Here is a 72,089-nt window from a genome sequence, read left to right as displayed (position 1 = left end):
GCCTGCCATGTAGAGCTGACTGCGCAGGCGCCGTAAATTGCCGAATTTTTTCTCCAGCCTAGTAGAATTGTCTGCGGTCCCTGGGACTATATCTCTCTCATCTGATTTATCACTTGCCATTTATCTCCAATTGAGCAGTATTACTATACCACTATATAGTGGATCCTTCTCATGTCCCCATTTTTGAGCTTTTCTTTTTTGCAACTTTTCCCACTTAGACGGTGGTATTTTCACCTGTAGTTACAGGGAACCACCGCATGGTGTGGAAATCTTTAGGATTATTGATAGCAGTGGGGGTTTTATATGTGCTTGGGGTGGGGGGTCTCTTTGTGTTGTGTGGAGGGTGAATGGGTGAGTTATGGACTTAGATCTCCTTATTGGATGATCAAGCTCCAGTTTTCAATTTGTCACTGATTTTTGCCGTCTCGTTTTTGTGAGTGTATTCTCAGGTCACTTCTAGGGTACAATACCATTATTGGTTACCTGTGTGTTTTTAATGCCTTTTATGCTCTATTTTCTGATATTTAATAAAACGTAGTAATAACTCTTAAGGGTGTGCAGCAGTCATTTTCCTTTTTTTGTTTTTTTCTCTCTTGGTACATTATATTTTTGATTGCACCCCCCGACAATATCGGTGAGTACTACATATTTGATAAATAGGTGGGATTCCCATATCCTTCTCTCCTTTGTTTATAACTCCACACAGTAATGCAAGGCTTTCTCCCTGGTGTGGGGTGTCGTGCTCGCCACCTCCCTTGGACTACAAGAGAGTCAGGACACAAACTAACACACAGCTCCTTTCTCTATCTGCAACGTAGAGAGCGTCCTGACTCTCCTGTAGTCCAAGGGAGGGAGCGAGCACAACACTCCACACTAGGGAGAAAGCCTTGCATTACTGTGTGGAGTTACAGACAGAAGAATAGGAAGTAAAGATTTCTCAGAAGCAATAAGGTCATTTAAAAGCAAAATGGGAGGATGAGGTAAGTGAAGGAGGACTGCACAAAGGTAAAGGAAGCTATTTAGGGAAAACATGTATTGTACCTTTACAACCCCTTTAAAAAAGCAGAAGCTGAAAAACCAAACATTTGGGCATGGGGTTTTTTCTTCCCGATTTAGGAAGACTATGGTACGCATTTTGCCTTATGCAAAAAAACAAACCCATAAGCAATGAGTCTGTGCCACACAAAAAAAAAAAAATATATAGATGCCTAAAAATGTGCAATTGCTGTCACTAAAGCATCAGATACTCTTCTAAATAAATGTGACAGCACTATCAATCCCTCGATGTTCAATACGAATTTGACATGAATAAACAAACCTTATATAATCCATATATAAATAAATATAATAAAACACACCATGTGATATCATTTATCAAATGCCATAAACTCATTAAAGTCTCCAGTGCATATGGAAACTATGCACATCAATACAGCTTGACATCTTGAGGGAATGATGAAATGTGTAGGACGGGGCATATTGGATGTGAAGTCATCCCATACAGCTGGTGCATGCATGGTAGTCTGCATGTTGAAGCTGGAGCCAGCAAGGCGTAATGCGGTTTGCTCTTTAGCCTCAGGAATGACTCATTTGATCCAAGCGCAAAATGTTTAAAAAAAATCTAAATAAAGGTTTTACGTGATGGAGCTTTTTAGTTCTTTGCTTTCCACTGCTTGTCTAATGGTAATGAGAATCTGGGATAAGACCAAAGATTCTGTGGCTGGTGGAAGAAAGACGATTCTCTGGACTAGTGTAGTTCTAAGCTAGATAAGAGCTGTCTAATCACTACCTCTTGTGAGTTATTAGATTGGAAGGTGGTGGACACTTTGGATTAAGATGGGATTTTGAATATGTGCACACTTTATTGAAGCACTGAGTTTGATGAAGGGGCGGAGCCGGCGTGCAGCATGTGAGGACGGCAGGGACAGAGCTCTTGCTGCTGATTCTGGATCCCAAATAGATCCTGTGAGCTAAACGCTCAATTTTAGGCCTGGACTGCTGAGGCATGAGTGGAGGATCATCAGGAGAGCCTCCGGGGATGGTGAAATACAGGGCTCCCTGGCCAAAAATGCCGGGAAAGAGATTAGCCCGCTTTGCGTGGGGATCTCAAGATGGCGCTGCAGCGCCGGAGGAGGAGGAATGGCCACCGCTGCAGAGAAGAGAGGCCACAACATGGCCGGCGCCTGCAACCCCCGTTCAGGTGAGTCCCAGAGTGCAGAGGGATCGCACCACACGCAGGGGCAGGGAGGATGATTGCAGGAGTAGTGCTGACAGAGCCCTGGACGAGGGTGGGGAGCCATCCCTTACACAAATCATGGAAGCCATACAGGGGTGTCAAAACAAACTAATCGATCGCTTTGAGGAACTGCAGGTTGAATTCTCCTTTATGAAGTAGGACATGAGAAAAGGCGCAGGCTACTGAGCACCCGCATGGCTACTTTAGAGGACACTGTCAGACCTATGTCCACGGATGTTCAGGTGATTAAAAAAAAAACTCTCTGAGCACACTTTAAAAATGGCTGACATGGAGGACTGTATGAGAAGGAACAACATAAGGCTGATGGACTTCCCTTGGGGGGTGGAAGGCAACCATCCAGAGGAGTTCTTGGAGGAATGGCTAAAGGTGCATATGGCCCCTGGTACTGTTACTGCTATGTTTGCCATAGAACGGGCACATCGTGTCCCATAGAGCTCCACCGAAGGGAGCAGTCCCCAGACCCATGATTGCAAAGATCCTGCACTTCAGAGACAGGGAGAATATCCTGAAAGGGGCAAGGACAGGGTCTGAATTGAAGTTCGATAATTACCGGATATCTATTTATCCTGATTTTTCAGCTACTACGCAAAAACAGAGAGCTTCCTTTTATCAGATAAAGAAACGGCTAAGAGATTTTAACTTGATCTATAGTATGTTGTACCCTGCAAAACTGCGCATTGTAGACAATGGAAAAGCGTATTTTCCTCTTTTTGTTGGATTTCTTTTTTCTCTACGATTGAACTTGCTCCTCACAGGGCTAGAGCCTGTGCGACTTCTTTAAATCGCACATCCGTTGTTCCCACTTTTGGACTAAGGTTTGGGGAATGAAGCACCTGGCAAGTTGGGGTCGGGTGCGGGGTGGGGGGCATGGGGAGGGGTGAGAATTTGGGATAACTATCATTGTGTGTTCTCACTGTCCGGTATGCCTAAAATGTATGGGGTTTGTCTTGTCTGCTGTCGCCTGGTGGAGCTGTGGGGTGGGAGTCTTGGAGCCTTGAGAGGTACCCTCCCCTACTGTCGGGGTGGGGGAGGTGTTCGTACTTATAAATTGTTATGGCTGTGAATCTTAGAGTGGTGTCATGGAACGTCCGTGGCCTTAATTCTAAATTTAAGCTGACTATGTCAAAAAGTATAAACCGCATCTGATTTTATTGCAGGAGACACACTTGCAGGGCTCCAGGACTCTCTCTCAAAAGGGCATATATTCAGTTTCCGGGACGGTGGTGTGAGCATGGAGGAGTGAACACGCGCTAGAGAGGAGAGCCTTAAGTCCGTGGTGCGCTGAAGCAGGAGATCGGCAGCTCCGAGACCCCTCTACCCCCATCGAAAGTTCGCGGTGAGCAGGAGAAGAGAGCGGCACCTAACAGAGGTCCCTGACAGCTGATGTCGCGGCGGGGAAAGAGCCAAGGAAGACGCACAGGAGGTGTTCAAGCCCCCTGCCACTCGTATATCACACGCTATATGACGGTGAGGAGGGGGGTTGAGCAGCAGGAGGACGCCGTTGGAAGCAGGGTTCTGAGGAGGGAATCACTGTCCGAGAGTTCCTTCAAAGCTGCAGCAGTGACTCAGAATACATTAGTATCAGGCTCGCCGGCGATAGAAGGACAACAGCTGATCGCTGGTGGGGAGTGTGTAGCAGCTTCAGACCCAGTTCCTATCCCGGCTGTTCCGTTGGTTAAAGCTGTGAACACTACAGGAGATTTGGGCCGCACGGGTGAGACTGAGAGACCCCCAGCGGAGGGGCGGACGGAGGTGGCCCCAGAATCAGCGGCGTGGAATAGAGGTACTTTTCAAACGCCTGCAGTGATACGGTCTGTTCTGCCTGGGATTGCTGACAATATAGCGGGGGAGGTGATTACGGGGTCTAGAGAGTATACAAGGACACCATCTATGTTGGCTGTAATGTCTACACCCCCTGTACCCCCTGCATCTTTAAACCAGAGGGAGAAGTGTGCAATAAGTGGTGAAATATTAAGTTCTAAAGAGAGTGAACATATATCAGAAGAGGCTATGCAGCCTAGCATACAGAGCGCACAGAGTATGTGCGATACGGGGAATACATTTGAATCAGAGCTGATACCTGATATGCGCCAGTTAAGCAGGCTTATTCAGGCTCTCCCAACCAGAGATGACATTCAGAAAATGTTAATGTTAATGACGAGTACTTGGAAAGAAGAGTTGGAAGAAGTCCGGATAAAAGTGGGTGCGGGGGAGCAAAAAGTGGGCATACTGGAGGAGCAACAAGTTGTCGTGGACTTTAGACTGGGGGTGTTAGAGGAAAAATGTGAGAAACAGCAGCAGCAGCAGCTGGTCAGATTACAATTAAATGCGGAAGAGGCAGATAACAGAAGTAGAAGGAATAATGTGCGCATAAAAGGAATACCGGAAAGTTGTGAGGGGGCGGCGTTAAGGGAAGCTGCTTTGGCTATCTTCAATAAAATTTTAAAAAAAAGCCCAGATTCCCCCCTGGAGTTAGACAGGGTCCATAAGGTCCCAACAACACGGAATCCAGACCAGACTAACCCTCGTGATGTGCTATGCAGGATACATTTTTATAGAGAAAAAGAAGAAATTCTCAGAGAAGCGTGGAAAGAAGGAATGGTGATTTGGGAGGGGGCGAATATACAAATATTCCCGGATTTGTGCTGGCAAACTAAAGCCCGACGGCGTTTGTTAAGACCCCTATTAGAACATATACGCGGGCAAGGAGCCATATACAGATGGGGGTTTCCGCTGGCTGTTAATGTGAAGTAGGAAGGAAGGAATTTCAATCTAAGAGAGCCTTCTCAGCTCCCAGCGCTCTTTGAATTTTTGGGGTCAGTACCAATAGCAGTCCCTAACTGGTTGGATCTGCCAGCTGCAGCTGAAAGAGATTCTAGATAAACTGTTGTGAGGGTTGTTTTTTTTTTTTTTTGGGGGGGGGGGGGTGTTTTGGGGAGGTTGTTTATTTTTTTTTTTTTCTGTTTGGGGGGATGTTTGGGGGGGGGGCGGGGTCTCACTAAGTCACTATGTCACTAGATCCTTTAGATCCGCTTGATTCAAGGATCAGGGAAGGTATAAGATAAGACACATCAAAGTGGAGGGGGGATGGATGGGGCGGGTAAAGGTATAAGGTGGTGCACCATTAAGGGGGATTAGGGATGTGTGGAAGCTGAGATTTAAAGAAGGGAAGGGTGGGGAAGGGTGGGGAGGATTCTTCTTTTTTTTTTTTTTTGTGGGGGGAAGATTTGGTGATATTGTTATTGTTATTTATTATTTAGTATTATTTTGGGGATATAGATAAGAGGGTTAGGGGGGATTAGAGGGGTCACAATAAACTGTTGACACATTGACACATTGACACATTGTGAAACACTAAAGGCCAATAGGCCATGACACTTATTTAGAAGTGGGACACAGGGGAGGGGGGAGGGGTAAGGGAAGACGGTATAGGGGGAGGTAGGGAGGGTAAGAGCGGGGTTTGGGGGTAACGGGGGCTTAATAAGAAGACCTAATAGGAAAAACGAAAGAAGAAGGAACAAGGAAGGGTTGGGATATGATAAGATGGGGGGAGGGGGGAGCAGATATAATGAGTAAATATGTTAATAGTTTAAAGAGGTTAGAAGAGAGAGAGTGGAGAGGGGGGAGGTTAGAAGTACGCCTGCTGTAATTTGATCATTGGGGTTAAAAATTAGACCTCTAATTGGGTAGACAGTTAGACAGAGATTTATATGTCGAAATATGTCTATATATTATATGTATACGATTGAATATGTTTAAGTTGTAAGGTCTTTATGGAGGGGGGGGGATATTTCACTTCTTGGGCGTATTCTATATTTGACAAGAATTGGGGGGGGGGAAGGGGATTGAAAGGGTTAATTCAGGGAGGCGCACCCGGACTTATATTAAGGCGTGACTCTCCTCGGTGCTCACACACCTTAGCCCACTAAAGCGCCTCTCCTCCGTGTGGAGGAAAGTCGGAGACGCTTAATATTTTTTTTGTTTTTGTTTTTGTTTTTTTTGTGTTTGTCCTCTCTGGGATCCTATGGGATCAACCGGATTGGAGGACTAAAGAGACTTGTTTTTTTTTTTTTTTTTTTTTTTTCTCTCCTCCTCTCCTCTCTCGCCCTTTTTTTTCCCTCCTGTGGGGGGACTCTCCCGCCCTTCGCTCTTTATCTCCTCATTGGGTACCTCTACTAGTCTCCCAAGGAGCCACGTGATTGAGATCCTAAAATGGCAAAGATTAATTTGATTTCTTATAATGTAAATGGGTTAAACAACCCTGAGAAAAGATCTAAATTGTTAGCAGAATTATGGAGACTAAAGACACATGTCGTTTTTCTCCAAGAGACTCATTTTAAGAAAAATAAAAGTCCAAAACTGGGTAATCATAGATTTCCAACTGTGTACCAGAGTTCCTCATCGACAACAAAGACAAAGGGGGTTGCAATCATGCTATCAAAGACGATTGCATGGAAAGAAGCAAAGGTAATTCAGGACGAGGAAGGGCGTCTACTTATAGTAAAAGGCTATTTAAACGACCAGAAAGTAACTCTGGTTAACGTTTATATGCCTAATGAAGGACAGATTGCAGCGTTGGAGAAATACATTAATTTGGTTCAGCTGAATGCAGAAGGGAGAATTATACTGGCAGGGGATTTGAATATGGCCCTAGATCCTATCCTAGATACATCCAAGGGAGCATCACATTTATCATATAGCAAATTAAGTAAAGCAAAGAGCTTGCTACAGGAGATACAGGTGGTAGATAGTTGGAGGACCAGGCATACCCATGAGAGAGATTACACTTTTTTTTCAGCCAAACATAAAACATATTCCCGAATAGACTATATATTTGTATCACAAAATATTTTACAGAATATAGTGGAGGCCTCCATTGGATTATTTACAATCTCTGATCACTCACCGACAAACTGTATACTGGAATGGGGAGAACCCGTAGCTCGCGAGTGGCACTGGAAAATAAACGAATCCCTCCTGAAAGACCCAGAATATGAGGGAAAGATAGTCCAGGAAATGGAGGGGTTCTTCTCTGATAATGAGGTAGGAGAGGTGTCCCCAAGTTGCATTTGGGAAACGCATAAATGTTTTATGAGAGGGATTTTAATTTCAATGGGAACACGAAGGAAACGTAGGATAGGGAGACAGATGGAAACATTACTGGGAGAAATTCGTAAACTAGAAAAGGTACATAAAAAATCGTTGGCAACTCAGATTGAGGAGAAGCTGAGGCAGGCGCGGGATGAACTGAACTTGTTACTAACAGACAATGCAAAAGCCTCACTAAGAAGATGTAAACGAGCCTTCTATGAATATGGTAATAAGCCGAGTAGGATGCTAGCGAGGGCATTAAGAGAAACGAGGACCCAAAATCATATAGAAGGCATCAAAACAACAGGGGATAGGATAGTGAAATCTTCACAAGAAATTGCAAAAGTATTTAAAAATTACTATACGAACCTATATCAATTAAAAGAAGAGCGGGACATAGGAAAGATTAGTAGGCAGGAGGAGAAGATAAAGGAATACATAGAGAAGTCAGGAATGCCGAAATTAGCAGAGGAAATTGGGAGAAGCATGGAAGGGCCGATTACAGCGGAGGAATTTACAAATACCCTTAAATTGCTAAAATCAGGTAAAGCTCCCGGTCCCGACGGGTTTACCCTTTTTTACTATAAGACCTATGCAGAAAAACTGATGCCAAGATTTTTAAAAGCATATAACGCGATAAGAGAAGGACAGGGGATACCGGATGAAGCCCTTATGGCACATATAGCGGTTATACCTAAGGAGGGAAAAGATTTAACTCTATGCTCAAATTATCGCCCTATATCGCTACTAAACGTTGATTTGAAGATCTTTACAAAAATCCTAGCAAACAGAATACTACCACATATCCCTGATTTGATACACCAAGACCAGGTGGGATTTACCCCAGGAAGGGAAGGCAGGGAAAATACGCTGCGGGTGATTAATGCGATCCATCTCTCCCAGGTATCTAAGAAAGCTCTAGTTCTGGTATCTACCGACGCTGAAAAAGCGTTCGATAGGGTGGACTGGAAATTTTTAAAAACAATTATAAAATATATTGGTTTGGGGGAGGGGATGCAAAGATGGGTTATGAGCCTATATTCACAGCCGAAAGCTAGAATAAAGATAAACGAGATTATGTCGGAACCCTTTGAGATACGGAATGGGACGCGGCAAGGTTGCCCTCTGTCACCAATTATTTTTATTTTGACACTTGAACCCTTTTTAAGGACAATAAGGCTGAATACCGACATCAGAGGTATTTGTGTAAAGGGAGGAGTATACAGACTGGCAGCCTTTGCGGATGATTTGATGTTTTCTCTTACGGAACCTATTTTATCTCTTCCCCCATTGTTGGCCGAGATTGCTAAATATGGTGTGCTTTCAAACTTCAAAGTAAACTATGACAAGTCGGAGGCAATGGGGGTGGAGATGAACATGGTACAACAACGACAATTAGCCTCTTTTTTCCCATTCAAATGGACAAATTCACATATCGGATATCTGGGGACTAAAATCCCGAAGAAACTAAACAGAATCTTAGAGCTAAATTTAGCACCGTTGGCGAGGCAAATAAAACGTGACCTACAGAAATGGGATAAGGAGGTTTTTACCTGGTTTGGCAGGGTCAATATCATAAAGATGAATGCAATGCCTAGGATATTATATCTATTACAGACACTCCCTACCAGCATACCTCAAGGTTTTTTGAAAGAGATCAGAGCGAAGTTTGCGGGATTTATTTGGGCAGGGAAACCAGCCAGAGTCAGGAGAGATATTTTAACCTTACCAAAGGAAAAAGGGGGCATAGGTTTTCCAGACCCACTCGCATACTACGAGGCTGTGCATTTGTCAAGAGCTCTGGATTGGTGCGTTACCCCGAAGGTCAAACCATGGATCCTCTTAGAACAGGCAATGATAGAATTACCATTGGAAGGACTAATTTGGCTTTCTAGATCTATTTTACCACAATCAGTTAAAAAGCATCCAACGATAGGGACGACAATTAGGGTGGTGAAAAAAGTATTTAGAAAATCAAATGATGAAACAGAAGCAAATCCTCTGACTCCAGTCCTGGGAAAACCGGCATTTATGCCAGGTTTGAATGACCCAGGGTTCGGGAATTTAAAAAGACAAGGCAAAACCAGACTGATTCACTTTCAGAAAGAAAATCGGGTAATGACATGGGAGGAAATTGAAAGTGAACTAGAAGAAGACCTAGAGCCATACAGGAGAAGACAGTTAAGGGGTTTCTTGCGATCAATACAGGGTCAGACAACGGTGAGGATAAGACTGTCGGAATTTGAGAAACTGTGTCTCAAGGGAGAAGCGGTGAGACATTCGTTATCACTGTTTTATTCCCTGGTTAACGAACTTAAAGCTCCACAAGAAATAGGCTTTATACATACCTGGGAGAGAGACCTAGGGGTAACTTTTACAGAGAACCAGAGGAAATTTTTTTTTGAATTTAATCATAAAGCCTCCCTAGCATCCAAGTACCAGGAGGGAGGATATAAGATCCTGAGCAGGTGGTATAGGACCCCAGAAGTTTTAAATCAAATCTTTCCACAAACGTCAAATCTTTGTTGGCGATGTCTAAAAGAAGAGGGAACTCTGATACATATTTTTTGGAATTGTGAAGGAGTGAAAGATTTCTGGAAGATGGTGTCAGAGGAAATAGAAGAGATAACTGAAATGTCTCTTGGAGAGAACCCAGCGGTCTACCTGCTGTTGGATATTCCGATATCAGTAGTAAATTATAAAAAATCTTTGGTAAGACATCTGCTAATAACAGCTAGAGCATGCATTCCAGCCTTATGGAAGAGCATGTGTTCACCAAGTAGACCACAATGGCATGAAAAAATTAGGGAAATCCAATGTATGGAGAATCTCACGATGGCTCTGAGGGAACAGGAGGAGAAGTATAGGGAGATATGGGCTCCCTATAACAGTTATAGGGAACGAAGGGAGTAGGCGAGGGGAGGGGGGAGGGAGGGAGGGGAGAGGTGGAGAGGGAGGAATTGATTTTTTTTTTTTTTTTTCGTGGGCTGTTTGGTTTTTTTTCCGGGCTCGGGAAGGTTTTGGACAAAGGGTCCGGACGTTGGGGTGGGTGGGGGGAGATGGGGATTCTCAATATCTCAAACAGGGAGATGACATGTCAAATGTTCTGGGGGAATAGGAAATAAGAAGAGCGGGTAATATCTCAAACAGGGAGATGACATGTCAAATGTTCTGGGGGAATAGGAAATAAGAAGAGCGGGTAATTAGTTTTGGATCTATATGGTAGTGTATGTAGTTAGAAGCAATTAGGGTTAGAGATAGGTCAGGAACAAGTACAATGTATAGTGGCTTGACTGTTGGCTTTTATTTTCTGATATGGTAATATCCCTGTTTTTGTGGAATTGTGAAATAAGGAAAAATGGAAAAATAAAGAATTAAAAAAAAAAAAAAAAAAAAAAAAAAGGGCATATATTGCTGGAACATACAATGCTAGCTACTCCTCATATGCGAGAGGAGTCTCCACTTTGGTGGCAAAATCTCTGCCCATTTGCATTCATGCGATTAAAACTTATATAAAGACCGGACACCCCAGCGTACATCGCAACCTCTTTTGTTTAGTTTATGTTTTGTTTGATGTTCTGTTTTTTTTGTTCGTTATTGGTGTACTGCAGAATGACATATATAATGCTATTAAGTGGGCTGATATGATTTTCACCGTTGCTATATTGCTATATGTTCATTGGTCCATGCTGGGGCATGCTTGTCCGGGCGTTCTGGGCCCTGCGCGCGGTGTCTGCGGCTTTCCCCCTGCTGAGGGGGGGGCTGGGGGCGCCGTTGCGTGGGCTCATGGCGTCTGGTACAATGATCTATGTATATACTTGCTATGCCTACTGTGAAATTTTTGACATGGAATGTGCGGGGCCTTAGGGCCCGTCCCAAGCGTAACGCAGTTCTCTCTTATTTGAAAGCCCAGCGCGCAGAAATTATGGTATTGGTGGAGACGCACTTAACGGGCCAGCTTATGATGACTCTCAAGAAGCCATTGGTGGGGTGGGTGTACCAGGCTCCACACACGCCTAATTCAAGGGGAGTAGCTATACTGGTTGCTAAAACCGCACAATTTGTTCTGCTCTCACTACGGTCTGACCCCCTTGGTAGATTTTTATTTTTACATGCAAAAGTATATGGCCTGGAGCTCCTCATCCTTGCCATATATATACCGCCCCCCTTTAAGTTCTCTGTGCTGACGGAGGGGCTGGGGTTTATGTCTCAATATCCTACTGTGCCCGCAATTTGGTTGGGAGACTTTAATAATGTACCTAACAATGACTTGGACAGGATGTCCCTTACGCCCCCCGATCGTCCACCACCGGCCCAGACTAGATTTGGCAGACTTCTCCTCGACCTGGAGCTCGTGGACACGTGGAGACACGGACATCCGCTAGATAAGACTTATTCCTGTTTCTCCTCGGCGCACGGCTCCCTGTCGCGGATTGATCTCATCCTAATGTCCCGCACTCTCCTCCCCATCTTAGGAGACGTGGGGTTCAACCCCCGAGTCCTCTCTGATCACGCATCCTATTGGATAAAACTTAATACCGAATCCCCCCCGTCCACTTATAACTGGAGGCTCAACCCCTTCTGGCTATCGGTCATCCCCGACTTGGAGGAGGCTGGTGCCGAATGGGACCTCTTTTTTCAGACCAATAGAGATACCGCACCCTTTGACATTGTCTGGGACTCCTTTAAATCCCATGCCCGTATGTTCTTGTCCCGGCAAATATCTCAATATCGGCGAAATTCGTCCCGGGTGGTTGAGCAGGCAGAGGGGTCCCTGGCCGAGGCGGAGCGGAGGTTTGTTGCCGCTCCGTCCTCGTCCACGGCTGATGTACTGAAACTACAATCTCGGGTGGTGAGTGGCCTTCTCTTTGAGAGGGCTGAAAGGAAGATATTTTACAGCAAGCAGAGGGTGTATGAATATACCCCCCACGGTGGTTTCCCTCCGCAACGCGGGTGGGGTGCTGCTCTCTGATCCAGATGAGGTGGTTGGGGAATTTCGCTCGTTCTTTGCAACGTTATACTCCTCGGTGGCTGAGGTTCCTGGTGGGGAATCGGCCGAGCTGTTGGCTGCTATAGATTTGCCTGTGCTCTCGAGATCCCAAGTAGTTGCCCTTGAAGCCCCATCACGACGGACGAGATAGTGCATGCAATATCCCTGCTTAACTCCTCTAAGGCGCCGGGCTCGGACGGTCTACCCCTTGAGTTCTATGCGACATATAGTGAATCCCTGGTGCCTAGGCTCCACGAACTGTTCTCACATATTTTTCAATCAGGCTCCCTGCCCGCATCAATGTCTGAGGCCTATATAGTACTTATCCCTAAACCGGGTAAAAATCTTGAATTCCCCGAGTCCTACCGCCCCATATCCCTTCTCCAACTAGATATCAAGATCCTGGCACTGCGCCTGAACGAGGTGATCCTTACCCTAATCCACCCGGACCAGGTCGGTTTCATGCCAGCCAAAAATGCGGCTTACAATCTGCGTCGGCTACATATGAACCTGCAGGCTGACCATGACCAAGTTGGTTCTAGAGTTGTAGTGTCCTTGGACGCAGCCAAGGCATTCGACTCAGTGGAATGGAACTATTTATGGGAATGTCTAGCGCGATTCGGTTTTGGGCCCAACTTTATTAAATGGATCACCCTTCTTTATCAGAATCCAAGTGCCAGGATCTTGGTCAACGGTAGGATCTCTACTCCCTTCCCCCTTTCCAGGGGCACCAGACAGGGGTGCCCCCTCTCCCCACTGTTGTATGCCCTGGCGGTGGAGCCTCTGGCTGCATCCCTTAGGAATCACCCGGGCGTCGGGGGCCTCAAACGGGGGGACCTAGTGGAAACAATTAGTCTCTACGCAGACGATATGCTCTTATACCTGGCAGACCCGGGCCAACCCCTACAAACTGCGCTCGCGGTTATTGAGAACTTCGGTCACCACTCTGGTTTGAGGATCAACTGGGACAAATCCCAGATCCTCCCCATTGATGTGAGCGCACCATCCGAGATCCAGGCATCCTCCCCCCTCCTTAGGGTTAGCTCCATGAAATACCTTGGGATTCAGATCTCTAGATCTCCTGAGGACTTCGTCCGCCTGAACATAGAGCCGTTAATGCTATTCCTGAAGTCAAAGACACAGATTTGGGCCAGATTGCCCCTGGGCGTCATGGGCCGAGTGAACTTAATTAAGATGGTCCTTCTCCCCAAATTCCTGTATGTATTGTGGCACTCCCCTGTCTACCTCCCTCTCAAGATTTTTAAAACCATAGACTCAATCCTTAAGTCGTTCGTGTGGGGCCCCACTAGACATAAGTTATCCTGGCAGGTATTGAAGAATTCCACTGAGTTGGGTGGGGTTGCACTACCCGACTTTAACTCTTACTACCTGGCAGTGTAACTGTCTCATTTTTTTTATTTTGACAAGCAGGACCGAGACCGCTACCTCACGCTGCTATGCTCCCGTTGTGCTCCCGGACTCACTCACCCCTTTCAGGTCCTCTTCAGGGGCTTGGGGGGCGCTTGGACTCTGGGTAGCCGTGTGGGCCTCCTCTATAACCATAGCAAAATTTGGGAGGTAATGGGCAGAAAATTGAAGACACCGGTCACCCATTCTTATACCCCCCTCTGGGACAACCCAGATCTGGGTGAACTGCTTACCATCCCGGATCGGGTTCTTTGGCTAGATCGGGGAGTAAGGTACCTGTCAGACGTCTATCACGGCCCTATATTAAAATTGTTTCAACAGCTTAAGGATGACTTTGATTTACCCAATTCTATGCACTTCCGTTACCTCCAGCTTCGTCACGCCCTCCATGCCCAGTTTGGGGCCACGCCTCCGGGTGTTGAGCAACTTGAAGTGCTCCGCACCATAACGGGGCGAGACTCCCGCAAACTTATTTTGATTCTCTATGATTCCCTTCTTAGGCCCGGTGCCGTTGTTTTGGCATATAGGCTTAAGGAATGCTGGTCTGGGGAGGTGGGAGAGCTGGAGGACGATGAGTGGGAGGACGCGTTAGATGCCACAAAGAAGGTCTCACCTAAATTATCAGATCGTCTTACCCACCTCTACATTTTGCACAGGTCATACTTGATCCCTGCCCGCATGGCCAAATACAAATTGGGATACAGCCTGTTATGCCCTAGATGTGACGGTACCCCCTGCACATTCTTTCATCTTATGTGGTCCTGCCCGGTCATACAGGGATACTGGTCACAGATTGTAAAGTTCATACACGACGAGATGGGGTCCCCCTTGACATTGTGCCCTAAGCAGTGCCTATTGGGGATATTCCCTGACCCCGACTCGGACAAATATCACAAAATATTCCTCCAGGAAACATTATTTACGGCGCGATTATTGATAGCTCGCAAGTGGCTCCGAGCCCTACCCCCGTCTATCCAGGAGTGGATTGTTGCAGTTAATTCTATCTTACCATATAAAAGGGAGATATATGCCCACAGGGGTTGCCCGGCCAAATACAACAAGGTGTGGGATGATTGGGTTGAGAATGCAGCTACCTGTAACGCCCTGTCTGACTGAGCCTGGGGGCCCCTCCCCCCGTGCCCACCCGTAAATAATGGCTGATTGTCTGCTTGACCCTTTGGCCCACATGAGCTTCTGCGTTTTTCTTTTTTGATGTTTGTGTCTCTTTTTCTTTTTTTATGTTTACCTGTTGCGCTTGGGATGCCATTTGCAATGTATGTTCATTGTTTAATGTATACGCTGACTCCTGTATTCCCCTTATCTCACCTGTGTGTGATGTATGCTTATGCGTTCTGTATGCCTTTTATTTTTTCAAATAAAAACACCAAATTTGTAAAAAAAAACTTATATAAAGTTTATATATGTTGTTCTAGTGATAAAAATTCATAACAGATTTCTGACATTTGTAAATTTATATGTACTGCCTCCCTTCTCCTTATCTAATTTGAATGACATGCTACGTGCTGTATATGAGATAGCGGAGGGGAATATTTTTATTTTAGGGGACCTGAATGCAGTGTCGGATCCGACATTGGATAGGTTGAGTGTGCCACCGGGACCCCTGGCCAGATGGATGTCTGCTAATGGCTTCTGGGATGTATGGCATGTTAGGCATTCGGAGAAAGGGGAATACTCTTGTTACTCTGAAACACATAAAACGCTGTCCAGGATAGACACCGTGCTGGCTGAACCTGAGGGTCTGCTAATGGTGGGGGAGACCCTATACTTACCCAGAGTACACTCGGATTACTCACCTATGTTGTTGGATATTACACTGGGGCAGAGACAGGGAATCCATCATTGGAAGCTAACCGGTTGGAAGAATATGTTAAAATTGCTTGCACAGAGGCTATTTAGATGTTCTGGAAGGAAAACCAGGGCACTGGATCTGACCTCCTTCAGTGGGAGGCATTTAAAGCTACCCTCAGAGGGGTGTTTATAGCAGAGGTGAGTGGGTTTAAGAAGCAGTTGGCTTCATCAAAACAGGGCACAGGACGTATCCCTAGCAGAAGCAGAATACGTCAGACGACCGACTGAGGAAGGCTTATGGACTTTTCAGGAAAAGACGCGGGTGTATAGGGAGGTATTGACTGACCAGACTACTAAGCTTAGACTTGCACAAAGTCGATGCATCTTTAAGTTTGGAGACAAAAATAGTAGAGTCCTAGCGTACTTGGCAAAAACGGATTATGTGCCCACTTATATGAGTGTATATGACCAGAGGCGGGAGGGGGTGGACGATTTTGTGGGTATCCTACAGGCCTTCACCCACTTCTATAAAGAACTTTATAAATTCTGCGCCCCTCCAGGGGGCAGTACTTTGAAACATTACCTGAGAGATATAGAATTGCCGTGGCTAACATGTGGAGCCCTGGAAACAGACATCACTGTGGAGGTGGAGGGAGCCATATCTTCCTTTGCTCCTAGGAAGTCTTCGGGCCTTGATGGTATACACTCGGAATGGTATCACACCTTTGGGAGTGGGTTGGCACCCCATCTTTTACGAGTGTTCACAGCTTCAAGGTTGGAGGGAGGACTTCCCCCCTCTATGAGAGAGGCCCTAGTGGTCCTGATACATAAAGGGGGGGAAAGGATCCTAAAGAATGTGAATCGTATCAGCCCATCTTGTTGATACCAAAAATCTTGCAAAAGTTCTGTCAGGGAGGCTACAAACTTTAATTCTGAAACTAGTTAATCCGGATCAGACTGGCTAATGAATATTAGGAGACTCTTTGTTAATCTGCAAACTGAGCCTGAGAATTCTGGAGAGAGAGTAGTGGCCTCCTTGTACACCAAAAAGGAGTGGGATTACCCGTTTGGTCTTCTGGAGGTTCTGGGATTTGGGCCTATTTTTATATCTTGGGTAAAATTGTTATACACAGAAGCACTAATTAAGAGTGAGAGTTAATGGAATTATATCTGAGCCCTTCCCTATTCTCCAGGACTAGACAATGGGGCTGCCCATTGTCCCCTCTGTTTGCCCTGGCCATAGAGCCCTTGGCGGCTAAATTGAGAGACAGTCCTCACATGGTCAGACTGAGGGTGGGAGGGATAGAGGAGCGTGTCTCCCTGTATGCAGATGACATGCTCTTTTACCTACAAGATCCAGGTGCCTCCTTGTCCTCAGCCTTCCAATACAGGAGTTTGTAGATTAATCTGGATTTCGTATCAATTGGTCCAAATCATCCCTATTCCCCAGTGGTAGTTCCTGCGGACAGCCCTATTCAACTGTCCCAATCATTTAAATTCCTGGAGGTAGTGATTCAGCTTCCTGGATCTCAATCTGATACCGGTGGATAGGTGCACATCGGGAGAGGGTTCAGAGATGGCGAAACATGCAGCTGACTGTAATGGGTCACGTAAACGTATTCAAGATGATCTTCCTTTCTGAAATTGCTGTACGTTCTCTCGAATTTGCCCGTCTACGTCTCAGTGAAAGTCTTTAGGCTCATAGACTATCGTGGTGGATTTTTTTTATGGGGCTCCCAAAATATCTCTGGCCGTTTTGAAGCTACCTGTGACAATAGGGGGGTCTAGCCATGCCAGATTTAAGATCCAATTTTTTTTGTGTCTCAATTGACATTCTTAGATTGGAGATGCTTCCAGGTTCCTAACGACACGCTACTGGTTGCCACGTCTCAGGAAACCCTGTTGAATATGCTGTTCAGAAAGGAGGTACCGGGGAGAAAGGTGGGAATGGCGGCTCCCAGGAAGGTTTTTTTTTTCCACTTAAGTGCCCAGAGAATAAAGGATGACCCTTTATGGATGTCACCTTACTTGTCCTTTGTGGTACAATAAATCACTAAAGGAGTTCTGCAAAGTCAAAGATGGGCTACATATGGAGTGAAATATCTACACCAAGATGGCAGGTTATCCTCTTTTGCAGAGTGGTTCAACATACCTAGAACCTGGGGATTTAGATACATTAAATTGCAGCGATAGCCCAGTTTGGGAGGGGGAAGTGAGGGTGCAAAACACTGCTTTGGAAAGGGTCTTGATTGATCCAGACCCAACTAAGCATATGTCTAGATACTATAGCGAGAGTGACCCAGACTGTATGGACTAGATCTAAATGGACAGTGATTATACCAGATTTGACTGAGGACTTGTGGCAGCAGGTCCTGGACACGTACCTGGTTTTGGTTATTTCCTCCACAGATAGAATGATACAGCTTCAATATCTACATCAGGTATACTATATATAATCAACTAGACTATTCATAATGCACAGAAGGGACACTGCAGACTGCCATAAGTGTAGGGGAGCAGAGGGAACTTTTATCCACATGATATTGCCCGAAGATAAGGCCTTTGTGGTCCCAGGTGACTGAGTTTGTATCCGAGCACTTTGACCTGATGAATATATGCTCCCCCCTGATGTGTCTGCTGGGAGTATTTGATCAAGATGAGCTTAATGTGCATACAAAACTGTTCAACAGAGTTCTTTACTTCGGAATGAGGAAACTGATCGCCCAAAGATGGATTTATGATGAGCAACTTACTTAAATACAGATTTACCTCTTTATAAAAAGACGTATGAGGCAAGGGAGAGCCCGCCCGCCCCCCCCCCTAAAAGTTTAAGGTGTGGTCTCTGTGGAATGATTCCAAAAACACCCTGGCAGAGGATGGGGCAGCAGGAACAGACAAATGTAAGCAAAGATGAAATTAACAGTACTGTGATAGAATGCATATAATACACTGGACAGACTAGAACAGGAGGGATTTCTTTATTTCTCCGTTTAAACTTATGTTCTTCTGGTTCATGCCAAATGTTCTGGCATTGTGTTATTAAAAAAAATAAAGGGCAAAACTAGGGATGGAGGACCTCAGGGAGAATATGGGAGAGTATAGGACAGTTAATGTTGTTTATGATGACTTTATTCCTGTGAACAAACATTCCTATGCAACAATGGTAATGCTTACCATCCTATTGTTTAAATATATGCTGTAACCTGTTAAGATGCGCAATAAAAAATTCCAAAAAAAAAAAAGTGGATAAATGGTATCATAATTATATTATTTATGGCACAAATGAATTCATTTATTCACATCAAAATTTGTATTGAACAGGAGGGATTGAGTGCGCAGTTTTATATTATAAAAAAAACAGACACTCTAAAATCACTTGCATTACTTTTTCAAGGCAACATTTATATACATTGACTTAGTTTGACCTAAAACCTACTTTTCAATTTCTCATGCATGGGGCTTTTCACTACAGTAAAAGGCTGGGCTAGAGCCTTACAATGTAAAATTTTTAAAGGTGTTAACATCAGTTTTAGCTATATTCTAGAAGTCGGTCTTCAAAAACTTTGCACAGTAGGCCCATTTAAAATTAGTCTTGTTAATTTTTTTTCTGATCTTGTACATTAGAAGTTGACCGTATGGCATGAGTTGTACCCAATTCAATTGTTAATGGAGCACTTGATGTCTGACCTACAGTTAAAAATTGACGCTTTGTTGGCTGTTGAGATGTAAATTCTGGAAATACAGTTGGAAGGGCACCCCTTTTTTAAATATGTCTGGGACCCTCTCAAATCATAAGAATCACAAGTGAAGAGAACAGACTCTAAAAGTTCCTCGGGGGCCTTTCACAATTCTTGCTGCCAGGTGTTTCAAGTCCCCAAAGTCTTGCTTCATTTGCTGAAGCCACTGCTTTACAAGTTCCTTTTCTGTTGGAAATCCAGGAACAAGACTGATGATATGATACTTCATGTATGTAGTTGAACATCCTCTGACCATACATACTGGCATCCTGGAGGGAGGAGCATATAAAATTAAAGCATATGTAAACATTGCAGAAAAAAGTTTTTTTTTTTTTTTTCTTTACAGATAAGTACTAACTTGGGATATTTGTTGTGGTGTGATCAGGGACTTATATCAGTCTTTAAATGCTTAATCCAACACAAACTACGGGGGGAGGGTGTTACTAGCCAAGCTACTATGAACAGGTTGTGTGATAACATTTTTTTTTAAAAAAAAATCTTCAATAAAATCAGACATGTCACTATATATGGAATACTCAATATCGTATGGTACTTCCTTTAATGCTGCTTCAAATTCCTAAGGCCTTGTTCACATCTGCCGTTTTGTGAGCTTACAATCTGGCCATCCCAAATCTCACTGCCAGGTGGCATGTTTTTGGATGTCATCCATTTCTAAATGGCATCTAAATGCAGTGCAGTTTTGCCACAACTTCATGTGATAAAAGTCGCAGTTAAGCTTGTCACCCAAAAAGGAGCAGGAGTTTTTGTGCGACAAGCTTTGTGCACTATGGTTTAACACAATTTATCACGCAGCAAAAGCATAGCATTTATGTTCCATTGAAAATGACTGTGGCTCCCCAGCTGCAGGAGATTGCAGAGATTTTTCTGCTAGGCATATATACTGTATGTCCACATGAACAAGTCCTTAGGAAAATCTTATTACAGGCATACCCCGCTTTAAGTACACTCACTTTACATACACTCGCGAGTAAGGACATACACGTGAGTGTATGTAAAGTGACTTACAAGTACTGTACAGACATTTTGCAGCCGCAGTAGAAGGAGCTGAAGCTCCGAGAGCATAGCCCGCCCTGTTCCGGTGTGCCCCTAACACCCCCACTACAGCCCCTGAGACCTCAACTACAGCCCCTGACACCCCCACTACAGTCTCTGACCCCCCACTACACCCTAGAAGTGAAAAAATGTATTGTTTCACTTTAAGTACATTTTCGTTTTACATACATGCTCTGGTCCCATTGTGTACTTAAAAGTGGGGTATGCCTGTACATATTTAGAAACGACACGTCAAAAACACATTGTGGTCGGCTCCTTACTCTTTGGAATGGACTGCTAGCTTTTTGGAAAACATTTCTAGGTCAGTGTATTTAAAATGTTTTTAACAAATGGAAAATGTTGATTTGTTTTTTTCTACTACAAAGCATTACAAACATTCTATTGATGCATATTTAGATGAGAAAAATGTTTTGTAACCAGTATAACCAAGGATACAATTTACTGGCCACCGTGTATGCAAAAATGATTGCCTGCTCATTCAGTCCGGCACATACACTGGTACCCCTCATTCTGAGATAATGCTCTGTAATAGGTTGCTAGATGCAGTATGCTACAGTTCTCAAACCTTTCCCCTGGTCTCACTGACAGTGCATCTCCACACAAATGCACAAGGAAACCTGGCGACTTAAGTTAAATCAGTGATTATCCTGTATATGTTCCCAAGAGAAAATTGCAAAACAAGCACAGATGGCCAGGCTGGAGAAGGGGTCAGAGAACCTATTCAACATTACAGCCCAAGAAAGTCAGAGTGAGAGGGCTTTGGCACCAAATTAACCGCAGAGGGGGAGTTCCTGATGTCAGCTGCCTCATGATGGGTGTTTCGGTCTGAGATTTTACTTAATACAGTTTCCTCTATAAATATTAAAAAAAACTGCCTGAAATTATATATATATATATATATATATATATATATATATATATATATATATATATATATATATATATATATATATATAATATATATATATATATATATATATATATATATATATATATATATATATATATATATACACACACACATACACACACACACATACATACACACACACACACACACACACACACATTGTGTATACCTTTTGATGGTATATGGCTATTTGGTATCTCTTTGGAAAACCCCCTCAAAGCAAGTCACTTAGAATAAAAGTACTTATTTGTCTCAGGAAAAGATATCCAAGGCCTCATGCATACGGGCATAGGGATTTATGCTCAAAATCATTGAGCATAAAAGCATTCTACTAGCCGAACATTAATTTATTCTGGGACACATACATTTACCCGTGTAAGTGTACAACTTGTGCTCATAAGCCCCCCTCTCTGAACGCAGCTGGTGTGCATGGCCACAACTGCATTTAGGAAGCATAAAAACTATAGAAATAAAAGCAAGGTGTTTGCACTCCCCTAGAAGAACCAGGTATATAATATTGTGCAAACTGACACACACACACAAAAAGAACACTATTCATTCAAATGTAAAATGAGTGCTCAAAATGTGAAAGTCCACTGCACAGATGCAAGCAGCAATCTATCAAAGGTGTTTCCTTACAAAAGCAGCTTACTACAAAATCAGACCCAATGACAAGGAGGTCTAAATGCACTAAAAAGGCAGCCGGACAATGAAGGATTTCTGTCCACTCGGGCAATATTGCATCTCCAAAAAGGCAGATTAAGAAAGGTAAGCATTACAGAAACAGAGAAAAACTCCATGGTGTATCTATCGCAATAGAAATGTACGCACAAAAACCAAAAACATAACAGCCACTCTGTTCTGGCTATAAAAAAAGAAAAATTGCTGTATGCTTGTAAAATCTTTTTTATGCCCGTGTGCATGGGGACCTAAACCAAAAACGGAAAATGTCATTCTACTCTGAATTTATTTGTTGCTTTCGGGCTCAACCAAAAAGGCCAGACCCAAGCACAGAGCCTAGTTCAATAATAAGCCTTGGTCACTAATGCCCATGTCTACAGACAGTTCAGCACAGGGGACATTCCACTTTCCAAAGTGGGGGAGTGCCTGTTGGTCCTTGCAGACTCCTGGTCAGAAAGCATTTAGTATGCCCAGTAAGAAAGTGATTTCCACAGGCTACAAGCTTGAATTTCACCATCTGTTCCTACCCATTACATGCTGTCCAACCTGCCTGTGACCCTGAAGACTTCCATGATGCTCTTGCAGATCTCTTTAGCCATTCAGTTTTTGCCATTGTCCCAACAGTAGAAAGCTTTCAGGGATTTTATCCTTTCACTTTTCAAAAACCAAATCAAGGCACCTGATCGCAAAGGCTCTAGAAGTCTGTTTGAATCCAAAAATTTTAGAATCATGAAATCCCACCATGTCTCCCTTCAGCAGAAATACTTTCTAGCCTCTGTGGAAGTCAAGGATGTATACCTGGCATATCCCAATTTGTCCAGTTTATCAACTCTTCCTCTGTCTTACTGTGGGCAATCCCCACCAATTTTGTAGCCCTACAAAATGTTCACCTGGTACTGGCACAAATTATAGCCTTATACTACAGGGTATTCCCATTGCGGAATATCTGATCTACTGGGAGAACGGATGGCAGAAATGTTGACCGACAATGTAATGCAGACAGTTCAAAACTTAAATAGATTTGGATTCTAAACCTTTAGAAGTCAGCTCTGGAACCTCATCACATGGAGTAGAGGAGTTTGGATCTCATCCATAGAATGCCCAATCTTTTCATCTCCAGGACAAACTTCTGACACTCCCATACTTTGATTCTGCAGTCCAAGAGCTGTCCAACTCTGATTCTGCATGACAGTCCCAGGCCTGATACACAATATTCTGTTCCAAGTAGAATTAGTTCAGTATCTAGACAAACTGACTTGTCCAACTCAACAAACCAAACTTTCTCTGGCCTATATATCCATCTCTCATTCACATTACAGGTGCAAACATGACAGGCTGACTACATGAGTCGGTAGCACCTGGGCTTTAAAGCATTTTAGGACTCAAGTCACAGGTGTGGATGTAGACCTCCTGGCTTAAACGGGAAAGGTTTGTCTCCACATGCAGAGATCCTTTGCTAGAAACAGTGGATGCTCTAGTGACTCTGCGCAATTGGTACAGCACGATTAATGCCTTTTCTCTGTCTGCTCCACAGGAACGGGTGGAAGGTATTCTGATAATTCTCAAGCACCGAACTGGCCTAGGTGGATGTTGTACTCTGACCTGATCAAACTTCTAGCAGATATCTCATGGCTCTTAAAGATCAACCATCCCATCAATGATTTTGTGTTCAGATAAGACTGCTGCCTATGACCCCAAGAACACCATCAAACATGGAGGTGGAAACATGTTTTGGGGGCGTTTTTCAGCTAAGGGGACAGGAAAACTTCTCTACATCAAAGGGACGATGGACGTGCCATGCACCGTCAAATCTTGGGCAAAAAAACTCTTTGCCTCAGCCAGGGCATTGAAAATGGGTCATGGATGAGTATGCCAGCATGACAATGACCCAAAACATGGCCAAGGCAACAAAGGAGTGGCTCAAGAATTAGCATATTAAGGTCCTGGAGTAGCCTAGCCAGTCTCCAGACCTTAATCCCATAGAAAATATGTAGTGCCAACGGAAGGTTCAAGTTACCAAACGTCAGCCTCGAAACCTTAACGACTGGGAGAGGATCTGCAAAAAGGAGTGAGACAAAGTCCCTCCTGAGATGTGTGCAAACCTGGTGGCCAACTACAAGAAACTGCCAGTTTAAATACAAAGTCGGCACACACTGTTTGCAGCAGGACAGGATGAGCTCACAGTGCCTCGCCTCACTTCTTGGCAGAGGCACTGAGCTCAATGGACTGCTTGGACCAATAGTAAAGCACCATTGATCCAAGCAGTGCAAAAATAACAAAAAGGAAAAATGCAGTGGAGGCTCTCCTCACTGCAGTGTCATAGAAGGGGGCATGTGTCTAAAAGACAAATGTTTCCTTCCAGCCCAGCAATCTAGCAAGGGAAAAACAGGGGTTTATGGGAATAAGGTTTATCCATAATCCCATGTTGTTCTCAGTTTAGAGGGAGAATCTGCTGCTTGCTGAAAAGGTACTTTACTAAATCAAGCCAAATAAATTATTATAAACATAGCATATTATCCATTTACTGTGAAAGTACTGGTTTGAAGTTATAACTTTCAAAACTTCAGTTATATGTCCGTTAAGCCACCTGCTTGAGTACAGTTTTTTTAAAAAAAATTGTAAAGTAACCTTAAAAAAATAATATTATTTGTATATTACTTATGAAAATTAACCGCTTGGCACCCAGGCCAATTCAAACACTTCTCTCCTACATGTAAAAGATAATTTTTTTGCTAGAAAACTTTTGTTTTAGCAGACACCCTAGGGAATAAAATTGTGGTCATTGCAACTTTGTCACATGGTACTTGCGCAGCAATTTTTTAAATGCTTTTTTGGGGGGAAAACCCCCACTAAAAGTTAGTCCATTTTTTTGATAATGTGAAAGATGCTACTGAGTAAATATACCCAAACATGTCACACTTTAAAATTGCGTGCACTTGTGGAATAGCACCAAATTTCGGTACCTAAAAATCTCCTTAGGCTAGGCTTTACATTTTTTTTTTACAGGTTACATGTTTAGAATTAGAGGTCTAGTGCTAGAATTCTTGCTCTCACTCCAACGTTTGCGGCGATACCTCACGTGTGGTTTGAACCGATACCACTTTAAGACAGAGTACAAGTACCAATTCTCTCTCTCTCCTCCACCATCAGTACTTGCCAATGCCAATTCTTTTTTTTTAAAGGTCATGTGATAGTTTGACTGATGGGCACTCATAGGCAGGCACTGAAATGAAGAATAAATGACACGAGAGGATTTGGCAATGCCCATCTTGGTACACCCTGCACTTGGCCACAGTAAGCAGCAGCGGACATCTTGTTACACCCAGCCCATATAGTTCGGGCTGGGTGTAACAAGATGTCCGCTGCTGGCTTATTGCAGCCGAGTGCAGGGTGTACCAAGATGGGCGTCGATATGTTCAACCGCTGACGGCACAGAATGTGAGGGCTCGAGTCAATGATCCTGATGGAAAATGTGGCCGTTTGTGTTCCCAAACAAATTCTTACTAATCCAAGGGTTAATGTCTGACCCAGAAAGATCTAATAATAAGCCAGCAACTGGACATGTTTCTCCCTCTGCGAACCTGAAGAGCCACAGTGAGACTACATCAAGCTGTCTGGGGAGACTCTCTCTCTAGCACACGTTACATAACCTCCAACAATTAATGAAGGAGGTTGTCAGAAGACAGTGTGCAGAAATCACAACAAAAAGTCCAGAAAAGCAAAAAGGTGTTTCTACCGTACCTGAAGGAGATGTTCCAGTCATCTCTGGATATAAGGTTGTCAAGTTCAGCTCATGCTACCAGCTCACTGTAACTGAGCCCCATCCCAGTATTCACATTTTCCAGCATGTTGTTCGGGCTCTGCACTGCTTATGTTTCTGTTACTAAATTTTTGGAAAACGAACACAGAAGTACAATTATCACTCACACAACAGAAAAAAAAAAAGAAATGGTAAAACAAGAGAACACGTTGTTTACAAAATATCCTGCAATGTCCACACGCTCCATGCTATATAATATGTTTCTCTCTCTGCGAACCTGAACAGCCACAGTAAAGCCACGCCAGGCTGTCTGGGGAGAATCTTTCTAGCACACAATGCAAAAAACCCCCAATATAGTGATAAATGGAGGCCAAGTAAAGAAAGTGTGCTGAAATTACAACAAGAATACATAACTGGAGATATAAAGGAAAGTTCTAATTTAACATTACTTACCAGCAGGGCCACTGATGAGCCATCCCAGGCTGAAAGAAAAAAAAAACATACATATCATTACAAAGTAACATGTCATATGACCCTCATCCATCCCTTGTCATGTGTATATTCCATACTGAAAACCTGACCAACAAAAAGGCAGGTTTATGCCACGTACACGCGATCCAAAATCGACGACATATGGTCCGACTTTTTTCGTTTACTAGTCGCAAGTAGAAATTGAATGGGTTACTAAAGTCACGAAAATTCTCGTACGACAGAAAAAAAAAAAAAAACCTGCACACGAGTTGCCACACACTGTTTGCAGCAGACAGGAGGAGCTCACAGTGCCTCTCCTCACTTCTTGTCAGAGGTCACTGAGCTCAATGGACAGCTTGGAGTCACGCTTTACAATTGCGCACATCAATAGTGGCAAACTTCTCTACTTAAAAGGGGTAGTAAACCCTCATGTTTTCAACCTTAATGCATAGGATGCATTAAACTTGGCTGACCAGCCCCCCAGTAGTGTCTATGGACGCAAATGCTGACTCTGGAGCGTGCCCGCAAGATAACCCCCCCCCCCCCCCCGGGAGAGCACTTCTCCTAGGGGGGGTTTGGGTTATCTAAGGGACCCCAGAAGTTGATGATCGGGGCCACTTTGTGCAAAACCAGCTGCACAGTGGAGGCAAGTACGATATGTTTTTTTGGACCCCTTTCCACACCTGGAAACGCCTATAGCGGAGCGTTAAAATAGCGGTAAAAAAGGGATTTTTAATAACAGCTTACCTGTAAAATCCTTTTCTTGTAGTACATCACGGGACACAGAGCAGCATAGCCATTACATATGGGTTATATAGTGTACCTTCAGGTGATGACACTGGCACTCTCCCGACAGGAAGTTCCCTCCCTATATAACCCCCCACCCATAGTGGGAGCACCTCAGTTTTGTAGCAAGCAATATTGCATCCCAAAATTCCCCATAAGAGGGGTGGGAGCTCTGTGTCCCGTGATGTACTACAAGAAAAGGATTTTACAGGTAAGCTGTTATTAAAAATCCCTTTTTCTTTATCGTACATCACGGGACACAGAGCAGCATAGCCATTACATATGGGATGTCCTCAAGCAATGCTAAATGAGGGGAGGGAGAGCAACCAGGCAAAAGAAAACAGCGGGGTGCCAAAGGACAAGAGGACCTTATACTGCGGCCTGCAGAACCGCCTGCCCGAAGGCGGAATCAGCGGTTCCTCCTAACGTCCATTTGATAACATTTACAAACGTATGGACAGGACGACCAGGTCGCTGCCCTGCAGACCTGAGCCATAGAGACCTGGTGATACGCTGCCCAAGAGGCGCTCACACGCTCTAGTGGAATGAGCCTTTACCGACAAAGGTGGGCTTTCCCTTTTAGGCCATAGGCCTGTATCATCACTGTCTAATCCACTTGGAAATGGTGGCTTTAGATGCTGCCTAGCCCCTTTTTGGGCCCTTCTGGTAGAATAAATAAAACGTCAGACTTACGAATCTGGGCTGTGGCTTACAAATACATTTTAACAGCCCTGACCACATCCAGGGAGTGCAGCAATTTTCCTTCTCCCAAGAGGGTTTAGGAAAAAAGATGGAAGAATCACATCCTGATTCAGATGAACACTAGCTACTACCTTTGGAAGGAAGGATGGATGTGGTCGTAGAACGACTCTGTCTTTATACAGTATTAAATAGGGTGCCTTACATGACAAGGCTGCCAATTCCAACACTCTTCTGGTGGAAGACATAGCCATAAGAAAGACTAGCTTCCTGGTCAGCAAGACCAAAGGGACTTCAGTCAAGGCTCAAAAGGGCTGCTTTTGTAAAGCAGACAAAACCAAATTTAGATCCCAAGGATGCAGGAGGGGTTTGAATCGGAGGATTTACCCGAATAAACCCCCTGTAAAAAAGACTTCATAAGCGAGTGGGTAGCCAAAGGTCTTTGGAAAAAACTAACAAGGCTAAAACTTGCCCCTTAATTGTGCTAACAGCCAGACCCTTATCCACTCCTAGTTGGTAGAAACTCCAGGATTCTCCCAATGACATACTTGCGGGGATGTCACTTCTTAGCCTCGCACCAGGCTATGTAGGGCTTCCATACCCTATAATATATCAACCTGGAACAGGTTTCCTGGCACTAATTAGAGTGGAGATGACCTGACCAGAGAGGCCTCTTTCCTTGAGAGACAGGGATTCAGCCGCCAGGCCGTTAAATTCAGGGCCTGTAATGCAGGATGGAAGAACGGTCCTTGTGCGAGGAGGTCTGGACGCAATGGGAGGACCCAGGGCTCCTCTACCGCCATCCTTATTATCAAGGAGTACCAAGGCCTCCGGGGCAAGCCGGGGCTACTAGAATCGTTGGTTTGCGCTCCACCTGGATCCTGCGGAGGAGACGGGGTGGGTAGCATCCGTAACGGAGGGAAGGCGTAAATTAGCACAAACTGATGCCAAGGGCATACCAAGGCATCCGTCCCGCAGGCCAATGGATCCCTCGTCCGAGGACACAAACTTGACTACCTCGTGTTGAACCTGGACGCCATGACGTCTACCTCCGGAGACTTCCACCTCTGGCATATGTCCTGAAACACTTCGGGATGGAGGGACCATTCTCCTGGGGACATTTGTTGGCGGCTGAGGAAATCTGCCTGCCAATTGTCCACCCCGGGGATAAAAATCGCCGAGATGCAGGGAACAGGGTCTCTGCCCACAAAAAAATCTGGTCCACCTCTCTCTGGGCTGCCCGACTTCTGGTGCCGCCCTGGTGGTTTATATATGCCACCGCTGTGGCATTGTTGGACTGTACCCTTACTGGGGAGCCCTGTAACATAGTTGTCCAGCCCGCAAGGGCTAACCGAGCTGCTCGAATCCCCAAGACATTTATGGACAGAGCCGATTCTGTCTTAGACTACTTCCTTGTTGGGTCAATCCTTCTAGAACTGCACCCCAACCCGACAAGGCTGGCATCTGTCGTCACTATTCCCCACGAGATGGGACTGAACGGTTTTCCTTTCAGAAGGTTCCGTGGGACTAGCACCAGCACAGACTCTGACGTGCTGCATGGGACAGGGTCATGGGAAGGTCCAGAGCTTGGGCCCTTTGTCCCAGGCCGAGAGAATAGCTCTCTGCAACTTCCGGGATGAATTTGGGCGTATGGCACTGCCTCGAAGGTGGCCACTAACTTGCCCAACAGGCGCATACAGAGGCGATGGTTGGCCATGCGCCTCAAAATCTCCTGGATTAATTCCTTTATAGAATCTACCCTGACTGGGGTAGGAAGATCTTCTGATGCATAGTGTCTAGAATTAATCCAAGATATTCCAACCTCCTTGTGGGCTGTAAGGCTGATTTGTCCCAGTTTAGAATCCAGCCAAGGGACTCTAGATTAGTTTACCACCAGGAGCACCGCCTGATTCCGCCTGATTTGCTGAGTGATTGACCACCAAAAGGTCGTCTAGGTAAGCCATGACCAGGATACCCTGTGATCTTCGGTTGGCTAGTACGGGGGCCAGAACTTTGTGAAGACCCGGGGCGCCCGTGGCTAGCTCGAATGGAAGCCACAAATTGATAATGCCGATGATTTTGAGCAAACCAAAGGAATTTGTAATGCCCGGGATAGATTGGAACGTGCAGGTACGCATCCTTGACACGATGGATGCCAGAAAATCTTTCCCTTGTAGGGTGGCTACCACCGAGCAAATGGACTCAAGCGGATTCTTAAGAAGCGGTTAGGGACTTCGGATCCAATATCGGCCTGACATCGCCGTTTGGCTTCGGGACGATAAACAGATTTGAATAAAATCCTTGTCCGTGCTCCCAAGCTGGCACCTCCATAATCACCCCTTGAGTTAGGAGGCGATCCAGGGCCGTCAAAAGCGAAACCCTTTTTGAGGATCGCTTGGGAGCCTTGACCCCTGAAAATGAGGAGGGGGGAACTCCCGAAATTCCAGTTTGTATCCCCTGGAGCCACAGAAGACAGAACCCACTGGTCGGAAATTTCTGGCCTCCCAAAGCCCTGAGAAACAACGGAGCCTTCCCCCGACATGCGAAGTGGGGGCGCCCCTTCACAGAGTCGCCTTAGGGCAGCTTTAACTGGTTTGTGGGACCACGGCCTCTTGTTACCTGAAGCTTGCCCTTGCGACTTGTTGAAAATGTATGTCCAGGAAGCCGTCGATACTCCTAGAGGATGAGGGCCCTGGGACTGGAGAGGTTGGGCGCTTGAAAGGCGGGACCCGGAACCTCTTAACAGGCAAGAGAGTACTTTTGCCACTGGAGATTTTTTTTTTTTATATATTTGTCTAGATCATTTCCAAACAGTCTTTCCCCATGAAAGGAGAAGCCAGTTAAGAGCTTTTTTGCAGGGAGATTCTGCCGACCAGTTTTTTAACCACAAAAGTCTTCTCATGTGGACCAGAAATAGAGATAGACGGGAAGCTTGCTGGATGGAATAATTAATGGCATCCATTGCAAAACATAAAGCTCTAGGCCGGTCGGCCAAGTCTCGAGCTTGCTGTGCTGGAAGGTCCTTGAGAGCCTGTTTGGCCTGGTCCTTCAATGCCTGGCACACCCTTATGGCGGCAACAGCCAGTTGAACTACTGCCCCTGCGTGGCAAAGGAGGCCTTCAGCAGAGTCTCCAGTCCTTTATCGACTGGATCTTTGACATATGAATATTGTCCACTGGGCAAGTTAAAGCTTTATTAACACATGGAAATGGCCGCGTCCACTGTAGGGACATCTTAGAAAAAACCTCTTCCAGGGGATACAGAATTGAGAACCTTTTAGGAGGAAGAAAAATCCTATCCGGCTTAGCACAATCCTGAAAAACCAGGTCAATAAGGGGATGGACGGGGAACAGTGAATTGGACTGAGGAGCCTTTAAGGAACCTAGGAAAGATACGGAAGCCTGAAGCTCAGGCAGGGGGCAACTTAAATGCCGTCCGCACCATGTCCGCCAGGGACTGGATCCATAGCTTTCCCGCATGGGAAGCTAAAAACTGTTCCTCTATAGACGATTCCTCAGAACTTTGTTCTGAACGGTCCTCCGCTGAGAAATCCAACTCCCTTGGGAAAAGACTTCATCGTCTGGAGACTCAAACCTAGGGGATGGGGACCTAGCCCATTTTTCCCAGGCAACGAGGATGCAATCAATCAAAGTAGCTATCCTCTGTTCCAGCCCACCTAAGGTGGCGGCTAACATCTCCTCATGACAAAGGCAGGAGTTGGTTGAATAGGCCAGCCGCAGCACCCAGCAACCCTGATGACTCATCCAGGGCACCAATATCTGGTTTATCCGGGGAGGGAAGGCCAGCCGAAGTCTGGCCGAAATCCTCAGAGCCCGATGGGGAAACCCATCTGCTTCTTTGTACCCTTAGCACTTTTGGAGCCTCCCGCGCCCTTAGGAGCCATGATTACAAACCCAAGGTACTCCGCTTAAACACAACTGACTGTCAAGTTGGAAGACAGCACGCAGTTCCTTAAAAACAGGTGCAAAAATAATAGGTTAGGATTGTCATAGAAAAAACCTATACTCCCAACCTACAAAAGGATAGGCAATACAGTGCCCAAAGGGCTTATAACTCACATTAAATGAGCTAGGTATTACCCTCCTAAGTTGCTGGTCTAGTAGAGAGCCTGGGTTTAAAGCTCATGCTGCTGCTAAGTACACCGGCTTATAATATTAAAAAAATATGAGCAAGCTCTAAATATATATGGTGTGTACTCAAACCTGGCCACCGGTGTCACTCTCCCCATAAAAACTTCTGGTATTTACAACAACTTGCAGCTCAACGCTGCTGCTTCCGTGTCCCACGGCGATCCTGCTCGACTGACAGCCTAATATAGGCTTCAGAGCGGAGGAGGAGGACCGCCCCGACGTTAGCCCGCCCCCCCACGCAGTGTCGCCGCGCCTATTTACAACGCGCGTGCACGCCTCTGACGCTGCTGGAGGAACCAGGAAGTCTCAGGAGAGACACATGGAGCTGCTGGGGAGAACCAAACGCCCAGGGAAGATTCCAAATAGCTTGCGCTCTGGAAGGTGAGTCCTGACTTACTCTTACTAGGACACTTCCCCTCATATTGGCAGTGCAGCAACCACCTAGACCAGCCAGGGGAAAAAAACATACATGGGGATCCACTAAACCATCCGGTCATGTAATGGACTTTGTGGTGCAATTTGCCAATGCACAGAGGCATATAGTAGGCTGGTCCCCGAATCCCCTGTGGAGGGCTCACTGACAAACCAAGTTCCGTGAGCCCCCGCTTACCTTCTCCACGCCGCAGGGTATTGCTTGTGCAAGAGGCCCAATCTTCCCCCTTCTCCGTGGGTATGGTCATAGACCTTCAGGGACCAGGGTCCGAGTTAGGAACACCACACACCTGGACCTATACAGCACTGCTGGCAACAGGATTTGCTAGGTTTAAAAACCAGTCCTGGAACCCAGAGTCCAGCCCTCCAAAGGAGAGGCATTATAGGCAAAACCCCATCCACGAATTGGGGCCCGGGTACCGTCCACTTTGGCTATGAAGCACCTTGGACGGATCCGGTCGGCTTGCCCTGGTTCCAAGGACAACTATAGGCAGAGCTCTTCAACGTGCACCAACACCTAAGACACTGGCGAAAAAACTGAGGTGCTCCCACTATGGGTGGGGGTTATATAGGGAGGGAACTTCCTGTCGGAGAGTGCTAGTGTCCATCACCTGAAGGTACACTATATAACCCATATGTAATGGCTATGCTGCTCTGTGTCCCGTGATGTACGATAAAGAAACACGATTTTACAGCGTTTTCAATTCATTTCAATGGAGAGGGGCGTTTTTATAGCACTATTTTTACCGCAAAAACGCACCGGTGTGAAAGGGCTCTTAAAGAAAGCTTTACAATCACTTTAAGAATCTCCATAGGTGTCCCTTTAAATTTTTGTTACATGTTTAGAGTTAGAGGGGGTCTAGTGCTAGAATTCTTGCTTGTGCACCGTTTGCGGCGATACCTCACTTGAGACCAAGTACCAATACTTTTTTTAAACATGTCATGTGACAGTTTGACTGATGGCTGGCACTGACAGATAGGTGGCAATACATGACATGAGGAAAGGATTTTTCAATGCTGCGACGCCCATTTTGGTACACCTTGCACCTGGCCGCAGTAAGCAGCAGTGGACATCTTGTTACACCCAGCCCGAACTATATGGGCTGGGTGTAACAAGATGTCCGCTACTGGCTTATTGCAGCCGAGTGCAGGGTGTACTAAGATGGCCGTCAATATGGTCAACCACTGACGGCGACCGAATGCGACTGCTCCGGTCACCGATACTGATGGAAAATGTGGCTGCGCCCTGCACCCATTATATAGGATATATGTGGCACATTCATTAGTTCTCATAGTTTACCAACATAAGGTTGTTGTATTAAAATCAGGACTGTCAGTAGCTATATAGAGCAGTGTCATTTTTTATTTTTGCATTCTGTAACAGCCCTGTATTTGGCCAGTAAAATTTCAGCATTTACAGGGCAGTTACAGAATGCAGAAATAAAAAATCTGCTGTCCAATAGATTTCCGATTGACTGCCTGCATCCTGACTTGCAGGTTTTTAAGCGCAAGCCAATTGGCTGAAGATTACATTTTCCAACTCACGGCACTCTGCTACGCTTCTCTAAATGGTGATGGATGTGGGGGTTTATTCACCAACTATCTTGCTCAGATATTAGCCAGTGCCTAACCAGCCACTGACCCCACTGCACGCCCTTGGACAGAAGAGCATGATTCACAGACACTGGAAATTAAGTTGGCGCCATCTTGGTCCTCCCTCAGGCTGCCCATATGTTCTCAATATGCCAGGAGGACCCAGGGTGAAAAGCCAGATTCTCAACCTCCACAGCATTAAATCAGAACACGCCCTCGACATGACTAGAAAAGTGTAATCCCATCCTTTCCCAGTCCCAGGATACTGCTGTGCAGGGAAATACAGGAGGCTGATCCGAAAAATTCTCACTTGTATAATTGGATTTCATTTTAGGATAGAAAAAATAAAACCCAAAAATAACACACATGGTCAAGTATGCACTTCCTAGATATTTCTCGTTAAAACCGAAAAGGGAAAGCCGGACACTTATTAAAAAAAATACATGTGTCAAAATGAGTCAATACAAAAATGAAATGTGTTCCCAAACAAATTCTTACTAATCCAAGTGTTAATATCTGACCCAGAAAGGTCTAATAAATAAGCCAGCAACTGGAAAATGTTCTCCTCTGCGAACCTGAAGAGCCACAGTGAGACTACACCAAGCTGTCTGGGGAGACTCTCTCTCTAGCACACGTTACATAACCTCCAACAATTAATGAAGGAGGTTGTCAGAAGACAGTGTGCAGAAATCACAACAAAAAGTCCAGAAAAGGAAAAAAGGGGTTTCTACCGTACCTGGAGATGTTCCTGTCATCTCTTGATATAAGGTTGTCAAGTTCAGCTCATGCTACCAGCTCACTGTAACTGAGCCCCATCCCAGTATTCACATTTTCCAGCTCTGCGTGGCTTCTGTGTTAGTTTCCAAAAATGTAGAAACAGAAACATAAGTACAATTATCACTCACACCAGAAAAAAAAAAAAAAAAAAAAAAAAAAAAAAGGGTAAAAACAAGAGAACATGTTTGATTACAAAATATCCTGCAATGCTACCCACACGCTCCATTCTATATAATAATATGTTTCTCTCTCTGCGAACCTGAACAGCCACAGTAAAGCCATGCCAGGCTGTCTGGGGAGAATCTTTCTAGCACACAATGCAAAAACCCCCAATATAGTGATATAATGGAGGCCAAGTAAAGAAAGTGTGCTCAAATTACAACAAGAATACATAACTGGAGATATAAAGGAAAGTTCTAATTTAACATTACTTACCAGCAGGGGCCACTGATGAGCCATACCAGCTGAAAGAAAAAAAAAACATACATATCATTACAAAGTAACATGTCATATGACCCTCATCCATCCCTTGTCATGTGTATTATTCCATTATTGAAAACCTGAGCAACAAAAAGGCAGGTTTAGGCTCTGTCTGGCACAGATGGCAAAACCATTGACACAGGCACCTCTATACCAATAAAAGCAGGGTCCATCTCAACACTTGCAACTAGGGGTGCACAGAATGGAAATTTTAGTGGCAAAACCGAAAAAGGACGTACTAGCAAAAATTACAGTTTTTAAAAAATATTTATATTTTATATATACAAATTGCACTACATGCAACTTTTAAATTAATAACAATTTAAATTAATATTGATTTATTGTTGCCCATTATTGGCACCTTTAGTGCAAGAAAAATGCAGTTTGTGTTTTCACCTTAATGCATCCTTTGACAGAATCATACATCGGTGTCTATGGATGCCGACTGTATCACACGGGGGCATGCCCGCAAGCTAACCCCCTCGGGAGAGAGCTTCCCAGAGGGGGTTAGCTATTGCGGGGAGGAGCCGAGACGGTAATATTACATCTCCAAAAAGGCAGATTAACCACTTAAGGACCCGCTATGACTACATACGTCCGGTTTTTAAAGATGGAAATCTCGGTAAGGGCAGCAGCTGCTGCCACAACCAAGATAGCCATCTTTTCCTTGAGCGGTCCTGTAAACCATAGTGGTGGTCTCCGCGGCGGATTCGTCGCAAGATTTCCGCTATCTGCGGCGGGAGAGGGCCCCCCCCCTTACCAGAGCCGTCGGTAGCGATTGGGTCCTGTCCCCTGCTCAGCTGGGATACGAGTGAGAGCAAGATGGCCCCCACCCTTCCCCATAGCATAGCAGGGCGGAAGTGACGTCAAAACATCACTTTTGCCCATGCTTCTTAAAGCAATATTTTCTTGTCAATTTTTCAAAATGACAACTTTTTTTTTGCATTTAAGTCTAAATTTGAGATGCGAGGTCTTTTTGACCCCAGATCTCATATTTAAGAGGACCTGTCATGCTTTTTTCTATTACAAGGGATGTTTACATTCCTTGTAATAGGAATAAAAGTGATCCATTTTTTTTTCCTCAGTGTAAAAATTTATAAATAAAAAAACATTTTTTATTTAAAGCACCCCGTCCCAACGAGCTCGCGCGCAGAAGCGAACGCATTCGTGAGTAGCGCCCGCATATGAAAACAGTGTTTAACCTACAGAAGTGAGGCATCACCGCGATCGTTAAGAGAGCAATAATTCTAGCCCTAGACCACCTCTGTAGCTCAAAAGATGCAACCTATAGAATTTTTTTTAAACGTCGCCTATGGAGATTTTTAAGGGTAAAATTTGACGCCATTCCACGAGCGGGCGCAATTTTGAAGCTTGACATGTTGGGTATCATTACTCTGCGTAACATTATCTTTCACAATACATAAAAAATTGGGCTAACTTTACTGTTGTCTTATTTTTTTAATTAAAAAAAGTGAATTTCTCTTCCGTTCATAGACGGACACAGCAGCAATTGACCTTAGGGTATTATCCTTCCTTTTAGGAGATTGACTAGGCAGACAAAAAAAAACAGCATGTTAAGTGTTAAACACTCCACACAGTACAGTACCTCCCAGGGGGTGGTTCCCCCGGGTACATTCCCCACTCTCTGCAGCCTCAGTTTTTTTCTGCCTAGCAAGGAGATGACATGGCTCCTCTGGGCCCATGTGCTCTGGGGATTTTTCTTTTGCAATTTTCTTGCTTTTCTTTTTGTTTTCTGAGATCTTCAATCAACTGCCGACTGGGTGACAGGCTGGATCCTCGATCCTTGTAGTCCCCCCAAGTTCGGCCATCGAGCGTGTGCCGGCCTTTAGCTACGCGCTGGGCCGTCCACGACATGCCCCGTTGCTCCAGGGGCGGCCGGTGAGCTATACACTCCAGGGCACACATATGACCGGGCTCCATGTCCGTGTGCCGGGCTGACATCGGCACCCGTTCTGGGTGACGGGGTCGGTCGTGAGTACGGGGTCCGCCTGGGGGGCTCCATCCAGTGGCTGGGGGCTGTTTGCTAGAGGGTGCTGTTTTTTTTGCCGTGTGCGGGGGGAGCCTGACCGGGGGTCCCAGGTGTTTTTACTGTGTAATCGCGGCCGCCATTTTGGCGGTGCCGGGTGCGTTTATTAGAGTTTGACGGACATTTTCTTATAGCCCCCCTAGATATTTCTGGTTAAAACCGAAAAGGGAAAGCCAGACACTTATTTCAAAAACTTACATGTGTCAAAATGAGTCAATACAAAAATCATATGTGTTCCCAAACAAATTCTTACTAATCCAAGTGTTAATATCTGACCCAGAAAGATCTAATAAATAAGCCAGCAACTGGAAATGTTTCTCCCTCTGCGAACCTGAAGAGCCACAGTGAGACTACATCAAGCTGTCTGGAGAGACTCTCTCTCTAGCACACGTTACATAACCTCCAACAATTAATGAAGGAGGTTGTCAGAAGACAGTGTGCAGAAATCACAGCAAAAGTCCAGAAAAGGAAAAAAGGGGTTTCTACCGTACCTGAAGGAGATGTTCCAGTCATCTCTGGATATAAGGTTGTCAAGTTCAGCTCATGCTACCAGCTCACTGTAACTGAGCCCCATCCCAGTATTCAAATTTTCCAGCTCTGCGTGGCTTCTGTGTTAGTTTCCAAAAATTTAGAAACATAAGTACAATTATCACTCACACCAGAAAAAAAAAAAAAGGAAAGAAAAGAAAGGGTAAAACAAGAGAACACGTTTGATTACAAAATATCCTAAAATGCTACCCACACGCTCCATGCTATATAATAATATGTTTCTCTCTCTGCGAACCTGAACAGCCACAGTAAAGACACGCCAGGCTGTCTGGGGAGAATCTTTCTAGCACACAATGCAAAAACCCCCAATATAGTGATATAATGGAGGCCAAGTAAAGAAAGTGTGCTGAAATTACAGCAAGAATACATAACTGGAGATATAAAGGAAAGTTCTAATTTAACATTACTTACCAGCAGAGGTCACTGATGAGCCATCCCAGCTGAAAGAGAAAGAGGGGAAAAAAAAAAAAAAAAAAAAACATACTTATTACAAAGTAACATGTCATATGACCCTTGTCATGTGTATTATTCCATTAGAGCCCTTTCACACTGGGGTGGTAAAGCGCCGCTATTTTTATCAGCGCTTTACCATCGCTATTCGGCCACTAGTGGGGCGCTTTTAACCCGGAGGGGGGAGGGAACAAACATTCTCTGTTTCTCAAATGTCTTAACTGCTACCTTCAAGTTATAGATTAAATAAAACAATCTGCAGCATATTACCAATACTAAAAATATACTATAACATACCTATTATCCTACTCACTGCAAAGTGTGCCTTATTGGGAAATACAAATACCCAAAACAGGGCCTATTCAAAAAGGGAATAAAAATGGTGCCTGGAGCGTACGCAGATGCTGAGCCAGCGCTGATGGCTCATTAACACTTTGATGCCTGTCCATTTTCAGTGCCGACTATTTGTGATCATCTTTCGAGAGGTGGCAGTGCCTAGTACTGTAGCTTCCTTATAGGAACACCCACAAATTGGGCTTCATCCTGGGGTGGAGCTACAGCAAAAACAGAAATAAAAACGTCCTTTTAAATCAGTCAATGGTTTGGTATTTTGGATACCTTATTTTCCGGCGTATAAGACAAATTCTAACCCCTTAAAATCTTCTTAAAAGTCGAGGGTCGTCTTATACGCCAGTAACCTTACCTTATCCCAGAATCACAGCCATACGATTTTTCAAAAGCCGCGCCTCCTACGTCTTCTGTTCCGTGATAGGCGCAATCAGCTTCCCAGGAGGCACTGTGTTCAGTGTCCGCCTATCATGGAGGCCCTCTCGTCCTCGGACGAGAGGGCCTCCGTGATAGGCGAACACTGAACACAGTGCCTCCTGGGAAGCTGAGTGTTTCCGCCTATCACGGAACAGAAGACGTAGAAGGCGCGGCTTTTGAAAAATCGTACGGCCGCGATTCTGCATGTCTTTGGATAAGGTAAGGGCACAGTCTGGCATGTAATGGTGGCACCATGAGGCGAGGCATGACTAGTAGGAAGGGGGTAGTCTTATACAGCGAGTCTATCCCAAAACCAACATTTTGGCTGGAAAATTAGGGGGTCGTCTTATACGCCGGCAAATACGGTAGCTATTTTAGCCAAGAGAAATTCCCAAAACATGGCCTGTTGGGAGGTACTTGAGAACCACTGCACTAGGAGATTCCAGGATTCTAAATCGCAGCAAGGATTCTTAATCGCAACACACCACATAACTTTGGGCTCGTTCACACTGCTGTGATGCGCTAACCCTGAAAATCCACTGCAGGTTCCCACATCGCAGGCCTCCCAGCAGCAGTTCACACTGCCCTATGTGAACTGGTGGGAGTGTCATTTAAAAGCTAATCAAACATATTCACCAGCACACCTCGGATCATCCAAATATATCCCCAAAAAATTGCAGAAAAAAAAAACACATCACAGAAGTGTAACGTTTCAGGGTGACGGAGGACAAAGGGGTCCTGTGTGACCCCGAAACTTTGCACTTCTGTGATGTGATTTTTCTGCAATAAAACTTTTTTGGACATAAATGGACGATCCGAGGTCTGCTGGCAAATACGTTCGCTTGTTTGAGCAGCACCCACCATTTTTATGAGCCACTTTACCAGGAACGTGTGCGATTGGAATATTGATTCGACAGTTAAAAGTCAATGACACCCCCAAATCAGTTCGCATATTGCAGTGTGATCTGCAAATTTGGACAGGAATTGGATCGCATTGGGTGTGAACACCCATACAATCCGATTCCTCTGCAGACCAAAAAAAGGGTCCTGTGTGACTTTGGCTTAAATTGCATCACATACTATTCGGATTGGCTGAAATCGCATCCGATCTCGGTCATCGCAGCAGTGTGAACCTGCACTCAAAAGTTAATGTCAAGTCAGTTCACATATTGTGTGATCCGCAAACTGGGACAGGAATCAGATCGCATGGGTGTAGACACCCATGCGGTCCGTTTCCGCTGCAGACCCAAAAAAGGGTCCTGTGAGATCTTGATCCGAATGCAATGCAAATTCAGCCATACTATCTGTATGTCTAAAATCGCATTGCATGGACATCGCATGTGATTTGCAGTATATCGCACCACGCAGCAGTGTGAACCCAGCCCACGCCATTGCAAGGTGCTCTGGCACAACGAATAACTGGCTACTGCTAATAACCAGGTACATCCAGCAGCAATCACTGCAGGTAATCGCTGACTGCCACAGATAGCTGCACCCACCACCGACCTACCATTAACATGTAGGAGGCTCAGTGGCAGAAACAGATTCCTGTCACCATCATATCACCCACGTGGATGTGGCCGAACAGACAATGCTGCAGTCAGTATGACATTTAGCGTTGTCACCTTGGAAAACAAAGTGTATTCTAGTGGCAGGATGACCATTTTTATATAGATGAGGTAGATAGATCGATATATAAAATAAATCCCTATTTCCTTTAGTTTATATGACTTTTATACTTTGTGCTCGAGTACACATATTCCTACATGACAGGTTCTCTTTAAATCCCATTACAAGGCGGCAGACCACGTGCGATAGAGGCGCCTCACTAGTAATGGGATGACAATGAACGCATGACACATGTGAAGCCCAGCTATACAGAAGGCTCAGTGTACACAGCCCGGACATAGAAACATACACACCTCCCAGGGTATACTATGTACAGATACTTTACCTCATGGACGCCGCATGTCATGGCTTCCTTCGCTCCACCACATGGACACCAAGCACTGCTCATGCAAGGCGGGGCTACGAGAGGAAGTAACGTCACCGAGAGGCGGGGCCATGCAGTGTGGGAGAGGCGGGAGAGGTATAGTAGAGTGTGTGTTGTCAGAAGTGTAAAGCAAACCCTATGAGGTTCAGTACAGACCTGAGGAGGAACTGCTAGTTTCCGCACACTATTTGATAAAATAAGACATTCAAAAAGCTGAACTGCAGGAAAAGCATATTGTTATCTAAATATAGGAGCCGTGTGTATTGTGCCCCGAATATCAGTGTAGCCGCCATGTATTTCTTCCAGATCTGCGCAGTCATACAGACCGGTCTCAGCTCCTCCCTCTCCTTGTATGCGGTGACTGGTCTTGTCTCCTCCCCCTCCTGTAGATTTCTGCAGGGAGCCTGCTATGCCCCTCCCACGGCTCTGCGCTCTTCATAGGCTATGTACAGCACAGGGATAATTTCTCTGCTACTTTTATAAGGTAATATCTGGGTTTGCAAAGGCTTTTGATGCGCACACAGTGGATTTATATAAACAGTATCTCACAAAAATGAGTACACACCTCACATTTTCGTAAATATTTTATTCTATCTTTTCATATGACAACACTGAAGAAATGACACTTTGCTACAATGTAAAGTAGTGAGTGTATAGCTTGTATAACAGTGTAAGTTTGCTGTCCCCTCAAAATAACTCACACAGCCATTAATGTCTAAACCGCTGGCAACAAAAGTGAGTACACCCCTAAGTGAAAATTTCCAAATTGGGCCCAAAGTGTCAATATTTTGTGTGGCCACCATTATTTTCCAGCACTGCCTTAACCCTCTTGGGCATGGAGTTCACCAGAGCTTTACAGGTTGCCACTGGAGTCCTCTTCCGCTCCTCCATGATGACATCACAGAGCTGGTGGATGATAGAGACCTTGCGCTCCTCCACCTTCCATATCAGGATGCCCCACAGATCCTCAATAAGGTTTAGGTCTGGAGACATGCTTGGCCAGTCCATCACCTTTACCCTCAGCTTCTTTAGCAAGGCAGTGGTCACCTTGGAGGTGTGTTTAGGGTCATTATGTTGGAATATTGCCCTGCGGCACAGTCTCTGAAGCGAGGGGATCATGCTCTGCTTCAGTATGTCACAGTACATGTTGGTTCCCTCAATGAACTGTAGTTCCCCAGTGCCGGTGTCCTGTCGATATGGGTCCCCCGTTGGATAATGCCCGGGCTGGACTGCTCATGCGCAAATGAAGCCGCCGAAAATCTCAGAGGATAAACAGCTGTTCATCACCTGTAGACGGCGCATGTGCAATCAACACGCCGCTCACTCCCGATGCTCGGGGTAGGTTATTCTTTGAATACAACAAGGGGCGGAATACAACAAAGGCCGGATGCTATTCTCATAGGGGCGGATGTATGGTTATACATTGTACACAACAAGGGGAAGAGGCCGCATGATGGCCAGTGCTTTTAGCAAAGCGGCGGATGTATTATTGAGCAGTGCTTATGAGTGCCTCTGCCTCTTCTGTATGCATCCGCCCCTTGTTGTGTTCAATGAATAACCCGCCCCGAGCATCGGGAGCGTGCGGCAGCATATTGCGCAGGCGCCGTGTACATGCTGATCAATCAACAGCTGTTCATCCTCTGCAATTTCAGGCTGCTCCGTTTGCGCCTGCGCAGTTGAGCCCGGGCATTATTCAAGGGGGACCCATCTCGTCAGAACAACGGCAGTACTCATGCATCCCCAGACCATGACACTCCCACCACTGTGCTTAACTGTAGGAAAGACACACTTGTCTTTGTACTCCTCACCTGGTTGCCGCCACACACGTTTGACACCATCTGAACCAAATAAGTTTACCTTGGTCTCATCAGACCACAGGACATGATTCCAGTAATCCATGTCTATAGTTTGCTTGTCTTCATCAAACTGTTTGCAAGCTTTCATGTGCATCATCTTTAGAAGAGGCTTCCTTCTGGAACAACAGCCATGCAGACCAGTTTGATGCAGTGTGCGGCGTGTGGTCTTAGCACTGATAGGCTGACCCCCCACCCCTTCAACCTCTGCAGCAATGCTTGCAGCACGTCTATTTCCCAAAGTCAACCTCTCGATATGACTCTGAGCACGTGCACTTAACTTCTTTGGTCGACCATGGCGAGGCCTGTTCTGAGTGGATACCAGCTATGGTGATCTGTGAGGTCAATCAAGGAAAGGTGTGCAGGGTATTCCATGGAGACAGGGCCGGATTTCCCACAAGGCCACCGAGGCCAGGCCTCGGGGCGGCAGTGGGTGAAGGGGCGGCGCCGCTCCTGCGGCATATTTTCTGGTTTCGCGGCCGCCCCCCTGCACTAACATAGCCCCCCGCGGGTGGCGGCACTTGCTACTTAGGCAGTGTAATCGGCCTAGTTTGAACACGACAGTAGGCGGCAGGCCACACAAAAGCCCTGCGATTGTCCGAACAGTGTCATGTGCGGCCGCACGCTGTGGAATTCTGGGACATGTAGTCATGATGTGAGGCTCGCATCATGACTACATGTCCCAGAATTCCACAGCAAACGGTCGCACATGACCCTGTTCGGCCAATCACAGGGCATTTGTGTTGCGAGCACCATGCAAATAGATTGAGGGAGGCGGAGCTGGTCACGTGTGGATGCGGCCAAGGTCGGCTGGTCGTGAACACTTGCTGGAGTCCTGCCTCTCTGCCTCGGGTGCTGTCACTGTGTTTTTCTGAGGTCCCTGTCTTATCTACCCTCCCCTCCCCGTTTCAGTCATGCTTGCAGTCTGTCAAACCACCTCCTCTATGTCAGCCATCCTCTTCTGTCAATCCACCTCCTCTATGTCAGCCCACCCCCCTTTGTCAACCCACCTGCCCTCTGTCAGCTCACCCCCCCCCTTTCAGCCCACCCATCCTCTGTCAGCCCACAGCCCAACCCCCTCTGTCAGCCCACCCCCCCCTTTGTCAGCTCCCCTCTGTCAGCCCCCACCCCCTCTCAGCCCACTCCTCCTCTGCCAGCCCACAGCCCACCCCCCTCTGTCAGCCCACCCCCCTGTGAGCTCCCCTCTGTCAGCCCACCCCCCCTCTGTCAGCCCCCCCCCCTCTCAGCCCACCCCCCCTCTGTCAGCCCCCAACCCTTTTCAGCCCACCCCCCCTCTGTCAGCCCCCCTCTGTCAGCCCACCCCTTCTCTGTCAGCCCACCCCCCCTCTGTCCGCCCCCCTCTCTGTTAGCCCACTCCCTCTCTGTCAGCCCACCCCTCCCCTCTGTCAGCCCACCCCTCCTCTCTGTCAGTCCACCCCTCCTCTTTGTCAGTCCACCCCTCCTCTATGTCAGCCCACCCCTCCTCTATGTCAGCCCACCCCTTCTCTATGTCAGCTCATCCTCCCTTTGTCAGCCCACCCCCTCTCTGTCAGCCACTGCAGGGAGCCAGGCCAGCCACCTGCAGCAGGGTGCATTGTGCCAGCCAGCCAGCCACCCACCCACTGACCCACAGCAGGGAGCAAGGCCAGCCACCCACCCACAGCAGGGTGCACCGTGCAAGCCAGCCACTGACCCACAGCAGGGAGCCAGGCCAGCCACCCACAGCAGGGTGCACCGCGCAAGCCAGCTACTGACCCACCCACTGACCCACAGCAGGGAGCCAGGCCAGCCACCCACAGCAGGGTGCCAGCCAGCAAGCCCACTCACAGCATGATGATGAAGATTCCTCATATTTGGACAATACTTCTTGATGTGACAGAATACCTAGATTGGACCTATATACTGATATATTCCTGAGAAATTTGAAGAGGAAAATTCATCTGTAAAGACATTGATATCATCTTCAGAAGATCCAGATGAACAAAGATTCAAAAACAAAAAAAACTGCACTGTACAGAGGAGCCTTGACAAGGCAGTGCAGCTTCGACATACATTTGATGAGGCGGTACCTGGGCACGCACAGCTATCCACTTCTGGCCACTGGTGTTCCTACTCTCTTCTCTCTGCAGCAAGCAACTAAGTCTCAGAATCAGCAGGCAGCCGCTGCTCCGTTCGCACATAGTGTCAGCGGCGGAGGACTGTGTCCCAAATGAATGTAAGCAAGCAAACCATCATTAATGGGCACTGGTAGGCTGCATTGATGGGCGCTGGTGAGGCTACATTTGATAGGCGCTGGTGAGGCTGCATTTCATAGGCGCTTCATTAGTTTGCATGTGCTGCGCTATATAAGTTTTCATTCATTCATTCATTCATTAACCACGCGCAATCTCATGCATGAGCGGCAGCACAGGGGTTTGTGTGTGTGTGTGTAAACACACAAATAACCATGCTGCCAGAGGAGAGATAACAGAGAGTGTGTTTCTACAATGTAAAAACCACTAATTGTCATCTCTCCTAGTTAGTCCCATCCCCCCCACAGTTAGAACACACAATAGGCAACACAGTTAACCCCTTAATCGCCCCCTAGTGTTAACCCCTTCCCTGCCAGTGACATTTATATAGTAATCAGTGCATATTTATAGCACTGATCGCTCTGTAAATGTCAATGGTCCAAAAATGTGTCAAAAGTGTCCGACCTTTCCGCCGCAATACCGCCGAAAATTGCAGGTCACCGCCAGTACTAGTAAAAAAAAAAAAACTCCATATAAATGCCATTAACCATTCCCATAGTTTGTAGACGCTATAACTTTTGCACAAACCAATCAATATATGCTTATTGCGATTATTGAATTTTTTTTTACCAAATATATGTAGAAGAATACGTATCGACCTAAACTGAGGAAAACATTTGTTTTAAAAAAAAAAATTATTGGGATATTTACTATAGCAAAAAGTAAAAGCAAAATGTCGGGTTTTTTTTCTTCAAAATTGGCGCTCTTTTTTTGTTTATAACGCAAAATATAAAAACAGAGGTGCCCAAATACCACCAAAAGAAAGCTCTATTTGTGGGAAAAAAAGGGACATAAATTTTGTTTGGGTACAACATCGCATGACTGCGCAATTGTCCGTTAAAGCGACGCAGTGCTTATCGCAAAACATGGCCCGGTCATTGAGCAGCCAAATCTTCCAGGGCTGAAGCGGTTAAAAAGGTGGGGTTTACATGGGCAGGAAAAAGGGGATGGGCTCAGGGGTGGAGCCAATGGGGGCGGCAAAATGAGGTTTCGCCTAGGGTGTCAAAAATCCTTGCACCAGCCCTGCATCCAGGCCTTGCCCACTCTGACATGTTTTGCCCTGCCCACTGGACTCAGCCTTGGAGGACCTCAATGACAAAGCCCGTGGGCAGGCAAAACAAGTTAGGGGGCATGGCCTGGAAGGAGTTTGGGCTGAGGCTGCTCTGACCATCGCTACCTATAGATTTTGTTGGATGTGCGGCACCTGAAATTATCCTTCTTCTTGTTTGCATTCACTGAGCTGAGACAAGCCCCTTGATAAAGAAAATAAAAAATAATAAATCTGCGCTATCAGGGTAACAAGCAGCTACATACAATCCAGTGAAAAAAAGGAAAGCAATACAAACAAAAATCAAAAAAATGCAGCGCTGAAAAGTAAATAGTGAATAGACAATGATGTCTATCTGGAACCCACATAAGTATAAACAAAAATGTATGAGTCCATGGATTATTACAATAATCTTAAGGTTGAAAATAATAAATGATGTGATAGAGACAATATAGACGTATGTCTAAGTCTCAATAAATATAAAAATATAAGTCCATAGAAGTGAGCATAAAAGCAAAAGTTGAGATGGTCAATCAGTGACAAGACACCCATCGGTGATCCTAAGTGAACTAGAATATTGGTGATAACGCCCGCCACCAGGAAGGGAGGCTTACCGGATGCGATGGACCCAAGTGAGCTTATGCCCAGAGGGTCAGTAAAGCTTGTAAATAGGATGGATATGAGGGTATACCGGAACACACCAAAACATACGACCAGCAAATATCATTGAAGTTTTCGCTTAGTGGCAGGTGGAAGGGATAACCTCAGCTGGGAGATGGCTCATGGAAGTGGAAGAGCATGCCCAGAGTATGTGGAGGAAAATGAAAGGCACATAGCGTAATTCCGTAAAAACAGGAAAGTTTAATACCGGTTAAAAACACTTACAGTTATGTAGACATAAACGGACATCAATGTAATAAAGTGCATGGCAGCAGTAGAGTCCCGACGCGTTTCGCTACAACTAGCATCATCTGGGGTGTCAAGCCCCTTGATGGCCTGCACTCCCCATTGACTGTTCTCCAGAAGTGGACCAACTGATTTGTTTCAAATTTGGAACAAAGTACCTCTGTTACTCTTTCCTCATTTGTCCCTTGTTTTAGTCCGCTATATATAGTTGTATACAAAATGCACAATTTAATTTTCAAAAGTGTTTCCCAGTGCTAAACCTTTCATTCAATTTCTAAATGACTGTATCTGTAAATTTCAAAAGCCAGTATGAAGTTAAAGTAGTGGTAAAAAAAAAAAGAATTGTAGGTTTATCTTGATGTTTAGGCAGGCTTGCTCCCAAATTTACCTGACAGGTGTAGTTATCTTGGCTCATTGTTAGGGATCAATTGAGTTCACCCTAAGTGTGAAATTGCTGCACTTCTCTCTTCTGCCACTAGGTGGCTGGGTACCTGGTGATAAAACAAGGGCAAAGCAAGGATAGATTAGGAGTATATTGGGTATCTTAGCCAATGGGCAGATGTTTTCTTAAATCCCTTGTTCTGCTGGGAGAACCTATATATTTGGGTGGAGTCAGGTGATCAGTGTTCTGTGCCACCTTGACGGCTGTCTGGGTGGACGTGTGTTGTACTGCCTGGGCTGCTAGGCTGGAGTTTGGGCCTATCCCAGGGACATCTGTCTGCTAGGCTGTCTGAGGGCCTATCCAAAAGCAAAAGAGCAGCGTCGGGTTGGGTCTGCAGCTTGCAGTACAACCAGAAGTGATGGTTCTGCCGGCTGAAGAACCTGTCATGGTCAGAGGTAGAGGGGAAGCTGTCGCAACTAAGGGACCAACCACCTTATTACCAGGGACCTCAGTGAGTAACTGAAGCAAGTACTGCAGTAGTATTCTCACCAACCGGCGATGGTGAAATATTGGGAAATCTCAGCAGGTGTCAAGCCAGGGACCCAGCCATCGGAGATGACGCTTGCAGAGCAGCCTTGTGTGTCAAGCCAGGGACCGAGCAGGCCAGTGGGGTGAAGCTTGAGAAGTATCTGGGGTGCAAAGCTCGGGACCCAGCAGAGAAGCGGGGGTGACGCTTGAGGAAGATACTATAGTAAAGATTGGAAGAGCTCAGGGGATTCAATGGCAGTGAAGTGAATCAACAAGTCTAGAGAGATAGAGTTCAATGGGTTGAGAACCTGCAAGAAGTGATTGTAGAGAAAGTAAAGGAATTTGTTACAACTTGTGTTAGGAACTGTTCTAAGGCTGTTTCCATAGGAGACAACATTCCTACACATGCAGATGTGGTGTCTTGCTGGATGCCTTTCCCTTCATGGCTGTCTACCTGTAGAGGTCTTGGAGCCTGCCAATTAACATTGCAACTACCTAAGGGTGTCCTGGACTTAAACCCTCTCTCCCACAGTTCTGTTTAAGAGAAATAAAATCTCTTTGCATTCAAGAAGTGTCTGGCGCACATACATCTATCTTGCATTACACCCACTATGCCTTACAACCCTCTCTACACAGAAGGATGTTAGCAGTTCTTGACCTGGCCTGGAGATTCTCATTAGACTAAAGGAGGCTTGGGATCTTGCTATAAACTAATCATTTTCTTTGTAGAATTCTTCTTTATTAGGGCATGGCAGGGGAGTGTGTCCTATGACTACATACTTTTGCTAATAGGTGTCTCTCATTCCCATCTCAAAAAGTTAGGAGGTATATAAAAAGGTAAAAAAAATCCTAAAATCCTGAATACACACACCAAATAAAGAACATCAAGTAGAGAACTCAGTGATGTACAGTATATAGTCCATACAAGTGCATAAGCAGAAAGGATCTCTGCAAACCACCTGAATTTTGGAACCCGTGCTCTAAAAATAAAAATAAACATATAGGCAGGCAAACGGCAAATAACTAGTCATTACTATTTCCTGTGATCTTCCTGCAGCTGATTGTTTCTCCAACTACTGACTTGCAATGCCTTGTTTTCATGTGGAGGGAACCATCTTGGTAGAGGCAGGGGTCTGCTTCCTCATGTTAGAGCCGCCAGCAAAGAGAACAGGTAGAAGAACACTAGTGACATCACAAAATCTCACTTGTAAGGTAGCAGGGTGTGTGACCCCCTGGATGGGTTTACTACACACTGAATTTATACAGACAGGCAGTCGAAGACGGTTGAAAACAAAGATTTGGGTTTATTCTTCCATCTTGCTGGAAACAAGTGCAAGCATCCAAACAGCATAAACAAAATCAAACATAAAATGAACCCTGGCCACTTGGGGCGTCTACCTTCACCACACCGGAACCTATCTAGGGAGTCTGGCACAGCCTAGTGCTGGGCAGACACTGCTGGTCATACAGCAGAAAACAATATTCTCTTTTTGATTTTTATAACACAGAAAAATCAATGACCACCTCACCTCCTCAGAAGATTTTCAGCTACTGCTCTCCTTGCTCAAAAAGCCTCAGGATGCATCAATTCAGTGGTAATCCTCTGGATTACTTATAGAGGCCTTAATTGCCTCATTCTGAACAAGCTGAAGTTTTTTAACGCCCTTAAACCTTTTCTGGCTACTTCTGCAGCCGACGCCTAATAACAATTGGTGTATTGTGTAAACAAGGCAGAAATGTATCTGCCGTCTGTGACAACACCCACAGATTTACCTGACTTCCTGTCACACACTCCAAACCTCCAAAGACTAGCAGTCAGATGCAGCAGTGCCTTAGATCTCACGCTGCAGATATACAGCTGTAGCAATATGGACTACAACCGTAAAGTACAGTGATCCTCCGGTATTTCCATGCATTGCATGTCCCTTTAGTGTGTATAGGAATAAATACTGCGCTGGTCAATTCAAACATAAATGGTATGAGACCATCCACGAATGAGTAAAAAACATAAAAAATAACAAAATAAAAATAACTTGTGAAAAACAAAAAAACAAGCTGCTGCAACTCATATGTTAGATGGACATAAATACAAATGGTTGTGAAAAAGAGCTGCGCTGCAAAATGTGAAAAAATATCAACGTGACATTCAAATATAAATGGGTGCTACATGCACAAACCACTAGTGTAATCTGAGATAAACCAATGAATAGTGCAAAGTCCATATGAGTGGAAGAATCGTAGAGAAAATCAAAAGAAGGCAGAAAATTCTCCAAATGGGTGAAAAGTATCCTGGCAGTATCCCGTGAATCTGTAAAACAGATGATAGTGTCCTCCACCAGTATATCCTAGCTGCTTACCAGATAATTGATATAATCAAGCATGTAGCCAAGTAAAACCATCGAGACAGTTTCCAGGATCTCCAGGGTACGTTTTTCACTTTCACAAATCAGACCACTCAATCTCCATAGTATAACCCAAAAGAGAGAAGGCTGCTAGCAATTTCTGTATACCGCAGCTGTAGTTTTTCTTGAAGATTATGCCCAGACGCCCAGTTCCGCAGCCTCTGGATGAATTTCGTAGTGCTCAGTGCTATCAAATGACATCATATTTGTGAGCCAAACAAATGGATTGTGTGAGAAGTAGTCGCTCAGACTGATGATGGCTTTGCATGTTTATGCGCCTGGACTACATATCCCAGGGATCTTCGCTGCCATCGGGGAGATTGCTGGGAGTAGCTATAAAAGAAGCAGAAGCCCGCACGGAGCTCTCTTCCTCCTGGGCCTGACGTCAAACAGACCTCTCCGTGCACGGAGAGAGGGATTGTGGCTTACCACGCAGTGTACCACATTCCGATGAGAGGGGCCTAGCTCTGCTGCTGTTCATCTGACATCCATCACGATACGGTGGATCCACTGCACGAGTGTCGCTACATCAGAGGGTGATCGCCCAACCTTTACAAATCCTTTATCATGGTTCCACTGGGAAACTTTGCACAGACATCCTTACCTTAGGAATCCTTTACTGAAGTTGCTTTGACATCGCTTCCTACCACATCATACTGGATTACAGTTAATGAGCTCCTAAATGCCGGTGAAGACCATCAGATCTGCAATGGGGACATTACTGTCATTACTGCTATACAGGCCCTTATACCATCAGCTTTAAGTCTGACCTCTCCTTAGGGTACCAGTTATAGGCCGGCCAAGGACTCCCTTATTAAAAGTGTGTCAGAGTATTTAGGTAGCTGTGTTTATCCTAAAGCCTTGTACACACGCCCGGTTTTCTCTGCAAGAAAACTGCTGGCAGAGCTTTCTTGCCAAGTAAACCGTGCGTGTGTACGAGGCTTTCAGGTTTCTCATCAAAAAAACTGCCCAAACTCTAGACAAGAAAAATAGAGAACCTGCTATCTATTTGCCTCGTCCTGATTCTCGGCAGTGTTTTCCTGCCGAGAAACCTGAGCGTCTGTATACTTACCTGTCCCCGTGGACACCCGCGCATGTTTAAAATGACTTTGACGCATGCGCGGTAGCTTCCAAGTGCAGTGTAGGGTGTAGCAAGATGGCGGTGACGTCACCGCGTTCTTGCCATTCAAAAGAACGGCAGTTCTTTTGAATTGAGTGTGTGTACACTCGGCCGGCAAGAGATTCTTGCCAAGAATCTTGTCAGGAAAAACAAAGTTTTTGTCCTGATGAGATTCTGGCCCGTGTGTACAGGGCTTTACAGGTGCTAGCAGTACTTGATCGATCGTTTCTCTGTCTTTTGGCTAAGATCAAGTGTAGTATCTGTTCTTATCAGTTGCCAGGGGAGGCGCTATGCTCCTCCTAAATGGGGAAGGCAGATGCAAATCCAAAGGTGTCATTGTACCCGAAAGAATTAATTGCGCTAAACCAAAATTGTTTGCTATATGTGAAAAACAAACATGTATGGGCTTTGGCCCAAAATTGTGTATCATATATGCTATGACTGCACTCTAATGATACAAATCAGGTGTGCTCATAGCCCAGAACCAGGGCACAAACTCCAAATGGTTGGGGCATTGTTAACCCTAAGTGTTACAACACCGTGAGGTTCATATGACTATAGCGGTTTAAACAAAAACAAATATCAATAAAGTGAATTAAATTTAAACCCATAAGTCCAAAACTAAATCTGAGTAGATATAAAGTCCATAAAAAATTCAGATGGAAGAAGACACCCGTGTAGATTCCAAAGAACTGGTCCTGAACACCTTTTGTGAATCCACCACCAATTGCACAGCTGCTTACCAGACATACAGGTCCTGCCGGACCACAATCAGCATATCACTCCACTATGGAAACTGGAGCATGTTGTGACACCACCACTAGGACTGGAGAATGATGTATCCACGACAGGGTAAAAATTCATACAGGGCTCAGCAGCGGGAATATAAAAGAAAACAGAGCTCCACATAGCATAAAACCAGGATGATTTATTTTAAAAAACTAAATGCAGCAGGTAAAAAACTCACATTTGAGTAGACATGGAATGCATTGGCCTGTAACGCCGGCCGGACGTATCCAGGAACAAAAACCACTCGTGTTGAGAATCTTAGCGATGAGGGGAATGACGTCAGCGCGTCGCTCGCTCCGCCCGACGCGTTTCGTGAAAGAATCACGTTTTTGTGTCACCTCTTTCTGTGTGTGCACAGTTATTGATTAATGATTTGCGCTAACAAATAAAATAGTGGTGTGTATCCCGTATTCAAGGGAATAAATCAAAAAAATATCCAGTGATAAAAAAGAAAAAATTATTTTTCTCAATAGTGAAAGTCTTAACAAAAAATGTGATAACTGTGATCAAAAAATCATAAGTCATTCGTGTAAGTAAACAAGAACATAGGTGATTTGTTCAAAGATGGTGGAAAAATCTGGAAAGAAATCAAACGGTGAACATGGATCCCAAATATCTGGTATTGATGACCCTTACCAGATAGATTGATCCTTAAGGATCAGGCCAAGCAAGCAGCCACACACCTGGACTGCACAGGGGATCGGAATCTTTAGGATCCTCACAATAGGTTCTCCAGCAGAGTTTCCAAGAAAAAACAAATATACAAAAAATAGTGTGATACTGTATGGAACACTTAATGGTAAATATCACCCAGTGACTGGCAGACCAACAGTGAAACAAAAAGACCACCACCACAGTACACACTGCTCCTTACCAGAGCCCTAGGGATGGCTAGCGCAAACAGTACAAGAGATGTGTGCAGCAGGATAGGGAATGGTCAGATCGATCCTCAAACGAATGTTCAGATGGTGTATACACATGTGGAAGAGAACTCACAATAGTGTGACATCATTTAAGGATTTATTAGGTAAAAAGGTAATGCACTTACAGCATGGTTGAGATAAAACAGCATAAAACAATTCCGGCCGGTAATGGAACGAATTCCTCTCTCGCGGTGACGTCAGCACGCCTCCTCCCAACGTTTCGTCCAATCAGACTTGTTCACGGGGTATGAGGAGGCGTCCCGCGTCACCGCGTTATATACACACAACAGCGGGCGGAGCAAATGATGGACACATGTCCCAAATGACAAGCCGTCCGCCATCTTAATTAAGGGAAAACTTAAGGGAAACGATCAAAACAGAAAGGAAGTCCCCTAAGCGCTGCGGACGCCAATGATTTGGCATATCATTAGCATCCGTCGGAACAGAAGCCGCAAGAGCTACAGGAACCTGGGTTAATTAATAAAATATCGTCTGCCAGACTAGGGAAATATCCTCTGTCACGGACAGTCAATTATTTTGCATGGTGTGCATAATCTATTGAAAACCATCATAATGGTGATTTCATAACCACCATAGATGGTGGTATAAATGATGCAGCCCAATGTGTGCCAAAAATTAGTCATAAAGAGTTACTTAAATATCATATTGGCCACAAAATTAAAAAATATTAAAAAATATTAATTATTAAAAACAAAGAAAAATAAAGAAAAATAAAAATATGCCTCCATAGATGAGAAATATATTGCAAACATGTACAAAACAGTACAGCAAACACTTTCTCAAGTAAAAAGCAAACATTGGAGACACATGTCCATCAAGATATACATGGTTCACCATTACAAACCTATACACTGCTCAAATAAAAAATAAATAAAAAATTGGCAAACAGTTGCACATGTAAATAAATTGCAGTGATTAAACCATTATTAAAAATATCATAACGGATACTAAAACACCCCGAAAATTGAATAAGGCCTACAGCAGAGGTACACAAAAATAAAAGCTAGGAGTTGTCTATAAAACAATTGACATCAACCTCGATGTTTAAACCGTGAGGCTCATAGCACTTTAAAGTGTGTACCCACAACATCTCGGTCCTTGAGATGCTCCTTACCAGGTCACTACCCCTCCAATGTGCCTGGTATTTGTCTATGCCAACACATATAATGCCCTTAGGGTCCTTGTTGTGACATAGCAAAAAATGTTTTGACACTGAGTGGTCGAAATAACCACTCATGATATTCGTTAAGTGTTCGTTCAGACGAATATGGAGGGGGCGCTTAGTCCTACCTACGTATTGAAGCCCGCAAGGGCATTGCAACAAGTAGATGACTCCTATACTTGAACAAGTGATGAAGGACTCTATAGGGAATTGTTTGGGCAGATGTCTGGAACAAAAACTCGTAGTCCTTTTGGGAATTCTGGTATTCACAACACAGACTTTACACCTCCCACACTTGAAAAAACCCACTAACCCTGATAAAAACATGGACGGAATCTTGGGAGGATCCAGAACATTAGGGGCCAACTTATCTTTAAGGGAAGTGGTACCCCTGAATATCACTCTCGGCTTGTCAGGGAGAATGGCATTCAGGGTTTTGTCACTTTTCAAAACATGCCAGTGTCTAGAAATGATGTGTTTGACACTGGCATGTTGGCATGAGTAATCTGTAAGGAAAGACGCTTTATAGCTGGCCAGCTGATCAACATCAGATTTTTCCCTAAGTAGATCTTGATGCCTGGTGTTATTGACCAAATCCAACGTTTGAACTAGGGTATTGTGATGGTAACCCTTATCCACAAAGCGTTCCATTAGAACACTAGCCTGCTGTGTGAAAATTTCTTGTTCACTACAATTCCGTTTAAGGCCAAGGAACTGGCCTTTGGGTACCGCTCGAAGCCATGTGGCATGATGGCAGCTATCATTAGGAATGTAAGAATTCCTATCGGAGGACTTGAAAAAGGTAGAGGTAGCAAACCTCTCATCCTTAACTGAGATGGTCAAATCTAGGAAGTTGATAGTTTCTCTACTGGCCTCATACTTGAGAACTATACCCCTCTCGTTATGGTTCAGGAAAGACATGAAGCCTGTCAGCTCCTCCTCTGAACCCCTCCAGAGGAGGAGGATGTCGTCGATATATCTGGCCCACAGCAAAATCTGGGGCCTAAATCTTATCTCAACCATGCTGTAAGTGCATTACCTTTTTACCTAATAAATCCTTAAATGATGTCACACTATTGTGAGTTCTCTTCCACATGTGTATACACCATCTGAACATTCGTTTGAGGATCGATCTGACCATTCCCTATCCTGCTGCACACATCTCTTGTACTGTTTGCGCTAGCCATCCCTAGGGCTCTGGTAAGGAGCAGTGTGTACTGTGGTGGTGGTCTTTTTGTTTCACTGTTGGTCTGCCAGTCACTGGGTGATATTTACCATTAAGTGTTCCATACAGTATCACACTATTTTTTATATATTTGTTTTTTCTTGGAAACTCTGCTGGAGAACCTATTGTGAGGATCCTAAAGATTCCGATCCCCTGTGCAGTCCAGGTGTGTGGCTGCTTGCTTGGCCTGATCCTTAAGGATCAATCTATCTGGTAAGGGTCATCAATACCAGATATTTGGGATCCATGTTCACCGTTTGATTTCTTTCCAGATTTTTCCACCATCTTTGAACAAATCACCTATGTTCTTGTTTACTTACACGAATGACTTATGATTTTTTGATCACAGTTATCACATTTTTTGTTAAGACTTTCACTATTGAGAAAAATAATTTTTTCTTTTTTATCACTGAATATTTTTTTGATTTATTCCCTTGAATACGGGATACACACCACTATTTTATTTGTTAGCGCAACTCCACCTTTTTTCTATTGTTCACTTTTGTTTGTATAAACATTTGAGTTTGCGGCTATGTATATGTTTACTTGATAAGCGCACTTTTTCTTCTTTTTGTCATTGATTAATGATTATTGTTTGTTATGTCGTCTATAAGAGGGGATGGCACAGTATGCCGCTCGTGCCCCGAGACGAAGTGATTCTTTCACGAAACGCGTCGGACGGAGCGAGCGACGTGCTGACGTCATTCCCCTCATCGCTAAGATTCTCAACACGAGTGGTTTTTGTTTCTGGATACGTCCGGCCGGCGTTACAGGCCAATGCATTCCATGTCTACTCAAATGTGAGTTTTTTACCTGCTGCATTTAGTTTTTTAAAATAAATCATCCTGGTTTTATGCTATGTGGAGCTCTGTTTTCTTTTATATTCCCGCTGCTGAGCCCTGTATGAATTTTTACCCTGTCGTGGATACATCATTCTCCAGTCCTAGTGGTGGTGTCACAACATGCTCCAGTTTCCATAGTGGAGTGATATGCTGATTGTGGTCCGGCAGGACCTGTATGTCTGGTAAGCAGCTGTGCAATTGGTGGTGGATTCACAAAAGGTGTTCAGGACCAGTTCTTTGGAATCTACACGGGTGTCTTCTTCCATCTGAATTTTTTATGGACTTTATATCTACTCAGATTTAGTTTTGGACTTATGGGTTTAAATTTAATTCACTTGATATTTGTTTTTGTTTAAACCGCTATAGTCATATGAACCTCACGGTGTTGTAACACTTAGGGTTAACAACGCCCCAACCATTTGGAGTTTGTGCCCTGGTTCTGGGCTATGAGCACACCTGATTTGTATCATTAGAGTGCAGTCATAGCATATATGATACACAATTTTGGGCCAAAGCCCATACATGTTTGTTTTTCACATATAGCAAACAATTTTGGTTTAGCGCAATTAATTCTTTTCTTTTTCACACGTTTTGTTTATATACACTCTAATTGCTGCTTATTAATCCAATCTCTGCACCCTTCTTAGCGCAGTTGTTCCCAAAATGTTTCCATTGTACCCGAAAGGGCAGTTTCGGTAGGGATTCATGCCTGTTGCGCCCTGACAGACGTTGGGGGCCAGCCATGGTCGAGTCTGAGCCGTCCGGAAGGGTGCTTCATCGGGTCTTGCCTTCTGGCTGGGTCTTTTTCCGGCCTTCTGGCTGGTGTTGGTGATGTCAGCGTCTGGTGGAGGAGCTGGCGTAGCCCTGTAGCTGAGGCGGGGTGGTGACATGCAAATACGCCTGGATTGATGGGGGCCTGGAAGGGTTAGCACCGGCGGAGGCCGTTATGCGTCTGGTGGCTCTCCCTGAGAAAACCTAGAAGGGCTCTCTATCTGGCAGGGACGGAGGGCTGCCCTGACCTGGTCAGGGGGTCAGATAGGGAACGGAAAGCCTATGGTATATGTGCCCCTGGAGTGGCAGTCCAGGGGTGCCATGCAGTCACTGTGAGTGAGGGTCACTTTAATTTATGGCACCACAGTCACTGCACCATATTACACACTTTTTTTTTTACCTGCCCCCTGGGCCAGGCCGGTTGACTGGGACTGGAGGAATTTTTTATTCCTGGCCTGAGGGCCTGGCCATTGTATTGCACAATGGCCACCTTTTCACTCTCCTCTACTTTCTTCTCCCCCACTTTCTTTAATCAATTCACCTTTGTTTGTCACGTTTTTGTATTTTTTGTTTGTACACGGTTTTTGCACTGTGACTGGTAGGGTGTAGATCCTCAGGCCTGCCCTGAAAGTCTTGGGAGTAGGTGGACATGGCCTTCTGGCTTAGTTCTCTCTCATGGGGTCTCCCTTCGGGGGAGCCCCACTGAGGTCTTGGGTGGGTCTGTTTCGGCAGACCCTCCAGAGAAAGGGGTCCGTCTGGTTTCAGCCAGATGGACCAAGTGTAAAGTACCCTTGTCCCCATCTGGAGCCTAATGCCCCGGGGGATTCAGGGCAAGGCCCTCTGATTTTACACCCGTTGCACGTTTTTGTGTCACCTCTTTCTGTGTGTGCACATTTTTTTGGCACCGGGTGAAGTTTGAGTGTAGGTTACACGCCATGGGTTTTCAAAAAAAAAAAAAACTTGATCGATCCAGTGTCCATAATATACTGTTTACTTGATAATTTCTTTCTTTGTATTATTGAAGGAATTCCTTTGCTGAGTTGGCGCGGTTGCCTAAAAACGCAGCAGATCTATTACCTCCTATTTGTGACAATATCCTGTTCAGTCTGTTATAGTAAACATTATCAGAACGTTGTCTGATTTATTACCTTAAGGTGGTCCAAGGATGTTGGAACCCAAAGTGTCCCTTAGGGGGTCGTGCTACACAGCTATGAGGAATTAGGCACAGGAGTGCCTAGGCACACTCACATACCAGGAAGGGCTATCTTTCAGGAGGAATTGGAGACAAAGGGTACATTTTAGGGTAGAGTTTAGGCACAATTAACATTTATATTAATTTCCTAAGAACAGTAAATCCTCAGTTTTTCAGTCCAGGTCCCCTCTACAATTTCTTTGCATTAATTCACCTTCACCCTTGTGATACACACCGCTCACTAGGGAGAACTCCATAGCAATAGTAGCTTCAGCATGCCTGTTATACCATCTGTACGGTGCAGTCTGGTTCAAATCAATTGGACTCCAATTCTCTCAATTATCCAAAGAGGGAAAAGCGAAGAAACACCATCCTCTGTTTCCCACAAAATAAACATCTCTAAACGTGTAATACTGTCAAATTCGTATTGTTGGTATCAGTGGAAGGAATAGTGCCCCATTAATGGTGTCAGTGTTGGAATTATGCCCCATTGTTGTCAGTGGAAGGAAAAGTGCCTCAAGGGCCGGATAAAGGCAAGCAAAGGGGCCACAGTTTGGAGACCACTCTTTTGGAGGGATAGTGATGATTTGTGTTTGTATAAAAGAAGGGTTATGTAATTATTTTAACACTAGGTGGCAGCAAAACACAAACAACAGAAGCGATTTAGTAAAGGAGAAAATGTTACCTGTATTCTGCAGTGTTAGGCTGGGTTCACATTTTGATGCAGCTCACAGCAGGGGTCTCCCTGTTCTCTGTTTCAGGGCCAAATTTTTGCCTGAATTTGGACCTGAAAAAGAGCCAAAAAAAACACAGGATCCCCATGCAATCCACTCCGTAGTCGCCCCAGAAATGTGTGAACCAGCTCCATTGAGAGCCGGTCACAGTCTCCAGTCATGCGAATTGAATGCAGGGAAACCCAGCCAGGGACCTTGCATGTGCCATGAAGTTTTTCGTTTTTCCTGTATTTTCAGTGTGATATAGAAACTGCATGTTAACAATAATAATATAGACAGTTAAATAGTTTAGGATGGAGGAGTGATAAATAGTTGTGTTGTATTTGAAAAAAAATGCCTCCCATGAAAGTAAAGGCTATAAAGAAGACATTTGGATGTTGGACATTTCCAGAAAATGGCGACCGTGTTAGAGGGAAAATGGAATAATCGTTTTATTTATCAAACATTTATTTATTGTGTAACAGCTGTATTGCTTGTGTTAAAATGTTATTTACACCTCCAGGTGGGAAGATTGCTATCTTGGCCTTTGAAGGCCTGGTCCCCCAAAGAGCGACTGGAAGTGACAAGTCTATGTGAACAACTATTCCACATCTCAAGAGACACTTTCATATAGAACTTCAAACAAAGTCAGGCCCCGTACACACGACAGAGTTTCTCGGCAGAATTCACAGAGAAACTCGGTCAAAACCCGGATTCTGCCGAGAAACTCTGTCGTCTGTACAGTTTTGGCCCGATGGAGCCGCCGAGGAGCTCGACGAGAAAATAGAGAACATGTTCTCTATTTTCTCGTTGTTCTATGGGAGAAGGCGGCCCGCCGAGCTCCTCGGCGGCTTCATCCCAAAACTCGACGAGGAACTCGACGTGCCAAGCACGTCGAGTTCCTCTGTCGTGTGTACGGGGCCTCAGATAGCTCGGTCCCACCTATCTTATGCCATAAAAATTGTATTAGATCTCCCAGCCAGTTAGAGCAATACTTTTGAAACCAACACTATGTATTGTGCTGCTCTCCCTGCATGTAGGTCTAACTACATGCTTGTATAATAAATACATCTACTTTTTAACCTGGCTTCAGCTGTCAAAGTGTTACTGAAACCCATACATTTTGGGGTTTCCCCCACAACTGGAAGGGTTTCATAGTAATGGAGATGATGGGCTTCCCTGTTTTTTGGCTCCCCTTGTCCTTATAGCCCAAATGAGTGCCATTGTAATGGCACAGGAAACTGGCATGGGTGATGTACACCACATCAGGAAAACCTGGGCTCTGTGCCTAACTAACAAAGGGATTGTGCCAGTTTTCATTAAAAACAATACCCGCCGCTGATCTCAACCAGATTGAACCCGATGTACAGGATGTGAACTGTCCGCAGACATCTCACAGACCTCTCTCTGCTCATGCAGTGAACATACCACAAGGGCAAAGCTTTCATATAGGCAGGGAAAGCTTTAAATGCCTATTTGCCTGGCTATTACTGCAGGGTTAACAGCTTTCCTCCTAGCGCTCAGCTGAGCAGGGGGGTGGGAAGCTGCTTGGACAGTTACTTAAGTTTGTCATCACAAAGCCTGATCATTCTTCCCTGTGCCTGAAAGTGAGGAGGAGATCCAAATTGTAAAGCTCTTCCCTGCTGTCTGGCAGCCTGCACAGCTTACAGATTACCAGAGCAAGCAGCTCCAGCTGTCTTGCTCTTTATTGCCTTGTCTGGTGCAGACATGACATAGAAGATGGAACATATCACTCATAATTAACAAAGTGGCTTGCACACCTTGCACAAAAGTATTGTGTCTGGGGATTTGGGGTTCATTGACAGGGGTGCTGGAAGACAGGAAGGTTCACGGCCAGCCATACAGGGGGATGCAATGTCTGGAGTGTTGGAAGACAGGAAGGTTCAGAGCCAGGGGTTCAGGGAAGTGTGCTGTCTTGGATGCTGGAAGGCAGGAAGGTTGAGAGTTTGGGGTAATGGAAAACAGGACCGTTCAGAGTAAGGGGTGTTTAGTGGTGTCGGGAAAATGTCAGGGTGCAGAGTGCCCTCGGTACTGAATTCTTCATACGCATTAGTATAAAAGCTGTCTACTCATAAGCCTAATAGGATAGGTTGACCAGACATCCCCAGTTTCCGGAGACAGTCTCCGGATTGAGGACACTGTCTCCGGAGCCAGTCTGTCCCCGGATTGCAGTGGCTTAGAGGGGGGGCATCTGGCACTCTTACCCCGGGTGAAACATTTTGGGGGAGTGCAAAGTCATTACTGTGACCCCCAAGTGTGTTGTGTTGCCCCCCTGCCCAGGGACTCCTGTAGTCCAGCCTGTCCCCTATGATCCCTCTGGTGTGGGCGGCCCGTGTGTGTGTGAGAACATCGGAGGGGAGGGGCAGTGCAGAGTGTAAGGCAGCTATTGGAGAAGCTCTTGGCATGGGATACTGAGGAGCGGCTGGGTGTTGGGAACAGAACATGCTGCTGGGGAGAGCCCTGCTCCGATAGATTATCATAGAGGTCATGGAGAGGTGAGCAAAATCAACCGATCTACACTGTTCATGTAGGGAGGGGGTGTGAGTAGTGCAGGAATCAGGAATTATGGTTGGGCATACCGTCAACACACTACAGTGTACAGGTTGCGGGTGATCGCCTCAGCCTTCTCGTCCGCAGAGTCTTTGAAGGCGGGAGCCTCCTCCACTGGTATGGTGGAGCTTGTTTAATCTGGACACAGGAGGGTCCACTATCGGGGGCGAGGTCCATCTTTTCAAGAAACTCTCTTAAAGAGGGTTTCTGGTCCGCATCTTCAGATACCTCAGAGCCAGGATCATGAGTGCTAGCTGGACCCAGCAACGCATCTGAGTTCTCCCCAGCAGATGGCGGAGGGAGGGGGCGCTTTCTAGCCCCTATTCTCCCACGCGCTGCTTCCACCTTGGCTATGAAGGCATCTAGGATTGCCGACTAGTGTCCACCGATAAATCGGGTGCAGGGGCATCAATTGCCAGCTCACGTGTCTCAGGGGAAAAAGCGTCTGCTTCTGACGCCATGCTGTCCACACACCTGACACAGGGACCCCCAAACAAGTAACCCACCACTCCTGGCTGCAGCAGAGACGAGGGGTTCCCCCCCAGAGGACTCACCACCAAGGAACCGTAACAGATGGTTTAGCTAGCAGAGCTGCTGCCTGCAGTGTGTCTGTCGATCTGTGCTCTCCAAAGCTGGGATCGAAAGCTGTTTGTGGGGCTGCGATTTTTGTCAGTCTTTCAGACTGCTCAGTCGCAGCATGTATCTGTTTATCTGCCGTTTTTAAAATGGTCTGATCCATGGTACAATGGCCGCTGATCTGACACTAGAGGCCAACAGGGCAGAAAACCACGGTGCAGCAGAGTAATGCAGCAGTCAGTACACCTCAGCAGAAATTGCCAAAAAAGCGGCTTACAAGAAGATGGCCGCCAGTGAGAATACAGCATGGACACCAACCTGGGCGTCGACAGCATGGAGCAAGACACACAGGAAAGCAGAATCTCTTATGAACATTTTCACTTAGGGGTTTATTCACTTTTGTTGCCAGCGGGTTACACAATTAATGGCTGTGTGTTGAATTATTTTGAGGGAAAAGCAAATTTACACTGTTATACAAGCTGTACACTCACTACTTTACATTGTAGCAACATTTTATTTCTTCAGTGTTGTCATATGAAAAGGTAGAATAAAATATTTACAAAAATGTGAGGGATGTACTCACTTTTGTGAGATACTGTACACTGTATTGTCAAAAGTATTAGGACACCTGCTTTTACACGCACATGAATGTTAATGGCATCCCAGTCTTAGTCCGTAGGGTTCAATATTGAGTTTGCCCACCCTTTGCAGCTGTAACAGTTTCAACTCTTCTGGGAAGGCCGTCCACAAGGGTGTAGGAATGTGTCTATGGGAATATTTGACCATTCTTCTAGAAGCCCATTTGTGAAGTCAGGCACGGATGTTGGACTAGAAGGCCTAGTTTGCAATCTCTGCTCTAATTCACACCCCAAGTTGTTCTATCGGGTTGAGGCCAGTCAAGTTCCTCAACCCCAAACTAGCTCATTATGGACCTCGCTTTGTGTACTGGTCCAAATCATTTGTTGGAGGGGGAATTATAGTGTGGGGTTGTTTTTCAGAGGTTGGGCTTAGTTCCCTTAGTTCCATTGACGGAAACTCTTAAAGTGTCAGCATAGCAAGACATTTTGGACAATTTCATGTTCCCAACTTTATGGAAACAGTTTGGAGATGACCTCTTCCTGTTCTAACATGACTACACACCAGTGCACAAAGCAAGGTCAAGAAAGACATGGATGTTGTCTATTGTGTCACTTGTGCTATGTGTGGTGAACCAAAAGGGCCCTCCATAACTGATTTAATGAGCATAGAATCTTCATAGAACAGGACGTGCAAGGACGATTATAGTGTCCATAGATGTTTTTTTTTTTTTTAAAACCCATAAGTGTTTCGCCATAGGTCTAAAGGTGTGGATGTTGGAAGCTATGCCAAACAGTCTTCCTCTTCGTAAACTAAACTTGCAGTATCTCCCAGTGGTTTAAACAAAAGCTTTGAGCTCCATACTACATTATAAATTGGATACTGTGAACACATATAGATATATACAAAGGTGCCCTTTAGCTGTGTTTTCTCGTGCAGATTTTATTATTTTTACCCATATACAGTTTTACATACATACATTTTAGCTCTCATGTATGGCTAAAATAATTTTTAACCTTTTTGGCTTATTTATTATCTATTATTTTTACTCAACTTTGATATTGATGCTTTCCATCTATTCACTTCTCCATCATTTATTGGTATGACCTTGATCTTATACTTGCCTATTTTTGATAGGTGCCTTTTTATTTATCCATTTTTTTTATTAACCATCACGATTTGCATATTTTTTTCATTCATAATATTCTGAATTGCCATATGGTTTCTTTTTTAATTGTAGCCATTATTGATTGTTTCTTCTTCTCTCTCATTTGTTATAATGTGTACAAATATGTCTGTCTTTCAGTACTCTTACTCCCTCTGCTGGTTCTTTTGGAGTAGTGCTATTCCTATTACCATACTGTACAGGTAATCAAGGATCCAGGATATACACAATTTTTTAACATTCTTCTATTCAATAATATATTTGATTTGGTATTGTCCCATATTCACATGTATTTTTTTTTTGTTTAATTTTTGATGTGTTTTATTTTTTATTTTTTTTACCAATACACTCATTTTTTTCTCCTCTTACCACATCTGTCATTCCTGTTGCTCCCTCCAAATATGTTTTTAATTCTTCTCCTTGTATGCCGGTCTTCAGGCTTAAGAAAGAGGCATTTTAGCTCAGAAATGTGTTGCCTTTTTATCCCTGCGGTACTCTATTCCAGGTGGCCGTGCTAGCAGTGCAGAGTGCTGTATGTCTGTGACACTCCTGTGCTTGTGCTTTGCTCCTGTCTCTCTTCCCTATTAACACTTATTTTGTAAATATTTTATTTCTCAATTGCACACAGATAAGTCAAACAGTTTACAAATAAAGGCAGGTCATTGGAAATTATCAAGAAAGTGGTAACCATACTGCCGCTCCCGGTAAGAAACAGGCACATGGTGATGTAAACATAGAAACATTTGTAACCAAGAAGAGGACCAGAGGAACATTGGGTACAGAGAAGATGGTTACCATTGTTGTGAGAACATTTAGGCCCCGTACACACGACCGAACATGTCTGCTGAAACTGGTCCGCGGACCAGTTTCAGCAGACATGTTTGGTCGTGTGTAGGCCCGAGCGAACAGGATTCCAGCATACAGTTGCCCGCCGGGCCTTTTTCCAGCGGGCAAATATTTCTGGACTTGTTTTAAAACAGCCCGCTGAAATCCTGCCCGCTCGGACATGTTCGGTCGTCTGTACAGACCTACCGTACATGTCCGAGCGCCCGCCATCCCTCGCATGCGTCGAATGACTTCGACGCATGCGTGGAAGCATTGAACTGGCAGGGCCGCCCACGTCGCCGCATCATCGTCACGGCGACGGCGCGGACACGCCCCGCGTATTGTTTAGGCGCGGATTTCTGTATGATGATGAGTACAGCCACCATACAGAAATCCCCGGGCAGACATGTACGGTGAAAACGGTCTGACGTACATGTTTGCTCGTCTGTACCCGGCCTAAGGCAGACACTAAAGTGAGCTAAACATTCTTTAGCGTTCCCGTCATGGAAAGTCAGCAAATGTAACATTGGCAACTACGGGGCCGAGGTTATAAATCCGGGGAATGACGGACAGGGTGTAGAGCAGCAGGTTATGATCAGCGATGACAGGCAAGAGAGGGGGAAGAGAACAGGAGGGTCAAGAAAGCAGAAAAGGGCAAGGAAAGAGAGGGACGGGACCAGAGAAAAGGGAGGCAGAAGACAGAGAAAAGACAAGGGGAAGAGGAGTGAGGGGAGAACAGTAGGGAAAGGGCCCAAGAGAGCAGTAATATGGGGTAGGTACCCTGTTCCCGGGACAAGAAAGAGACGGAATGAGGTGACTCACTGAATTTGTATATGTATGCATTGCTTATGAACCGGTGCTGCTGGTGAATGTGCTCCCTTACCCGGCTGAATGTCCCTTTTTAACTTGTAAGTGGATGCTTTTTTTTTTTTTATCTTTAATAACATGGATTTTAATGCTGACATCATTCTGCCCTTCGTTTTCCCTGTTCTGAGGCTGGTTCTTTCTAAGATAGTTTTGCGGATGCTGCGTTCGATGTGTGGCTGACTTCTGCTTCAAGCACTCCATCACCTTACCCAGCTTTCCCCTTAGCAAGATGTTCATTATCCTTAGACTGTTAATGGTCTATTACAATTGACTGTTTATCTGGACCCCTTTCCATTACCTCATCAGTACACAAGTTAACGCAACAGTTTACTTGTTTTTCAGTTTTCAATGAAGGACAGTCCAGTTGTGTGATAGATATTTTGTACCAAATAGTTCTCACTATTCATACATTGATTGAAGGCAAACACCTCTGCTCACCTAAAAACTTTCAACTGTAGAAAACAGGAATGAAAAAGAGAAAGGCTAAACTAAGTGAAATTTTGAAGGGAGTTCAAGGGTCACAGCACACACTTCCATTTTTTCACATTAACATTGTAATAACAATACAAGCAATAGTTATATTTGACTATACAATATAATCTTCCATAAAAAAAATAATTTTAACTTACCTGTAAATTCCACATCTTGGTGTACTGTAGAGGACAAAGTATTCATAGACCCTGGGTTTTAGGCTTGTACATTCAGGTGATTGGACACTGGCAAAGTTACCAATGGTTTCTCCCTGTGTATAACCCTACCAAGCTCTGTGAGGCCTCAGTTTTGTAGCAAAAAAATGCAGAGTAACAACATATTGGAAGGGAGGATGGCCTGTATTCTGTACTCCAAGAAATAGAATTTACTGGTATGTCAAAAATCATCTTACCTTAATCATACAGTACAGGACACAGGCAAAGTATTCATAGACTCTGAGACATTCCCAAGCAATGCATGAGAAAGGTAAGCAAACCGAACTATGCCAACAGGCCCAACAACAAGGGTCAAAAGACCTGGTTTCAGAGTGCCATTGCCAGAACCGTGCAGCCAAAAGCTGCATCTGAAGATTGGACACCCACCTTATGAAACTTTGAAAGGGTATGAACAGAGGACCAGGCGGTGGCCTTACACAGCTGGCCTGCAGGGGCCTGGTGCTTGAATGCCCAGAAAGCTCCCCAAACTGGTGGAATGGCCATGTCATAGCACAGGAGGATATCTCATGGAAAAGACAACCTTGTCATTGTGAAGAATGAGGAACAGCTCCTTATGAGAGACCCAATACAGAAATACATCTGACAGGCTCGATATCGATAGCAACCAAAAAGCCTACTTTGCAGGAGAGGTCATCTAAGGGAATACCCCTGATGGGAACTCAAGGAAGCATTCATTGCAGAGAAGTGGGAGGGCCCGATATTCCCCTCTGCTAGCCGGCTGATGTCACAGGGTAATCTCCACCGCTCCTGCTTCTCTCCATAGAGCGAGGCTGGCCAGCACAGGGGAATCATGTGATCACACGGCTGCAGTGTCAGAAAAGGTATTTCCCCTATTAATTTCTAACACTTAGACTACTTTCACACTGGGGTGCAGGCAGCGTTGGTGGTAAAGCGCCGCTATTTTAAGCAGGGGTTTACAGTCGTTTTTGTGGTGCCATTTGGCCACTAGCGGGTGAAAAAAAGGTTAAAACCGCCCGCAAAGCAACACTGCTCTTTGCCTGCGGTTCGGTGGCACTGCCCATTGATTTCAATGGGCAGGGGCACTTTAGGAGAGGGGTGTACCCCGCATCTACAGCGCCTCAAAGATGCGGCTAGCAGTACTTTTTTGAGCGTCCTGCCAGTGCACCGTTCCACACTGGAATGAAAGATGTGTCTCTTTCAGGGCACTTTTTAGCACTATAGAGCCTACAAAGTGTGAAAGTAGCCTTATACTTTCATTATTGGCAGTATATCTGCATGGGATTACTTTCCTATGTGCTGCATTATGCAGCTGAAGAGAGGCAGGAGGAACGCGATCTTATGACGACAGGGAGGGAGGGAGGGGGAGAGAGCATGGCTGCAGATGACGAGGCACGTAAACTGACCACTGTAGTTTTGGCTCCACAGCCATGATTATCATTCTTGGCAGAGAACACTTTAAGGTGAACACTGGCCTAAATTATGGCAATTATCCATAATAAAGTTGAACAAAGTTTTAACTGGAATAAATAGTAGGAAATAAAACATTAACTATAAAAAAAATGCCATCAAGTGCACTATGCATAGTGGGTGGATGTATTTATTCCTGACAAAAGGGGTACCCCTAAGAATGGCTACAAAATACCTAGTGCCTATTTTAGCGACACTAAGCTGGCCATTGCTGGGGCCCATCTGTAAGGTGGTGCACGTAAAGCTTTCCCTTTAAAACTGTACTCAATGGAAGGCTGGTGGGCTGTTAGGTAGGGAACTGTCTCTCTTGGTGTTAACTGTGGGTAGTAAGGGATTAGGCTTGGCAATTTCACTCACCACTCCTGCTATGCAATGGATCGGTCCAATACGCCTAGTGGTCAGCTGTCCCAGAAAGCTCAGGTTCATCATGATCAGGTCCTCTCTGGTGTGGGCACACACGGCAAAAGGTCTCCTCAGTTTGTGCCCAAGACACTGTGGCTCTCTGTGGCTCAGTCTCTCAGCAACCTGGGTGCTTGGAAGAGCTCAGTCTCTCACTGGTGTAGGCCCACACAAATCCATTGTCTGCCCAGCTCCAGTAACTGCACAATGCAAGTAAAGCATGTCCATCTTTTCTCTGGTGTAGTGTACAGACCCTGGAAGCAGGTCTGTACTCTCTGGCTCACGGCACTATTCTCCCTGATCTCTGGAAAAATGTAGTTTCCCTCTTCTGTGTGCAAGGAATCTAGGGTGTTGAAATCTCAGCCTCATAACCTCCAATGCACAGCACTCCCTAGGGAACTACATGTACCAAAATCCTTGACTCGGTAGTATCATCCAAAAGGGAGGGGGTGAGCAGCTGTATCATGAGTCCTCCTCCCTGTAAGAATCCCCACCACTGCTGCCAGAAGGGAGGGGCTGCTCCACAGCACACCAAGCATTGCGTAAGAAGAAGGGAGAGCGAGTAGGCACACACAGCGCACAGGTGCTCTGCTCTACCAATCCTTACAGTGAAAGTGGGGTTAGCAGGTGGAGGATCACACGTGTCATGGGCACCTGCCTACAAAGATGAAAAATGCTCATTCATCCAAAGTGTGGGTACTCTAAATACAGGAGGTGTGTTACAAGTTAGGTCACCAGGTGAAAAAGCCTAAAAAAGAAACCTCATACAGCCACCACATCTAATGATTAGTAAGCTGCAAGAAAAATTACAGTTTTGGGATTAATATCACTTTAAGTTTACCAACCTCAAGATCAATCCGATTAGGAGAAGTAGGTGTGAAATAACTAAAATACAATGTGCATATATGATTTTACATTTTGACCATGGGAACTGTTTAAATGTTGAAAACACAAAGACAAAAGTATAAACTACATGTAAACAAAAACAGTTTATTTAACCTACAGCATAATTGTCAAACATTATTACATAGATTATTTTACCAAGAGCAAATTTATAATTTTCTGGATAAAAAGGGGTACATTCAGTTTATATATTTGGTTTATTCCAAAAAGACAGAATAGCTTCAGGTGAAAGAACCAACAGCTGCTACTTCATTCCAGTTGTATCATGTACAAAGACAATTGTATTGCACAAAGATCATAGAAGTAGGTACATACAAGCTATCCCTTGAATTATTGCACATGTACATGAGCTGGTCTCTGTTCATGGGTAAGAAATAAAGCTCAGTCCGGCACAGTAAAAGCTAAAAATAAATGAATGCATACCAGAAGTAACATACATCAGCTTGTTTGTGCCAAGCACAAAGATTCCTATGGAGTCCTATTCAAAGTGCCATTCCCAAACAGTAACTATAATTTATATATACACTAAGTACACGTGTGATGGCAGCAGTATAGAGACTCAAAAGACCCAATGTGTGAGCTGCTCAGGCTCTCAGAAGTAAGTCCTCAATGTAGTATTTGCTTTAGAAGAATAAACCACCTCCAATGTTAGGTGTCCTACGTGTATTGATGTTACTGCATTATATAAAACTATTAGAATCGTTTTTACATTTTAGAATGGTGCGCCTTAAGACTGTCCATCATTTTGGAGGGTGCATCAAGATTTGCTATAATTTTAAAGGGTGCCTGGACTGAAAAAATATTGAGAAACGCTGATCTAGACAATGTGTTAGTGGCAACCTCAGTCTGGACTCCCGGGAGCTTGGTCTGGTTTGAGTCCCAGCTGAGTTTGCCACCAACACATGTTCAGATGTGTGGCTAAAGGGAGACCTTTCTCATACCCAGAAGTATAAAAGGCTACCATTTAAGATGTCTCTTTTTGAAAATTCTATTTGTCTGGCTGTCCTGCTGACCATGTCCGTGAATCAGTGACTTGGAAAACGCATATAGAAAAGGACTTTTTACTTAAACTTTTCTGGTCTGTGTCAGTCAGCATTAGCCAGAAAATATCATTTTTAGGTGGTGGTCAATAATCGCACCCCCTAAATTCCTCCAGTGATACGTGTACCATAAGATAAATGTCCAGGTGTACATACCTTTACATCAGGTTTTGGGAACCTGTAGCAATCCAGCTATCTTCTATGCAATCCATCTTTTGTACAACATAGTGAAATACAGTGAGTGGCCTTTCCCAAAGTTTTTTTTCATATACCCCTTTCCTACTGTAAACCAACACTTATCCAAGGAAAAACTATTAATATGGTGCTAATGAAACCATCTTCTTACCCACAAATTTAAATATAAATACATTTATTGTGTTCAACACATAGGAAAACCTACTTTTTATGTGTAGAATTTTGAAACCCTATGCCCTTTATCACTGAAGGCATAGCTGAAAAGGTAAAGTTAGACATCTTTTGTTACAGCTATAACAAAAATTAAGCAACACATCTGTTTAGTGTTATAATAATCCAATTAAACTTGCTACAGAACTGAATAGGTCTACATTACAGAACCAAAGATATTTATACATCAAAGCTTCCGATCAGAGATCAAAAGCCAATGACTGAGAAGAACAATGGAACAGGGGGCCCAGAGTTAGCAGGTCTGTTCTGTTAGGAAGCCAGGGGTTTTCTCCTAGCAGGCCAAGTATTTCTGTGTACCAGGGAATAATCAGAGCATCAAATGTCAATGCTAGAGAATCTTTGGTCCTGATCCCAAGAGGTCATTTGTCTTTATAGCTGTAGGCCAGGATATTTATGTCTGGAGTCCTCCTCTCTTGCTTTACCAGGTTAAAGGGTCTATACCCCTTAGTCAAGGCAGTGACCGCTGAGGTAATCCACCTCACAGTTGTTCACTCCTGGGAAGTGGAGAGCATTTCTCCATCCATGAGTTTACAGGGCAGAGCCATGAAGTTGTCAAATTGTACCTTAATTGGGCGTCTCTGAAAAATGGAGGTCCAGTAGTGCAGAGCCATTCCTATTGCTTTGAGTGCCAAGATATTACTAGGGAGCTTTGCTTCCTGTGGTGACCATGTTCCATATACTGTGAGGGAATGCAACACCCCTCCTCAGCATGAGGGATTGGCATCTGTTATCACCTTCTGGTATTGTTGCAGACAACCTCCCAATTGTCAAGGTTGAGTTGGAAAGCCACCAAGCTAGGAAACGCCTCTCTTGGTTGGATAAGAGTATGGGCAGGCTGAGAGAGAGCACACGCTTGTATAATGGGAACAGGATGTTGTGTTGGAAAGGACTCCAATGAAACTGGACTAATGGAACAGCCCTGAAGGAGGCCACCATGAGGCCCAGATCTCTCATGGAAAATATCACAAGTCTCAAGTGTGAGTTCTGAGTAGGGCTGCAACTAACTATTATATTCATAATCGATTAGTTGGACGATTATTGTTTCGATTGATCGGATAATAGCCTTAAAAAATAAATAAAAGATTGCATTTAAAAGAAAATTTGGCCCAATTTGTTGTTGGGCAGATTACAAAACACAAATTGCTGCAAAAACACATTATATGCTTTTCTGCAGCTTCTCCATTGAAGTATATTGAACCAAAAAAACAAAACAAAATGGAACCTTTTTGCATTAAGTCCTTGCCCTTTCTAAATACGCAGCAGCTGAAAAAATATCATGGATGTGAATGTGTCCCATAGGAAAACATGTAAATGAACTGTAATGTGTTTCTGCAAAAAGCACCAAAAAACAGAGGTGTGAACCCAGGCCTGAGATGTTTAGTAACATAATGGGGTTAAAAAACAAAAAGAAGTACAAAAAGAGCAAATAAACGCTACTATAAGGGGTTCATTTTTTTACTGTGGGACAGTGAAAGTAATATTTACAGTAGCGATTTGCTTTTTTGTAC

The 72,089-nt window shown here is 44.9% G+C and overlaps 1 long non-coding RNA gene and 1 pseudogene across 1 annotated transcript; one reads left to right on the top strand and one right to left on the bottom strand.

Moving 5' to 3' along the window:
• Positions 1-18,947: 18,947 nt before the first annotated feature.
• On the bottom strand, positions 18,948-41,002 carry LOC120936911. Its single transcript, XR_005748652.1, has 6 exons — positions 40,892-41,002; positions 38,134-38,162; positions 37,665-37,781; positions 35,082-35,110; positions 34,606-34,719; positions 18,948-19,581 (listed from the first exon to the last, which is right to left on the bottom strand). It is a non-coding gene; the product is annotated as an uncharacterized LOC120936911 (long non-coding RNA).
• Positions 41,003-51,681: 10,679 nt separating this feature from the next.
• On the top strand, positions 51,682-51,892 carry LOC120938692 (annotated as a pseudogene).
• Positions 51,893-72,089: the final 20,197 nt, after the last annotated feature.

Source organism: Rana temporaria, chromosome 4 (assembly GCF_905171775.1).
Source record: "Rana temporaria chromosome 4, aRanTem1.1, whole genome shotgun sequence".
NCBI classification, from domain to species: Eukaryota; Metazoa; Chordata; class Amphibia; order Anura; family Ranidae; genus Rana; species Rana temporaria.
The sequence above is the reverse complement of the archived record's forward strand: the minus strand, read 5'-3'. Positions and strand labels throughout refer to the sequence as shown.